The 72,089-nt window shown below is 34.0% G+C and overlaps 4 protein-coding genes and 1 long non-coding RNA gene across 5 annotated transcripts; 4 read left to right on the forward strand and 1 right to left on the reverse strand.

Annotated features, from left to right (window-relative positions):
- Positions 1–25,844: 25,844 nt before the first annotated feature.
- On the forward strand, positions 25,845–27,357 carry LOC143538209 (uncharacterized). The gene is made up of 4 exons (XM_077031812.1): positions 25,845–26,633; positions 26,718–26,967; positions 27,055–27,274; positions 27,342–27,357. Exons 1-4 carry the CDS (start codon positions 25,845–25,847, stop codon positions 27,355–27,357), a joined length of 1,275 nt encoding a protein of 424 aa, XP_076887927.1.
- Positions 27,358–44,269: 16,912 nt separating this feature from the next.
- LOC143538200 (uncharacterized) lies at positions 44,270–45,669 on the forward strand. Its single transcript, XR_013136211.1, has 4 exons — positions 44,270–44,378; positions 44,471–44,502; positions 45,142–45,240; positions 45,601–45,669. It is a non-coding gene; the product is annotated as an uncharacterized LOC143538200 (long non-coding RNA).
- A 116-nt stretch (positions 45,670–45,785) lies between these two features.
- Positions 45,786–46,715, forward strand: LOC143538210 (THO complex subunit 6-like; the record flags this gene model as incomplete). The annotated part of the gene is made up of 6 exons (XM_077031813.1): positions 45,786–45,841; positions 45,924–45,984; positions 46,079–46,132; positions 46,235–46,315; positions 46,413–46,452; positions 46,573–46,715. Coding segments are annotated over 6 exons (435 nt in total), but the record flags the coding sequence as incomplete, so codon positions are not given.
- A 16,738-nt stretch (positions 46,716–63,453) lies between these two features.
- On the forward strand, positions 63,454–64,372 carry LOC143538211 (protein BPS1, chloroplastic-like). Its single transcript, XM_077031815.1, has one exon. It carries the CDS (start codon positions 63,467–63,469, stop codon positions 64,370–64,372), a length of 906 nt encoding a protein of 301 aa, XP_076887930.1. The 5' UTR covers positions 63,454–63,466.
- An 842-nt stretch (positions 64,373–65,214) lies between these two features.
- LOC143538212 (protein BPS1, chloroplastic-like) lies at positions 65,215–66,126 on the reverse strand. The gene has a single exon (XM_077031816.1). The coding sequence runs from the start codon at positions 66,115–66,117 to the stop codon at positions 65,215–65,217; it is 903 nt and encodes a 300-aa protein (XP_076887931.1). The 5' UTR covers positions 66,118–66,126.
- Positions 66,127–72,089: the final 5,963 nt, after the last annotated feature.

Genomic DNA, 72,089 nt, shown 5'->3' on the forward strand with positions numbered 1-72,089 from the left:
CAAATGTGAGAGAACAACTTTTAGATAACATGTTTCTATTGAACAAGTGGTGCTGTATAATATTAGCAGAATAAGTATAACCTTAACATATGTATATGTGTGGTAATTTGTATATAGTTTGTCAATCTCACTATTGGTTGGTGGTTAGGGTGCTAAATAGTAGATTAAGGGTTCAATCATCCCTTTTTAATGTAACATTTAGTCGTTCAAAAAAAGTATTTTAGTTTATTATTGTCGGTAACATATACTACTGTTGAACCTTGATTGCCTTTTATATTCTCCCATACATACGATTTTTAGAGCTGGAGTCTCTCTAGAAGCCACCTCTCTATTCTATTGGATAGAGGTACGGTTTGCCTACATCCCACCCTTCCCAAACCCTACTTATAGCTTTGCTATTGATTGGATTTTACACTGGGTATGATTGATTGATAATTATTGTCGGTAACATACCTATACATATAAATATTCCAAATCAAAACAAAAGCTATTTAATTTAGAAGTTAATTGAAGCTTTATAAAGTGCAGTTTTAAAAAAATATATATATATAATTATCAGTGTACATTGGAGTATTCAAATACTACGATTTAGGTTTTTAAAATTTGGATTTGACTTTATCCGGTTAATATTGTCAAATTATTTTACTCGTATGAGTTGTTATTTTTAAATTAATTTAAATCTTCTTAATTAGATTATGGATTAGGTTATAATATGAAGTATAATTTTTGTATGAAGGATAGAAAGTAATCTTGTCCATTGATTTTTAAGATGGAGGGATGAGGTTAGTTTAGGTGGAAATCATGTGTGAAAATAAGGGGAAGGGCATAAAAGAAATAACACATTTGTTGACTTTCTCTCTCCACATGCTAGGCACATGCTAAATTCTCCCATCATTTTAAAACATCCATAACTTTTTTTTACGACGTTTTTATTGAAAAACACATTCACCATAATAACGAGTGTCTTTTTATCTTTTATATGAGTACCGTATTGTTATATAAAAATTAAAAAAAATTAGTGGGTTTTTTACGTATTGTGTTTTACAAAATTGTGTTATACAATTGTATTTATTATTGTGTTTTTTTTCTCATTGTGTTTTTTTCCGTTGTGTTTTTTACATTGTGCCATACAATTATGTTTTTTATTGTGTTTTTATCATTGTCTTTTTTTTTCTTAGTATTTTTTTCCATTGTGTTTTTCATAGTGTTTTCCATTGTGTTTTTTCGGACTTTTCCGGGGAGGTGGTGGCGGTGGGTGACGGTTGTTGTGGCGGTGGGCGGTGGACTGGTGGTGGTTGTAGGAGATGAGTGAAGATGTAAGTGGGTTTTTGAAATTAATTTAAGTGGGTTTTAAGATTAAAGTAAGTGAGTTTTAATATTAAATTGTTAAGACTAAAATACCCTCCTTCCTAGTCTTCTTAGGAAAATCAAACTTCTTATTTGAATCTAACCTATAAGATTATAACTAAATATATTATATATTTAGATTTTAGCAGGATTATAACTAATGATAAAAGATAGAATACAATAATCCTAATCGTATAAAAATGTATGCGACCAACATCTCCGTTGATTTTCAAAACACACGCGATGAAAAATTGTAAATTTAATCAATTCCGTCTTCGTCCCAATTAATCATTTGTCCACGACGGTTCAACCGCCATCACTAAGTTCCTACTTCACTAACGCCGTTGATTTCAGTTCCTATTTGAGCGTAACTTTTAAGCATAATTAGAACTAGTTTTATACCCGTCCGGTGGATGGGCTGCTTATTGTCGTAACTATCTTTCTATGTAATATTTTTAAAAGAAAGTATTTTTTTTATCAACTTCAAAATTTTTCTCCAATAATCAGATTTAACTTACGATGTGCTTAATTTTCTCTTTTTATCACCAAATGAGCCTATTTCTTCAATGCTTTAGTCTACAACTCTGTTCCAGCTATTAGATTTCACTTGATAATTGGGCGTTAATAAATCTAAAGTTGGTCCCTCACCTACACAATTTTTTTTTAAACTCCATAATAACCACTAAATACTGATGTCCACAACAAATATAAGCCTATCTATGTAACATTGATTTGTGTTTTTTTTTTCTTTGCAAAACGCCCACACTTCCCTCATATTTCTCGAGGCTCACCATGCTTGAGAATTTACATAGGCCACTCCAAGTAAGCAAATATCAATCCCATATTCTACCTTTCCCAGCTGACCATGCTTGCATCCATATCTCTGATTCCTACTCGCTTGGGCCCATTTTGAATTAAAATTTCTACCAGACCAAAGCAAATAAGGGTGATCAAGGTGTTTGCTAAGGTTATTTTCATGGAAACTGCATACTCCACATTTTGACACTCCAATGTGCCAACAATTTGTTACACTGATCTTGGTATTAAGCATGCTTCTAATGGCAGCCTCCATTGGGCCCACTCTGAAATGAAATAACATTGGTTATGTCATATTAACTATTAAAATAAAGGATTAATACATAAGCAAAGGCTAATGTGCTATTAAAAGATAAAATACCTTGGCTTGTCTGCCCATAGACGAAAAGCGGTGCAATTGATACTTTTAACACTTCATTTGCAATTGGAATAACTTGTTCGTACAAATCTTTTTTGCTGAATTGCGAGGACTAAAAAACCTGTCATAAATTTTGAAAAGTCAGAACCATAATTGCTTTGGATTTGTGAACTGTAAGCAATTGACTAATACGAGCTATTGAGCTACTTAAGTTTATTGTTTTGGATTTCAAATACTCTACTCATCCAAAACAAAAATAAATAAATAACAATGTTCATGAAGTGAATGAATAATATCTTTTGCTACAAAACAGAAATACAAAATAGTATTGGGACAAAGACCAAAACATATCAATGAAGTAAAAATACCAGAAGTTAAAAGATTTGAAGGAGCCCATGAAATGTGAAATAAAAAAAATAGTACGTATTTCAGTTAATCAAGTAATGTAAAACTAAATAATGCATTTCACTAATCTCTAGCGATCATTTAGAAAGGATTTGACTTTTAAAAATGATATAAAAAAGAAAAGAAAGCCATTACTTATGAGACATCTATGAACAGTCTATTATAAATAAAGTTAAGATCAATTACAGAACAGCCATAATTTTACTTTGTATCTATCATATACCATACGTGTGTTTCATTGTCTAAACTGTAGCTGCTGTTGTAAACTTTCACTCAGCTTTATTAGTTTCATGAAAGTCAAAATCTTTCAATGTAATTGCAGTTACACGTTTTAATTTGCAACAACAATATTTATAAACAAAGGTACTAATATGATGAATATCCCATACCAATGTCGCCAGTTGTGATTGTAGTAGTCCCAAATGGAGTAAGAGCTTGAAAAGGGATCATATTGACATGTATATTAATATATTATGCCTAAAAACCTGGCAGTTGACCGTTAACTTAGATATATGACAATTGGTTTTGTCACTTCTAGTGTTGTAAAATGCCATGCACGGAATCTACTTGATAATTAACTTACTAACCTATACAAAAACTAAGAAATGATGAGCATGCCATACCCGCATTGTTTGAGCTGCAACACCCTTCCCTGCCCTACTAGGTCCTAATCTTGGGGCCTGGACAAGCAATAATATATAAAATCAAATATGTTTATACTCAAAGACAATAAAAAGTCAAATTGTAGCTATACGATGTGCAATGCATATTGTAGGTCTTCTTAGTTTTTCTATAACAAAAATTTTAATTGGTCATAATCACTAAAGTAGGCACTCAAGAGAGTTTGCAACTCCCGTCCACCAGAGTACTGCATCAAATTTTGGTCCAAAGCAACCAACCTTTTTTGTAGGCAAAAAGTCATCAAAGTTGGTAACTTTTAACCATGTTGACTTTTTTTGGGATGAAACTCAGTTGTTGTGGGAAATTATCTTCACAAATTATTTTTTCTATAACAAAATAAGCTAGTAACCAAGTACCTAACCAAAGTTGGTAAGTCTTGATTTTAAAGTTTGGCCTTTCTTAAAACCAAACGTTTTGGTCTTGGATGGGTATGCAAAGTCAGCATCCTTAAACTTCAGCCCACTTTTAACAACAGATATCTTTGTTCCATGTTTGTCTGTCGAGTCTATGCTAGGGGCACGGTTAATAATTCATTCACAAGGGCTGCTGAAAATATTGCTTAAGCAAAATGTGTTACAATCATTAAAGAAACTCTAGGACCGCTACAATAGTTAGTAAAACTGATGCTTAAGTTGACTAATTTGTTTATCATATGACGTTGGTCTTGTCATGTAAAAGATATGAAGTATATACCTACTACAACTCTCCATATGCAATGCATACACCTGCACGAATGATATCTCCACCTTTGATTCCATTTTTCATGACTAAGATGCTCCCAAACCTGATCACAAACGCGAAAAGAGAAGATATGATTCCAATACAACCAAAAACCAAGAGTCATGAATACAGGAATAGGCTTTTTTTTTCTTTTTTTTTAAATACTTGTCAGGCGTATGATTTGTTAATTGCTATGTTTTAGCATTTAGTCGATGACAAATGTACCTTTGATAATTGCATCCTTTCATAGCTTTGTGATATACAGTCCGAAGATGAAGAGTATTATCAGCATCTAAAAGCATACAATTGAAGGTTAAATGCAAACTGAAAAATATGACACAAGGATGATGGCACAATAGGAATCCTTTAAGGAAGTTTGGGCATAGTTTGAGTGTAATTTATTTTAATAAATTTGAGCGTATTTTGATTGCAGGATAGGAATCCTTTAAGGAAGTTTGGGCATAGTTTGAGTATAATTTATTTTAATAAATTTGAGCGTATTTTGATTGCAGGATGGGAATCTTTTAATATTCTTCATCCATTTCTAATGAAGTACAAATGCTTTATAATAATTATTATTATTACTAGTTGTGGGCTTATGGTCACCCCCTAATCTAGCAAAGCAATAATTTAATTTCTTTTACGATTTAAGCGTAATTCCATCACGATTTGTGCTTTCTTAGTCTATATAAACTGATTTTGTATTACAAATTTACAATAATTGATTCACGATAGATCATAATTCAATCACATAATTTAAGCGTAAATTGAAATTTCTTTATGATCGAATTGGTTGGTTCGTAATTCATAGTTGAGCTCAACCGGCATTCAATTTTTTGTTTTGGTTTTGTTTCAGTATTTCAATTAATTAATTCATCAAGGACAACTGAATTAGATCGAGGAATTAGTCTATTGTAATCAATGAATTAGATCACGCAAACGATTTTAGGTTAATTACGAATTTGCCGCCGTGTATTATTGAAATCGACGCGTGATATGTTCGCACACCATTTTATATGATAAGCTTTTTTATGCGTTAACCCATCTCTGTAACTAATATAAATTTAATTAAGAAAAAACTTTGAAGCAAAAAACATAACTTATAAAGTTGGTTTTAAATCTAATAAATATGAGCATAATAATAGAATATTACAATGTAGGATTTGTCTGAAGTGTCATGCACACCAACTAACATTATTATTCTTAATTTATTATTATTATTATTATTATTGTTATTATTATTATTTTTTTTTCGTATACTTGAGATTGTAACAAAATAACCATCGAAGTGTGGGCCCTTTGTCGGTCGAACACAAGCAAAAGGTGAGAATTGTGTATTCACTAAATAAAAAATGTGGGTTCTATGCCGAACAAAAATGATGAGTGTGGATATCGTAACGGTCAGGAGTGTAAACCAGCCAAAATTAGTGCATCTCGTTTGATTTTAAAAGAGTTTAGCTTGGGCTCGAGTTTGGCTCGTTTTGAGTTTATAATAAAATTCGAGCTTGATTTGTTAATAATATTTCAAACCCAAGCAACCTAGACTTGACAGCTTGTTTATTATTTATTAAATGTTTGAACCGTTTATTTATATGCATGTATAGTTATAAGTTTATATATATATATACAATAAAATTAATGGTTTCTAATTAGTTTTGTATGAAATAATAAACAGTATATAAAATATAGTTTGAGACCCGTATATTACACGGATAATTGATGAAAATATTAAACTATAGCCATTAAGTGAAATTCAGTCAACAAAATAATCATATATTGTTAATACAATTACAATTTACATTAAAATTGTAAAAATTACACACTAAGGTTACACAAATAAGTAAAAGACTTCCTTGTACACTAATTTTTGTCGTATTAGTTGGTATACATTATTTATCAAAAATCAAAATCTTTAGTCCATGTCTGTTTGTAATTATTGATAAGGTAACATATAGGTTTGCTTGTAACTCTTGATGTAGTCACGTATAGATGTCCGTATGACAAGTAAGGTTCTTTCAAATACATGCCAACCCTAATAATGATAAATATATCCATGAAACTAACAAAAAAAATATTTATATACATAACATATCATACATTTTAAGCAATTAATATGATGTCATTTGAGATCATATGTTCATGTTTATCCAAAAACATGATTATCCCAAAAACCAAATTACCTGAACTTTGGTGACATAATCATCCTTAGAATCTTTAGAATCTGAAATTGGTTGATCATGATAAATTTGTTGTCATTATTATTCTGTGTATGACAAATTTTTAATTGATTTTATATTTTATAATTAAAAGTTGTATAATCAAGCAACATATAAAATCAAAAATTAAAATATAATAAAATGATTTGTTTCATTTCATGTTAATGTAATTCGTAGGAAAATGACAAAGACATACTAACCTTAAAGTCTTTGTTCAAATAACAGTTATTATTATGAGTTAGGAGAATATGAGAAGATTTAAAGTTGCATAAAGTGAATGTAATGATTCTTATTTATAATAGTTCAAAGTATTGGATAAGTAGTGTTTAAATTTTGAATACTAATCCCATGTTATTAATTAATATTATGGAAAATTGTTGAAATACTTAATTAATCGATATATATATTTTAACAACTTATAGAGAAGCAAAAAGAAGAAGAATAAGCAAAGATTTCAGATTTTATGAAAGTATGGTAAATGACTTTTAACCTAATTAACTAATTCTTTTTACAATTAATATGAAAATGGAATATCCTTAAAATGTAATGAGAAACATGATTAAGTTACAAATAATAATAAAAATAAAAATAATAAATATTTCTATTAAGTTACATTATAATTAAGGTATGAATCATAATGAATTTTTATAACATATTTTAATAATAAATGTTGTAATTGTAATTTAAAAAAAATTGTATTTAGCTTATTATTTTGAACCACAATAAGCACTTTAATGATATAACAACCAACAGAAAACACTAACATAACCCTAATTCGTTGTATTTATATAAAAATAAAATTAATAAGTTAATATAATATTGAAATTATGTAAAAACATAACCAAAACGATATTCTATGAATCTAGGTTTCAATATCCTAAATGATTTTTGGAAAGCGAAAATAGTGAGATGGGATTGAAACAAATTTTTTGGTTTAAAATTTTGAATTTGAATGCTTTTAATTAAGTAATTTGTCTTATAAGGCATATTAATTAAATATATTTAAATGTATAAAAAATATATAATTCAAGTCATAAAATATATGTTTTGAAGCCTTTTGGTATAAGCTATTGATGTTCTTATTTTGCTAAAACCATTTATATTACATAAAAAGTCAAATAAGTAAATGACATATAGTTCATATAGTAAATCGTTATTCATATGAATTGTAATTATAATATTCAACTTTAATGAATTAATTAAAGCTAAGCACCAAGATTTATGTAATAGGTAGTCTCCATGTTTGCAATATTTATACAAAATGTTTAGAAAAAATTAAGAAAACACACATTTTTCTGAGTTCAAATACATATAAGAAAAATTTTAATCCAAATCTGAAACCAACCTTATATAAAATAGTATGCGCTGTTGCTCAAATCTCAGTTTAAAAACAATTTGTAGTTTCTTACCATACAAACCCAAATTCTTCGACAATGTTGCGCCTTTATTTTATTTAATTTGCAATTACCTGTGACTTGAAAATTTTATTCTAACAGGCTTGCAACTTCAATGTTGAAATTTCTTTATTTTCTTATTTCACCATTAATGTTAATGAATGAATTGGTTAGGATTTACCTTTAATAAAAATAAACTTGAATTCATATATTGAAATGACTTAAAGATTACGGATTATATATTAAAATAGGTTAAAAGAATGAGAATGGCTATCAGCTTAACAAGTGATAAAATTAAGTAGTTTTTTATTAGAATAGATGGAATAGATATCCTATCGAGACTAGTAAAAGTCAATAATTGAATTTCAGACTTTGAATTTATTCATTAAATGAGTTATAAGGGATGGGTGCCTGTGTCGTCGTCGTGTACAAACCGAAGAACAGAAGAAGAAAAAAAGGGTCTGTTTTTGTCATTTTGCGAAGGTAACTGACCATGGTTGGTATTGGGAGCATGACCACATGCATAAAGGACTCACATGAGGCTAAAATGCTTTCAATCAAACTAACCTTATGTTCCAACCGGTTAAAATAAGGGAATGTCATGTTTCATTGAATTTATTATTAAAATAGTTAGGTTATGTGTTATGGTTTAACTAAAAAATGTATAATCGAAAACATGAGTTAATGAGAAAATATAATTGGCCTTGAGAGTTTTAGACTTGCTATTTTTGTTAATGTTCTCATGTTCATTTTTTTAGTTTTGAGTTATGTAATTTTTATTTTTAATGAAACTTTATTTTGATTTTATTAAAAAAATAAATAAAAATGGTGATTGAAGGAGTGGCGTCGCGCTTTAGAGGTGCACAAACCAGTTTAAAACTCAAATTAACCAGTTTGGGTTAAAACCGGTTCGGTTTGGTCAACAAAAGTCAAAACCGGTTTATGATCGGTTTCTGTTCGGGTTAAAACTGGTTTCTTACAATTCTATGATCGGTTTCGGTTCGGGTTTGACCGGCTTTTGCCCGGTTTTGGCCGGTCTCGGTTCGGTTTGCCAGTTTTGGTGGAGAAAATTACAAACCGGTTCCAAACCTACGGTTTCAATCGGTTCCAAACCGGTTTCTACATAATCAGTTTTAAATCGGTTCGATTTCGCTTCAGTTTTCAAGTCGGTTCAATTAACCGATTTGTTTAGCCACCTCTAGGTGACAGACATGACTAGTTGGGTGTTAACATAGTTTAAAAACTTGAAACACGCATCCCCACCAGTTCACTAACATTTATGAAATGAGTTTGATTCCAGCTATTAAAAACTTATTTATTACGCTAAAACTAGATTTTATATGTAACTCCTCCATAAGTAATGTATCCTCATATTGCTTCATTAACCAATTTGAATTAGTTAATCAATATATATTTGAATTAAATAATGTTTGTGTATATCTATAAATACTTACGCTATATATAATTTTATTGGGTTAGGTTCAAATTAAATAATGTTTGTGTATATCTATAAATACTTACGCTATATATAATTTTATAGGGTTAGGTTCAAATAAGAAGTTTAATTTTCTTAAGAAGGCTAGGAAGAAAGGTATTTTGTCTTAACACTTTTATATCAAAACCCACTTACTTTAATCTCAAACCCACTTACATTAATTTCAAAAACCCACTTACATCTTCACTCATCTCCTACATCCATCACCACTCCACCGCCCACCGCCACCACACCTGTCACCCCACCGCCACCACCTCGCTGGAAAAGTCCGAAAAAACACAATGAAAAACACTATAAAAAACACAATGGAAAAAAACACAATGAAAAAAAACAAAATGATAAAAGCACTATAAAAAACACAATTGTATGACACAATGTAAAAAAACAATAGAAAAAATACAATGAAAAATACTATTGTATAACACAATTTTGTAAAATACAATTCGGTAAAACACAATTTGTAAAAAACCCACTATTTTTTTTAATTTTTATATTACAATATGGTACTCATATTAAAGATAAAAAGACACTCGTTATTATGGTGAATTTGTTTTTCAATAAAAACGTAGTAAAAAAAAGTTATGGACGTTTTAAAATGATGGGAGAATTTGACATGTGACTTGCATGTGGAAAGAAAAAGTCAACAAATGTGTTATTCCTTTTATACCCTTTCCCTTGTGTTCACACTTGTTTTCCTCCAAAACTAATCTCAACCCTCCATGTTCAAAATTAATGGGCAAGATTACTTTTTATCCTTCCTACAAAAACTATACTTCCTATTATAACCTAACCCTAATTATATATTATAAAAAGGTAAATTGTTTGTAATAATTAATAAATTAGTATATATTATTTAATAATATATATTTAATTCACTACATTATTTAATGTAAACATTAATTATTGTTATAATTATTGAAATAATAATAACACCTAAATATAATAATGTTTAAGACAAGTCGGGTTGAATTAAACTCGTACGTCTTAAATAACTAAAAAACGAATGCAATCTTCGTATATTTTAAAATTAGACAAAATGGCAAAAGACGTTCTTTACGTTTGACTTGATTTTCATTAGATGTCTTTTAATGAAAGAAATAGCAAAAGACATATCTCATGTTTTAAATTTCTTTCATGTTACGTCATTTGGCACTAACCCAGTTAATTTGTTTTGTTAAATATGGTCATGCGTCTTGCACATGAGGGCAGTGTGGTCATTTTACCCTCTTTAAGGACTATTTCTGTAATTAGACTAAAGAGTTGGCCTTTTAAAAAAAATTCTTTATTTTCCAATAAAATAAAAAATATAGAAACCATTTATCTTTCTCTCTCTCTTCTGAATTCATCCACCACCCACCCCACACCTTTCCGCCAACATCACTGTCATCGTCCCTCCCCATCACCATCATCTTCATCATCACCGCCGCCGTTATACGCCGTCACCACCATCAACCTCCCTCCGTCAACCACCACCGTCAATCAAACCCTAACCCTAACTCCATCACCTTCACCAAGTCACAATCATTTACATCATTAACACCAATCAAATCCTCCAAACACCACCAAACACCAAAATTAGCAAACCCCAGACCATTAACCTTCCTCAAAACCACCTTCATCACCGTCGCCGCCGTCTTCCTCTCACGTCTCACCGTCAAACCATCCTTCGCTTCCCCACCGCCACCTCCGGCCGCCGTTGAAACCGTCAGTTCCGACACCGAATTATAAAAAGAAGAGAAAACTCGTCAACACAGATGAAGCTAGACCCACCTGCACCTGCTGCCGCATATGCAACTTTGATTTGGCGATTGCCGGACATAAAGAAAGGGGTTATGGGTGTAGCCATGAATGGATGATTGGTGACACAGAGGGGTATAGATTGGGGTTTGAATTGAGAGGGGGGGGGGGGGTTATTAATGAACGATGGTGTGGGTTGGGTGGTGGATGAATTCAAGAGAGAGAGAGAGAGAGAGATGGTTTCTATATTTGTTATTTTATTGAAAAATAAAAGATTTTTTTTAAAAAGCCAACTCTCTAGTCTAATTACAAAAATAGTCCTTAAAGGGGTAAAATGACCACAATACCCTCATGTGCAAGACACATAATCATATTTAACAAAAAAATTTAACTCGGTTAGTAACAAAGGACGTAACGTGAAACAAATTTGAAACATGAAATATGTCTTTTGCTATTTCTTTCATTAAAGGACGTCTAATGAAAATCAGGTCAAACGTAAAGGACGTCTTTTGCCATTTTGTCTTAAAATTATTGACATTTAATAAATTTTTTAAACCTAAACACCTAAATATAATATTGTTTTTGACAAGTCGGGTTAAATTAAACTCAAACGTCTAAAAGAACTAAAAAACGAATGTAATCTTCGCATTTAATGTTTTAACTTTTTAAATATTTTAAAATCATTGGCATTCAATAATTTTTTTAAAACCTAATAAATATAAAGGGCAAATAGAGAATATTTGTAAATTATGGTAAAGTTAAAATGCAAAAAGAGACAAAAATGAGAAGGATTTGTGGGCACACAAAAACCGCTAAAAATTTAAAAAATAATAAAAAAAATCATAACTCAATATATAAATAAAAACGAAAATAATGAAAAAAACCAAAATATTTCCCCGTCATTCCCGTTCAAAAAAAAACTACGAAAAGACACAATGCTGAGAAAAGATACACAGAAAATGAACAAAAAACACAGTAATAAACAAAAAAAGACACAATAGATCGCAAAATATAACACAATGCTGAACAAACTATGACACAATGTTGAGTATTATAACACAATATAAAAAAACAAAATGTCAAGAAAAAAAGACGAAATCAATGACGAAAATAAACGCAAAACACAATTATAAACAAAAAAACACAGTGATTTTTTCACTCAACATTATGTCTTTTTTGATATTTTTTTTGTGAGAACGAGGAAGACGGTGGAAATATTTTTGTGTCTTTATATTTTCGTTTATGTATTAAAATTTGAGTTAATGATTTTTTTATTAATTTTTTAAGAGATTTATTTATTGCTACAAATCATTTCACCATTTGTATGTTTGTCATATTTGTAGAATAACTTAACCTCTTGTAAATTAAACTATTTAAATAATTGAATCCATTGGAATTATAATTTATAAGTACGCTGATTCGTTGTACTACAACTGTTCTATGTACTATCGTTTTGCACTTTTGCCTGCTTTGAGGTTTCACTTAATTGTACTTCACCCCCCTCAACTTCTGCTCATGCACGCTAACAGTCCATTGATATCAAATTTATACTTCTTTTTATCCGAGGAATCAGAAACCAAAAACAAAAATAAAAATATTTTATAAACAGCAAATGACTAAAAGACAAAAAAAACTAAAATTAAAAATTCATAGTAGAAGTTTTTTTTTTATATAAAAAATTTGGATGAATTACAAATTTTGTCATTTAAACAAAGCCAATTTATGGATCGTGTCCCTTTTTTAGTTTTTTTACAGGCGGTGTCCTATAAACATTTTTTTCCTACACGTTATGTCCTTTACGCTAACTGGGTTAGAAAAACTCAGTTAAAAAACGTCACGTGAGTCGCATGTGAGGGCTGTTTGGTCTTTTCATCTATACCGCTTTTCTTTTACTTCAATTCCCCCAAATTAAAACATTCTCCTACGATTCTTCATCCGTGAATTTGTATAGTCAAGGGTGCGGTACAAACCCTAAATGGATGATCCCCGGTTCTTCATCCGTGAAGCCTTAGAACAATCGGATGTTGAGAAGTTTTATGGTAAGTTCAAATTTTAGGGTTTATAATCGGGTTTATGTAGCTAATAACTGTTTAATCTTTTATTTGTAGTTAATCATCCACATTTGTTCTCGATCAAGTTGCATCATGGTGGTACTTTCACCAAATTTCCGGGACGGGTTTATAACAGAGCCATTGTCAATTTCGTTGACATGCTCGATATTGACAAGTTTTCTGTTCACGAGCTTGATGGAATCTTGGAGCAATTACAGTATCCTACAAAAAAGGTTAGATTCTACCACTATCTAGTACCTGGTTCAGAATTGGATTGGGGGCTTAGAGCTTTGGGAAGTGATGATGATGTTAGGGGATTTGCTCAGTAAATTGGAGCTTGGAAATTAATGAATGTGTATGTTGAGCATGATTACACCTCTGTACACACATACTTCTGCTCACCCTCAAAGTTTATTATTGAAGAGATAACAGATGAGGAGTTGCTTGCAAGTGAGATAGTAATAGATAAAGGAAATGCAGCTAAGAAAATGTTGTTGTTGGAATGGCAAGATGTGACAATCGTCAATTTCAGGTTAACTCCGTTAACGCAACTCCGTCAATTCAAACTTTAGATTATTGAATCTAAACGCAAACCTCATTACATTTAAACTAGGGTTTGAATGACGCTTAACACTTACTACATGTGTAGTAGCCTTTCGGGATTTGCACCGAAACGCAAACGATTGATGAATAAACGAAAAACACTAAAACACTAATTATGTGATAATTATGTGTTAGGATTATGTGTTATGTGATAATATTATTGTCATGTTAATTTAATGTGCAAGTTATGATAGAATGTTCTAGAAAAAGTAATACTTAATGTTAACTTAATGTGCAAGTTATGATAGAATGTTCTAGAAAAAGTAATACTTAGGAGTTGAGGGGCCAAAGTGTAACATATTCCTTTATAAATACATGGTAAACCTAAACCCTAACCTCCTACCTATTCCCCTACAAAAATCGGCAGCCATCCCCTCCCTTTATTTCCTTGAGATCGATTAATATACACACACACACAATCAAGATCTTTCAAGTTTGATTGAAGATTAAGGTGCTAGGAAGGTATACACAACTATTCTATGTATCCTCTATGTTTAATTGTTAGTTTTATTGGGTTAATTGTAAACCTTTATGGCTGATTTCTTGGTATTATGATATTCATGTGATTCTTGATTTAATTGATGATGATTGATAACTAGATTGATATTGATACATGATTGATTGTTGTTCTTGATTTGAATTAAAACACAAACCCTAATCTTGTATGGTGTGATTGATATGCATGGATAGTAGTTATAGTGTCTAGAGGGTTATATGGATGCATGATAGTTCATAGATTGTTATTATGATGAGTTTTGATGTGAACAGATTCTGGACAGAACGTATATACGATGTTTAACTGACTGTAACGAAGTGTAAACGTGAAAATTGATTGAGATTGTGGGTACTGCAGTAAACTAGGTTGAGTCTAGTTTCTATGAAGTATAAATTCGTAATTTTTGGATAAGTGGAAGTATACTTTTATGATTTTACAAAAACGTGATGCAAAGCTGAGCTGTTAGACCTGCTGTTAGGTTATGTTGTAAATGTTATATCTCATGAACTACGAGACCAATTGGGTTGGTTCCACTTCTGGAGGTTGACTCACTGAGTTAGGAACGAAACCCAAGTGGTCTTGCATTTATTGGATTTTTCGTTTAACGGGAATTGCAAATAACATTCTGATGTGCATGAATCTGACTGATATAAGTTAGCTGTAATGTTTTGATCATTATGAACAATCTATATGGAATAAAAATAAGATAAAAGATGTTCTGGAAACCTAAGATATGTATGCTCCTGTGGTAATTTTTGGTAAATTAATTGAGACGTTATAATCGGTAAACTAGTGCAATCTTTCAAGTAGAAATTCTGTCATAACGAAACTAGCTGCTGAGTTGTATAGGAATGCATGAAATATGATAGTTTTTATATAGTTGTTGTATTTTGACCAAAATACCCTTGCGGGGAATAGTTGCTAGTTGATTGCCATGAATTGACCAAATTGCCCTTATGGGGAATAATGGTTAGTTAGTCTTTGTTTGTTGACCAAAATGCCCCTACGGGAATAATTGCTAATAAGTATGTTATTAATACGTGACACGAAAGTAATTGCTCACTCATGTATCGTATCACAATTTTACTTGTTTAAGTCACACACGATTCACAAACGAAACACGAAACATGTTACGTGCATAGGTATTATGTGCCGAGTCTAGAGACTCGTTAAACATTCCGATACTTAGAAAATCTCTTTGTTATTTTAGAACGCTAGAGAGTTTTCTACGACGCGCATCACTCGGTGATCTAGATCGGATATTCTTCGCAAACAGTGAGTTTCACTTTCCCCTTTTAAACTTTTTAAACGCTTTTCACTTGGGGGAGATAACATACTCCGAAAACGCATTTAAGATTTTGTTAATATAGATTATATATCACTTGTAAAGACTAAGTGGCAAACGCAATAACTAAAGTCCTTCATTCACATCGAACCGTTTAATATTGGATAATAGCGAGTCATTGTTGAGTAGTACTACTGGGTTTGACAAACCCCACCCAACGCTAAACTCGACTGGAGGTCGAGTGGGTGTAATCTTGGCTAAACACATACCATGGTCTGGATGACCTGGTGGCAAGGCAAATGATAAACAGTCAGCTTCGGTGTCGAACACTTAGTGATACTTGTTTTATAGGCTAGCTACCTATAGATATATAATTTGACATAACACTATCTGGTAATGCAAAACACTTAAACGCTGTAACGTGGTTACACACTTAAACGCTGTAACGTGGTTACACACTTAAACGCTGTAACATAGTTACACACTTAAACGCTGTAACGTGGTTACACACTTAAACGCTGTAACGTGGTTACACACTTAAACGCTGTAACGTGGTTACACACTCAAACGCTGTAACGTGGTTACACACTCAAACGCTGTAACGTGGTTACACACTCAAACGCTGTAACGTGGTTACACACTTAAACGCTGTAACGTGGTTACACACTTAAACGCTGTAACGTGGTTACACACTTAAACGCTGTAACGTAGTTACACACTCAAACGCTGTAACGTGGTTACACACTCAAACGCTGTAACGTGGTTACACACTCAAACGCTGTAACGTGGTTACACACTTAAACGCTGTAATGTAGTTACACACTCAAACGCTGTAACGTGGTAACACACTCAAACGTCGTAACGGGGTTACGCAACATTTAAACGTCGTAACGAGGTTACGCAAAACGCTAAACGATTTATCTTATTTTACTTGTGAACTCACCAACCTTGTGTTGACACTTTTAGTATGTTATTCTCAGGTAGCCGAGGCGGGCGCGCGGTTTAGGAGCATGCATTAATGAAAACACTTTTATTCTGCAAACTTAATTTTAACAGTTACATTTGGTTTTAAGTCGTCCTGCGTGACGCAACTTTTGAATTAAGGTTTTACGCTTCCGCACTTACTTTCATTTAAACGTTTTTCTTTGGTTTGGTTATAACTAATGATTCCGATCCTGCCAGTTCACACCCTCTGACGGTAAAACTCCGTTAGTGGATTTTGAGGGTGTGACAGATTGGTATCAGAGCCATTGGTTATAGCGAACTAGAAACTGCATGCATACTAGACTATAACCGCGACGACCCATTAGTTATAATGATACGCACTGCATAGGTTTGTGTAGTTTTGAAATCTTATTTCCTTATCTCCTTCACTCATACGCGCGCATATACCCGGCTTACCTGTAGGAATGTCGACGCCACCCTCATCATCATCCGATTCGATGACGCATGCTCACGGGAAGGAACCGCAGTTACCTACTGCCTCGCCACCCCGTGTAGTCCCGGAACTCGAAGCTCCTGCACCAAAGAGGTACCGCCTATCCGGAGGCTTGTATGACAACAACGTTAGCTGGGAATGGTACCCCAACATGATCAGACGTATGGTCTACCGTGAACAAGTTCCCCCATTGCCTCACCCGAACCACCCTGCTTACCCTAACACTCTACCACCTATAACCGAACCTGTAGAGCGAGTTCTCGCAGCTGTCGTTTCTTGTTTGGAGCGTGATGTGGGTTACATGCGCTACACTAGAGAAAATGGCCGGAAGAAACGCTGGACGAGGACGAGGTAACATCGGCATGACTGCAGCTGAACTCCAAACCCTGCTGAATGACCATGTTGCTGCCGCTTTAGCTGCACACGTTCAAAATCAAACAGGAGGTCCGAATGGAGCATGTACCTTCAAGAACTACTTAGACTGCAAGCCCAGTACGTTTAAGGGCACTGAGGGAGCTATAGGCTTCCTGCGTTGGGCTGAGAAGGCCGAGTCGGCCTTTGAGATGTGTAATTGTCCCCCTGCCAGTAGGGTCAAATTCGCTGCTGGGACACTTGAGGATTCCGCCCTCACTTGGTGGAATTCGAACGTCCAGATCCTTGGATTGGAACTGGCTAACGCGATGAACTGGGAGGAGTTCAAAAACATGATGCGAGAGGAGTACTGTCCGAGGGAAGAAATTTCGAAGTTAGAGTCGGAGTTTTGGTCGTTGAAAATGGTGGGTTCAGAGATTGAAAGCTACACTACTCGTTCGCACGAGTTGGCAGTGATGTGTCCGCGGATGGTGGATCCGCCGAGCAAGAGAATAGAGATGTACATTGATGGGTTAGCACCACAGATTCAGGGTATGGTGACGTCTTCCAGACCAACCACGATCCAACAAGCGATCCGTTTGGCTCACAAACTGACGGATCAGGCTGTGACCCAGGGTGCGTTACCACCGAGGGGTTCGACTGATAAAGCCCGTGACAACCCGAGTAATGACCACGTCAGCAACAGTAACAACAACAGCAACCCGAACAGCGGGAAGAGAAAGTTTGACAACACCAGATCCTCATCCTCGAACCTCCCACCGCAACAACACTACCGTAAGCCCGAATTCACTCGGAGCTTTAACAATCAAAGTCACAACAACAATAACAACGGTAGCGGGCAGGGTTCGAGCGGATATGCTGGGAGATATCCAAAGTGCAATAGGTGCAACTATCATCATGTTGGTCAGTGTGACCGTGTCAAGTGTCAAAGATGCGGAAAGATAGGTCACCAAGCGAAGGAATGTAGAGTTGACCTTGCGGCGAAGGGTGCTCCTAAGCCACCGATGACGACTAAGGGATGTTTTGAATGTGGACAGGAAGGTCATTTCCGGAAGGATTGCCCCAAGCTGAAACAGAATGACAATAATGGGGGTAATGGAAGTGGCAGTAATGGTGGAGGAAATGGCAAAGGAAGAGCGTTTGTGATTGGATCGGGTCAAGCCCGCAATGATCCGCATGTGGTGTCTGTTAAGTTCCCTGTAAACGATTGTTTTGCTTCTGTTTTGTTTGACACTGGAGCTGATAGGAGTTTTGTGTCGAAAGCCTTTAGTCAACTCTTAGACTTAACTCCAACTCCGTTAGATGCTAAGATTCATGTTGAATTAGCTGACGGTAAGGCTATAGTAACGACTCATGTACTTGCGGGATGTAAGTTAAAACTGTCAGGTCATATTGTTGATATCGACCTTATTCCTTTTACGCTTAGTAGTTTCGATGTCGTTGTCGGCATGGACTGGTTATCCGAGAACCGAGCGGAGATTATATGTCACGACAAGATAGTTCACATTTCTACCCCTTCCGGCGAGATCATTTCGGTCCGAGGCGAGAGAAGCGGCATGACCACCAGCGTCATTACCCTTTTGAAGGCACAGAAGTATCTACGAAAGGGTCATCCGGCAATTTTGGCACAGATTGTTGAGAACCCGCGGAGGAGAAACGAATTGAAGACATACCGGTTGTGCGAGACTTCCCGGAAGTTTTCCCGGAGGATTTGCCCGGACTCCCTCCTATTCGTCAAGTCGAATTCCAAATCGAGTTGACACCCGGTGCAGCACCCATAGCACGAGCCCCGTATCGGCTCGCACCGGCGGAACTTCAGGAGTTGTCCACTCAGTTGCAAGATTTGTTGGATAAGGGTTTTATCCGACCTAGCTCATCGCCATGGGGAGCCCCTGTCTTGTTTATCCGAAAGAAAGACGGGACTTTCCGAATGTGCATCGACTACCGGGAGTTGAACAAGGTGACGGTCAAGAACCGTTATCCTTTACCCCGAATTGATGATTTGTTTGACCAGCTTCAAGGATCGAGTTACTACTCGAAGATTGATCTACGATCCGGTTACCACCAGCTGAGAGTGCGCGAAGAAGATATCTCAAAGACGGCTTTCAGAACACGGTATGGTCACTACGAGTTTTCGGTTATGCCTTTTGGCCTAACCAACGCGCCAGCCGTATTTATGGATCTCATGAATCGAGTATGCAAGGCGTACCTCGAAAAGTTCGTGATTGTTTTCATCGATGATATTCTCGTCTACTCCAAGAACGAGACTGACCACGAAGATCACTTAAGGGTAATTTTGGAACTATTGAAGAAGGAACAACTGTATGCTAAACTCTCGAAATGTGAATTTTGGCTTCGCGAGGTTCACTTTTTAGGACATGTGATCAACGAGAATGGTATCCATGTCGATCCCGGTAAGGTAGAGGCCATCAAAAACTGGGAAGCACCTAAGACTCCGACTGAGGTGCGGCAATTCCTAGGACTGGCCGGCTACTACCGGCGTTTCATCGAGGGATTTTCAAAGATTGCTCAACCCCTCACTGCTTTGACTCACAAAAGGCACTAAGTACAACTGGGGTGACGCGCAAGAATCCGCTTTTCAACTGTTGAAAACCAAGCTTTGTAGCGCCCCTATTTTAGCTCTCCCCGAGGGAACGGAAAACTTTGAGGTACACTGTGACGCATCTATACAAGGTCTCGGTTGTGTGCTGATGCAACTCGAGAAGGTTATAGCCTACGCCTCTAGACAACTACGGGTTCACGAGAAGAACTACACGACCCACGATTTGGAACTCGGAGCTGTAGTGTTTGCTCTTAAGATATGGAGGCATTACTTGTACGGTACCAAGTTTACCATTTACACCGACCACAAGAGTCTCCAACATATCTACGATCAGAAGGAGCTGAACATGCGACAGCGTCGTTGGGTCGAGCTGCTTAAAGATTACGATTGTGCCATCAAGTACCACCCTGGCAAGGCCAATGTGGTGGCCGACGCCCTCAGCAGAAAAGAAACAGATAAACCCAGACGGGTGAGAGCATTGCAACTTACGATTCATGCCAGCTTACCCGATCAGATTCGCGATGCGCAACTGGAAGCGTTGAAAGATGATAATCTTCCATCGGAACTCATGCGGGGCATGAGCAAGCAACTTGAAACCAGATCGGACGGGGTCCGATATTTTGAGAACCGGATTTGGGTTCCACGATACGGAGAATTGAGAACTCTAGTGATGGACGAAGCTCACAAGTCCCGATATTCTATCCACCCTGGCTCAGATAAAATGTATCATGATTTAAAGGAACTTTACTGGTGGCCGAACATGAAAGCCGACATTGCCACCTACGTGAGCAAATGCTTGACTTGTGCCAGAGTCAAGATAGAATACCAGAAACCATCTGGTCTACTGCAACAACCGGAACTCCCAATGTGGAAATGGGAACACATCTCAATGGACTTTATTACGGGTTTGCCTAAAACACCGACGGGATGCGATACCATCTGGGTGATCGTTGACCGGTTGACTAAATCGGCGCACTTCCTAGCGATTAAGGAAACAGACAAAATGGAAAGACTGACTCGTGTCTACATGAAGGAAGTAGTGTCGAGACACGGAGTGCCTGTCTCGATCATTTCCGATCGAGATTCTCGTTTTACCTCACACTTTTGGAAGTCGCTGCAATGCGCACTGGGCACACGTCTCGATATGAGTACCGCATACCATCCTCAGACGGATGGGCAAAGTGAACGGACTATTCAGACCCTGGAGGATATGTTGCGTGCATGCGTCTTAGATTTCGGAAAAAGTTGGGAACCCCACTTACCCTTGGTAGAGTTTTCGTATAATAACAGCTACCACGCAAGTATTAAGGTAGCGCCGTTTGAAGCGCTGTACGGACGGAAGTGTCGATCACCACTCTGCTGGGCAGAGGTGGGTGATAGCCAAATCACTGGTCCGGAACTGGTACTCGAAACCTCGGAAAAGATTGTTCAAATCCGAAATCGCATGGCAGCAGCACGAGATCGCCAAAAGAGTTACGCCGACAAGCGCCGAAAACCTCTCGAATTTCAAGTAAACGATCGAGTGTTACTCAAAGTCTCACCCTGGAAAGGTGTGGTTCGCTTTGGTAAGCGAAACAAACTCAACCCACGATATGTTGGTCCTTATCGGATAACGGAACGCGTTGGTCCAGTGGCGTACCGACTGGACTTACCAGCAGAACTCAGTAGTGTACACAATGTTTTTCGCATGCCTATCCGATGAAACTCAAGTAGTCCCTTTGGAGGAACTACAAGTTGATGAACAGTTACGCTTCGTTGAAGAACCAGTTGAGGTTTTGGATTGGGAAACCAAAACGCTCAAGCACAGCAAAATTCCAATTGTTAAAGTTCATTGGAACTCGAGACGTGGACCGGAGTTCACGTGGGAACGCGAGAATCAAATGATGAAAAAGTATCCTCACCTTTTTGAAGGGCTGACCAAACATAGAAAACCGCGAAACCCGGCAAACCGTCAGAAATCACCGGAGGTATGAATTAAATTTCGGGACGAAATTTCTTTCTACTAGGGGATGATATGACAAACTGAAAATTTTTCTTACTTTTTCAGACACTCATCACGACCTGACTCAAATTTTCGGGACGAAAATTCTTTAACATGAGAATGATGTGACAATCGTCAATTTCAGGTTAACTCCGTTAACGCAACTCCGTCAATTCAAACTTTAGATTATTGAATCTAAACGCAAACCTCATTACATTTAAACTAGGGTTTGAATGACGCTTAACACTTACTACATGTGTAGTAGCCTTTCGGGATTTGCACCGAAACGCAAACGATTGATGAATAAACGAAAAACACTAAAACACTAATTATGTGATAATTATGTGTTAGGATTATGTGTTATGTGATAATATTATTGTCATGTTAATTTAATGTGCAAGTTATGATAGAATGTTCTAGAAAAAGTAATACTTAATGTTAACTTAATGTGCAAGTTATGATAGAATGTTCTAGAAAAAGTAATACTTAGGAGTTGAGGGGCCAAAGTGTAACATATTCCTTTATAAATACATGGTAAACCTAAACCCTAACCTCCTACCTATTCCCCTACAAAAATCGGCAGCCATCCCCTCCCTTTATTTCCTTGAGATCGATTAATATACACACACACACAATCAAGATCTTTCAAGTTTGATTGAAGATTAAGGTGCTAGGAAGGTATACACAACTATTCTATGTATCCTCTATGTTTAATTGTTAGTTTTATTGGGTTAATTGTAAACCTTTATGGCTGATTTCTTGGTATTATGATATTCATGTGATTCTTGATTTAATTGATGATGATTGATAACTAGATTGATATTGATACATGATTGATTGTTGTTCTTGATTTGAATTAAAACACAAACCCTAATCTTGTATGGTGTGATTGATATGCATGGATAGTAGTTATAGTGTCTAGAGGGTTATATGGATGCATGATAGTTCATAGATTGTTATTATGATGAGTTTTGATGTGAACAGATTCTGGACAGAACGTATATACGATGTTTAACTGACTGTAACGAAGTGTAAACGTGAAAATTGATTGAGATTGTGGGTACTGCAGTAAACTAGGTTGAGTCTAGTTTCTATGAAGTATAAATTCGTAATTTTTGGATAAGTGGAAGTATACTTTTATGATTTTACAAAAACGTGATGCAAAGCTGAGCTGTTAGACCTGCTGTTAGGTTATGTTGTAAATGTTATATCTCATGAACTACGAGACCAATTGGGTTGGTTCCACTTCTGGAGGTTGACTCACTGAGTTAGGAACGAAACCCAAGTGGTCTTGCATTTATTGGATTTTTCGTTTAACGGGAATTGCAAATAACATTCTGATGTGCATGAATCTGACTGATATAAGTTAGCTGTAATGTTTTGATCATTATGAACAATCTATATGGAATAAAAATAAGATAAAAGATGTTCTGGAAACCTAAGATATGTATGCTCCTGTGGTAATTTTTGGTAAATTAATTGAGACGTTATAATCGGTAAACTAGTGCAATCTTTCAAGTAGAAATTCTGTCATAACGAAACTAGCTGCTGAGTTGTATAGGAATGCATGAAATATGATAGTTTTTATATAGTTGTTGTATTTTGACCAAAATACCCTTGCGGGGAATAGTTGCTAGTTGATTGCCATGAATTGACCAAATTGCCCTTATGGGGAATAATGGTTAGTTAGTCTTTGTTTGTTGACCAAAATGCCCCTACGGGAATAATTGCTAATAAGTATGTTATTAATACGTGACACGAAAGTAATTGCTCACTCATGTATCGTATCACAATTTTACTTGTTTAAGTCACACACGATTCACAAACGAAACACGAAACATGTTACGTGCATAGGTATTATGTGCCGAGTCTAGAGACTCGTTAAACATTCCGATACTTAGAAAATCTCTTTGTTATTTTAGAACGCTAGAGAGTTTTCTACGACGCGCATCACTCGGTGATCTAGATCGGATATTCTTCGCAAACAGTGAGTTTCACTTTCCCCTTTTAAACTTTTTAAACGCTTTTCACTTGGGGGAGATAACATACTCCGAAAACGCATTTAAGATTTTGTTAATATAGATTATATATCACTTGTAAAGACTAAGTGGCAAACGCAATAACTAAAGTCCTTCATTCACATCGAACCGTTTAATATTGGATAATAGCGAGTCATTGTTGAGTAGTACTACTGGGTTTGACAAACCCCACCCAACGCTAAACTCGACTGGAGGTCGAGTGGGTGTAATCTTGGCTAAACACATACCATGGTCTGGATGACCTGGTGGCAAGGCAAATGATAAACAGTCAGCTTCGGTGTCGAACACTTAGTGATACTTGTTTTATAGGCTAGCTACCTATAGATATATAATTTGACATAACACTATCTGGTAATGCAAAACACTTAAACGCTGTAACGTGGTTACACACTTAAACGCTGTAACGTGGTTACACACTTAAACGCTGTAACGTGGTTACACACTTAAACGCTGTAACGTGGTTACACACTTAAACGCTGTAACGTGGTTACACACTCAAACGCTGTAACGTGGTTACACACTCAAACGCTGTAACGTGGTTACACACTCAAACGCTGTAACGTGGTTACACACTCAAACGCTGTAACGTGGTTACACACTTAAACGCTGTAACGTGGTTACACACTCAAACGCTGTAACGTGGTTACACACTCAAACGCTGTAACGTGGTTACACACTCAAACGCTGTAACGTGGTTACACACTTAAACGCTGTAATGTAGTTACACACTCAAACGCTGTAACGTGGTAACACACTCAAACGTCGTAACGGGGTTACGCAACATTTAAACGTCGTAACGAGGTTACGCAAAACGCTAAACGATTTATCTTATTTTACTTGTGAACTCACCAACCTTGTGTTGACACTTTTAGTATGTTATTCTCAGGTAGCCGAGGCGGGCGCGCGGTTTAGGAGCATGCATTAATGAAAACACTTTTATTCTGCAAACTTAATTTTAACAGTTACATTTGGTTTTAAGTCGTCCTGCGTGACGCAACTTTTGAATTAAGGTTTTACGCTTCCGCACTTACTTTCATTTAAACGTTTTTCTTTGGTTTGGTTATAACTAATGATTCCGATCCTGCCAGTTCACACCCTCTGACGGTAAAACTCCGTTAGTGGATTTTGAGGGTGTGACACAAGATAGCATAAATGAGACTGGTAAAGGCAGTGTGGAACAAGAGAAAAATGTTGGAGATGAGACTTTTCAACAAGAGAAAAATGTTGGAGTGAATGAATATGTTGAAGGTGGAGATGGAGATAGTGAAGAATCTTCAGGTTCAGATGATGAAAGTGGAGATGATATTGGAGATGAAGGTGGTGAAGATATTGAAGAATCTTCAAGTTCAGATGATGAAAGTGGAACCGATGATAGTTGGGATTCTAATTTTGAGATGAGAGATGAATGTTCTGATGAGGATGAAAATGTAGAGGGTTGTCCAGTTAAGAAATCTAAGAATGTTAAGAAAGCTAAGGAGGGTGATGAAAATTCAGAAAGTGATTCAGATAGTGATTTCAACTATGAAGATGGTGACACAAATGACGTAGATATAGATATGAGGGATTTTAGATTACATACTGATTTTGAAGTTGAACAGCAGGATGCAATTGGTAGTTCAGAGGGTTTGGACATTGAAATGGATGATGTTATGTTGGATAATGATAGGTTGTATATAGAAAAACAAGGAGATGAGAGGGACATGGATTCTCTTTTCCATGTGGGGCAAGTTTTTGGTACAAAAGCAGAGGTGAAGGCTATGATCAAGGCACATGCAGTTGAAACAAGAAGATAAATTAAGATAAGAAAAGATGATTTGATAAGGGTGAGGGCAGTGTGTGAAAGGGATATGGAAGATGGGTCCCACAAGAAGGGGGTTGGATCTAGCAGTGCTAATAAAGATCAGGGACCAGACCAGAAAAATATTGGGGGTAGGGGAAAAAGGAAAGACCCACTTGCTAGTAAATGCCCTTGGGTACTGTTGCTTTCATACCAAAAGAGAACAAGTTCATGGAAAATTACAAGGTTGGTAACTGAACATAAATGCCTTCAATCTAGGCAAATTTATGCTTGCACAGCCGGGTTCCTCTCAAACCAATTAATTACTGATCTTCAATATGACCCCAAGCTGAAAGTTAAATCTATCAAAGAAAGGTTTCAAAGGAGGTTTGAAGTTGGTGTTTCTGACATGAAAGCTTACATGGCAAAGATGTTGGCCAAGGAACATATCAATGGAAATTTCAAAAGCCAATATGGGTTATTGAGGGATTATATTGAAGAGTTGAAGAGGACTAATCCAGATACAACAGTAAAGCTTGAATTAGAAGGATGCACAGATCCAACATCTGAGACAAGACAATTCAAGAGGATATATGTTTGCTTGGGGTCTTTGAAAAAGGGTTTCAAAGCAATAGGAAGGGATCTCTTAGGACTGGATGGGGCTTTCCTTAAAAGTGCTTGGCTTGGTCAACTTTTAACAGCAGTTGGTCTAGATCCAAACAATGGATACTACCCTGTTGCATATGCTGTTGTTGAAGCTGAAACAATGAACTCTTGGGAATGGTTCTTGGAATGCCTTGGTGATGACTTGGATTTGAACAACATATCTAAGTTTACCTTTATGAGTGACAGGCAAAAGGTTAGTACTTTTGTTTATGTATTTTGGTAATTTATTTAACCATTAGTAGATTAGTGCTTTAGTAATGATTTGTTGTATGTACAGGGTCTTATACAAGCAGCAGATAAGTTGTTTCCTTCTGCAGAGCATAGGTTTTGTGTTAGGCACATCACAGATAACATGAGAAATATATTCAAAGGCAAGATTTACAGGGATGCTCTTTGGAAGCTGTCCACATGTACAACACCTACACATTATGAGAGAGATATGAACAACCTAAAAAAGTTAAACAAAAGGGCACATCTTTGGGTATCTAAGATCCCACTAGAAACATGGTCAAGGTCACACTTTACTGGTAACTTCCAATTTTTGTCCTTTATTATCTAATAACTTTCAACTTATGTCCTTTATCTAACACTATTCAAATGTTTTGTTATAATAGGTAGAGCAATTTCATATGTGTTGACTAATAACATGTGTGAATGCCTTAATTCAAAGCTGGTAGATGGAAGGGACAAGCCTATTATAACTTTGCTGGAATACATCAGAAAATATTTGATGAGGAAGATTGTTAATGTGTTGAAGGTAATTGATAGGTCATCAGGGTTACTAACACCATATGCTACAAAAATGATGGAGTCAGAGAAGAAGGAAGCAAACAGGTGAGTTGTATGTCAATTTTTACATGTGTTGTAACATGTGTGAATGCTTTACATATTTGGATGATAGGTACACTGTGCATTAGAATGGTGAGGAGCATTATCAGGTCACAGGACCAAATGGTGATCAGTGTGTAGTGAACATGACCACAAATACATGTGCATGTAGGAGATGGGAGGTAACTGGGATTCCTTGCAGACATGTGGTGGCAAGTATTTGGGTGAAGCCTGCTCATGACCCAACTGTTGGCAGGCGAGAAACATTTGTCAACCCAATTTACACAATGGATAGGTGGAAGGCGGTGTATAGCTACAAGGTGTATCCTATCAATGGTATGAGTATGTGGCCCATATCACAAGTCCCAATACAGATCACAGCTCCTAAATACAAAAGGTCAATTGGAAGACCAAAGAAATCAAGGAAAAAGTCAACCGTGGAGAAGGAAGATGGTGGTTCAAGGAAAAAGTCAAAGGTTAATGCAAAGGGCAAGGGAAAGGTTGTGAAGGGTGAAGGTCAGCAAGCAAAGGCAATGAGGAAGTCAAGGCCAAAAGGATCCAATGCTTGTGGGACATGTGGTCAAAAGGGTCACAACAAAAGATCATGCATGGCTTCAGTTGCTGATTAATGTTATCTGACCACTGTTTGACTTTTTATGTAGCTTTTAGGTTGTTGGCTTTATGAACAGGTTTCTTTTGTTTATTGTTTTGTGGTTGTTTAATGGTTCTTGAATGTTTAATTGGCAAGTATCTTTTAATATAGTTGTTCATCATTTAAGTTGGTTGTTGTTTGCATTTTAAATTGTTGTTGGTGATTGTGACTTATATTGGACATATTTGCCCTTGGAACAAATTTGAATTATTTTGGGCATATTGCCCTTGGAACAGATTTGACTTAAGTTGGTTGTTGTTTGCATATTGATGGATGTGCAGATGTTTAAATGAGCAGATGGATGTGCAGAATTGGATAAATGGATGTGCATATTGTGACTGTTTGTGCAGATTGTGCATAATGTCTCACACACTCTTCACTCTAGCACAATTGACCACACTTGCACATTTGAACACATTATTCAACACACTTGGATCATACTTTTCAACACATTGAACACCCTATTTAGCATTAACACATTACAGCATACTACTGATTATACATTGCTTAAAAGGATCCCAAATTACATCCAAAATAAAGTCAAAATACAAAAAGTCAACAACTTCAAAATACAAAAAGTCAACAACTTCAAATACAGTCAAGTAACTACATTTTCATTGCAATTACAATTGCAACGAAAATGACCCAACTAATGACCAATCTCTTCTTCATCTTCCTTCCTTCTGCTTTATAACTCTCTAAACTTTGTTCAACATTGTTTTTCGACTTCAACAGGCCTGGGATAATCTCCATTGCCCGTTCACACATTGGTGGGTCACGCCATCCAAGAAAGGGGCAATCCGATGTCTGGAAAAGAGGAGAAAGATGAAGGATAAACGATTATACTAGAACTGAAAATCGAATTACAGAGTTACCATGTCCGGACAAGAGAAAAAGCGACGACCAGGATTTCTATCTGTCCATGAAGTTCGAACAACAGCTAGCTTGGCACAAACATAGTAAGTCATCCTCAATTGAGTCATAGTATTTGAAATTCGCACCGAGCCCTAATTTGGGTTAGTGAATTGAAGCCCTAATCGGGGGTGGGGGGGTTTAAAAGAGGAGGGGAATTGACATACATTTGCAGGTATAGATGAAAAGACCAAACATCCCTCACATGCGACTCACGTGACGTTTTTTAACTGAGTTTTTCTAACCCGGTTAGCGTAAAGGACATAATGTGTAGGAAAAAAATGTTTAAAGGACATTGCCTGTAAGAAAACTAAAAAAGGGACACGATTCATAAATTGGTTTTGTTTAAAGGACAAAATTTGTAATTCATCCAAAAAATTTAGAAGCAAAATGATTATAAAAGATAAGTATAATTGATCGTTGCCAATGATCCCTAACTCAAGTGTTTGAAGTGAGATATTAAAATACTTGAATTTAAAAATGAGGAGGTCTTAGTAGACGTGCACAAAAAAACCGGTTCCGGACCGGAACCGGTGGAACCGACCCGGAACCGGTTCCGGTTCGTACCCGGTATACCCCATACCCGGTTAGGGTATTATAATACCCGGATAAACCTACCCGGACCCATGTATTTGACAAAAAATTGGTTCCTACCCGGAACCGGTTCCTACCCGAAATAACCGGTTCAGCCGGGTTTTTTCCTAAAAAAAGCCGTTGGAACATATTATCGATGGAACCGGTTTTTGAGCTAGACAACTATATAAAGGGTTGGATGATCACTTGTTTTACCACTTCAACTCAAAAATATCAAGAAAACTTGTCGGTTTACACTTTACACTCCAATTTTTTTCACTTCCATTCCACCACCACTCGATAACTAGTTGTTATGGCAAGCCAAAACAAGGGCAAAAGAAAGGCGGCGGCTACCGACTCCGTTTTTATTGACCCAGTTCGTGCCGAAGATGGACGTCGGAGTTGCAAAGATCCTCCCTCATAACCGCAATGAAGAAGTATGGCGGAATTGGGATTTGGTTGAGTTGCTTAACGGAGACATTAAGGCTCGTTGCAAATTGTGTGGCACTTATTTAAAGCATGATTCGAACTCTACTTTAAAGAAGCACATCGAGAAGAAATTTTGCAAGGCGTTGAAAGAAGTTCCCGCCACGGTCCAAGCCGAATTGGGTAAAGATGGAGCAATATTTCGTTACAACGTGAAAGCGGTTCACGATAGGATGGCGAAGTTCGTGATTCAACAAGGTTTTCCGTTTAACCACTTCGACAACCCTCAATTGACGGCCTTGATTAGAGAGACTCTTCAATCGCGCTACACCTATGTAAGTCGTACCACTCTTCGATGTCATTGTCTAAAGTTGTGGGAATGTGCCAAAAAAGATTTGATTGATTTTTTTGACACTTTACAAACGGGTGTCAACTTAACTAGCGATGTTTAGTCGGCACCCCATAGGTTACCGAAATCGTACCTTTGTGTGACCGCGCAATGGATCGATCCGGTATCTTGCAAATGATGAAACGCACCATCGCGTTTGAAAACTTTTCGTTTCCACATACCGCTGAAAAATTGTTTGAAATTTTGGATGAGGTAATAACCACTTTTAACTTGAGGAAAAAAAATTTTTCAATGTCGTTTGATAACGCATCTAACAATACAAAAGCAGTAGACAAGTTATATATAAAATATACACCACTTTGCTATGGAATGTTTTTTCATACTCGATGTGTTGCCCATATTATCAATTTGGTTGTTCAAGATGGTCTTGACAACGAAACCATGGAGGGCGGTTTGAGATTATTTAGGTTGATGTTACAAGATATTTTCAAAAGTCGAAAAAGAAGACATCTTGAATACAAAAACTATTGCAAGTCAGTGGATAGAAAATATTTGGGGCCGAACTGGGACGTTCCAACCCGTTGGAACTCGACTTGTAATATGCTCGCTTGTGCTTTTTCCCAAAAACAAACTATACAAGTGTTTCATAGAACGCTTGTGGATCGTTGCGAAGCCGATATGTTTCCAAACGGTGCTTGGGATAATATCGATTACTTCTTGGAGTATCTTGATGTTTTTAAAACCGCAACTAAATTGTCGGGGGTTTATTGTCCTACTAGTTGTTGGGTTTTGCAAGAATTATACAACATCTCCTTGAATTTCAAAGACTTTGAAAACAAAAATGACCTTTTCGAGCACATTGTTGACCCAATGAAGAAGAAGTTCCTAAAATATTTTGAAGGAATACCACCCGTGTTTACTTGTGCCGCCGCTTTAAACCCCTACATAAATGTTGCCGGGGTTGAGGCGTAGATCGAGGAAATATATGACCACATGGGTGCGCACGAGATCGATCCGATGGCGTCGACGGAAGCAAAGGATTCTTTCAACAAATCTCTTCAAGAAATCTATGACCATTACTTCAAAATATATGGTCCAAGCTCAAAGTCGACTTTTGTGAGGCAAGCAACATCAAGTAAGCCATGCAAGGACAAGCTTATAAACATGATGAATGCGGTTCGTGAGTCGGCGGCTAAGCGGCAAAGGGGTAACACACTAACTAGTGAACTTGGCCGACATAGTGGAGCAAACTATGTAGAAGGTGCAACGGTCGAGGACGTTCGCAACCTTGACATTCCGCCATGTCTCGTGACTTGCTAAGCGTCCAAGCTTCAACGGTTGCTTCGGAATCGGTTTTTTCACTTAGAAGAAGGATATTATCGATGCGAATAACCAAACTCACTCCCGAGTCCTTAGAGATGTGCATTTGCCCAAAGGATCATTTGGACGCGGTGGATCGTATACAAGACAAGGCAAACTTTGAAGACGAAATACCACTTGAACGTCCAATTCAAGAGATGGAAGAAGAATCTTCAGGTGAAGAAGACGAAGTCATAGAACTCGACTAATTTTAATTTGTATTTTTTGTATTTGTTCTAATCATTTATGTATTATGTAACACGAATCAATTAATTAATGTAACAAGTTTTTTAAAGTGTTATTTGTTTGTGTTAAATAAAAAACTTGTCTTAAACACTTAAACTAACTTTTAAACATATAATAATTATAGAACATTACACAACGAACATTATTGCAAAATGATTAATTACAAACATTATTAAGCATAAAACTAAAAATAGCAAACATTGTTCGTTGTTTTCGTCCCGCCATCTACGACCATCAAGCTTTGTTACCGGCGACAGGGGCTTGATTTGTAGAGCCGGACGACTCCCCGACTTCTCCTTTTTTGGCATTCAAATGCTTTTTTCCTTGCAATACTTATTGGTATGCTTTCAAAGGGTGGAATTCGATGGCGCCTTCAAAAACTTTCCGCAGTATTTGCATCGCGCCATCTCCTGTGTGTCGGTCATGACACACAGGTCATAGTGAACCCAAACCTCGGGGCATCTCGGGGTGTCGATAACCATAACAACTTCGTCGTTGGTTGCCATTGGTAATGGTAAGTGGTTTAACAAGAAATTGAAGTGTTTAACAAGTTAGGGGAGTTTGTTAACAAGTTCTAAACCTAGTATGTCTATATATAGTAAGTGGGGGTGGGCATAAACATGCAAAACCAGTTCCAACGGTCTAAAAACGGTAAAATAGCCGTTGGAACCCCGGTTTCCAACGGTCAAAAATAATTTAAACTAGGAAAACCCGTTGGAACCGGTTTTCGGGTATAAACCGGACCCGGTTCCTACCCTACCCGGTTCCACTGGTTCCTGATATTTGCCTACCCGGTCGGTTCCGGTTCCTACCCCGTTCCTGACAGGAACCGGTTCCATTTTGTACCAGGTTCTTAAAACACCGGTTCCTACCCGGTTCCGGGTTTTAAAAAAACCCGATTTGTGCACCACTAGGTCTTGGGTTCAAATTACAGAAGACAAAAAAATAAGGGTTTCTATGTTAAGCCAGGGGGTATTCTCCCTACTATGGGTTGACTCCAGCACTCTCGATAAATATATAACTCTTTTGAAAATGTGAAATTAATATTTGTTTCATTATTATAATAATTATTATTAGTATTATTATTATTATATAATATATTATATTAAAGTATTTCTAGCCCACTCTTCATAAATATATGAGTGGGTTTTGTAAATTATATAATATGATTATGAGTATATGAGATAAAAAATATAGGAAAGTTCAATTTGGATTTGCAGTTTTCATACCATATATTTTTTTTAATATTTTCTGAAAGTTGTTGTGAGCGGATAAGTGAGAAAATATAATGATAAGGGTGCTGTTAAACGTACCCCTCATATTCATTTTTAATAAATGTACCTTCCCTCAAGTTTTACATTAATACGATTTAAACTTTTTTGTTTTTTCTTTTCCATTTTGTTATCTTTTACTATCTTTATTATTTTAAAAAGATTTTTTTATTCTTTAAAGAGTTTTTCATTTCATTTTTTTTCACATTATACATTTTTTTTTGATTTTTTTACGACAGATAAAAATTTGTTTATGTAAAAACATTTTTATCTTAATAAAACAGTTTTATAAGTGTTTTAATACTTTAGAGTATGTTTTTTTAATAATTTTTAGAGATAGCTTACATTTAAAAAAAAGTTGCATTGTTCTTGATCAATAAAAGAGATTAAACAATATCGACTTGATCAACAAGTTGGTTATTTTCTAATGTGATAATAATCTTATACGCCCGAACCTAATAAAACACATTCAAAGGATTTTTTTTTTGTCGGATGGGAGACATAGAATAAGATAAAGATATACAAATCGTTTATCATTTTTATAAAAAGATTATATCATTATTTCTTTAAATATATTTTATAGTGATAATAAATATTATTATTATGATAAAGAATAATAAACACAAAAAGAGAGAAAATAAAAAAAAAGTTTACAAAAAATAATCAATGTTACTATTATAAAAAGCTTTTCAAAAAATATTAGAGGGTAGTAATATGCCAAATAAAATTGCTAAATGAATTGAAAGTCTAGGGGAGGGGATATGACAAGTATACGAGGGGGTACGTTTAGTCTAACCTTAATGATAAATGTATAAAAAAATTATTTATTTGAAAAATAGAGAGAAAATATTGTGATTTTTAGTATAATGATATGGATATGGCTAGAAAATGGGCCGAGAATGCTCGTAGATCCATGAATTACACGAGTTGGATATTGAAAACGACATGATTCATGAATATGTATATGTCTCTTGCCACACCCCAACCTAAGGCGGAAATGCTGGGGCGTGAGCTGATTGTTCACAGCTCGAATATACCATCGTAAATAAAATGTGAGACTATCTCCAAATACAGTGCACAAGTATTTAAAACACAAATAAACAATTTAATACAAGTAATCCAATCACGATTTAAATAATAATTGTCTTCATTAAAATCCTAAGGTCTTTCTAAGTGTCCATACTTCAGCTTCAATTCAATGGCAACCTTCATATGCGTAGAAAACAGAGTTTGTCAACAACACATGTTGAGTGAGTTTATCACCGGTTTTTGTGTAATGATATAATATTAATAATAATATAAGAAATAAGCAAAACATAATAAGTGCACTAATGAAATCAAACCATGAACAATTAAGGTGTCAGTTTACGATTGCCAAGCGAATCAGGCGTTGTAAATCAAACATGAGCAAGTAATAATAAGACCCTTGCCAAGCGAATCAGGCGCGGGTAAATAGTAATAAGAACACTGTACAAGGGAATATGTTGGACCTCTTCGAATACGAATGCGCACATAAACAAGCAAGCACATAACAAGATATTTGATCAACACACACAATTATACGTTCGCTAATTTTTGAGATATATATATATATATAGGATTTGGTTCATTTCAGAAGTGCTACTTAGAGCGAGAAGTGCGAGAAGAGATTATAACCAATCACATGATTTCTTCTTTAATTTCTTAGTATTTAAATAAAAGGGTATGTTAGTAATATATAAAATGTTTTGTTTTGTAACTCATACTCATTAATGGTTTAATTAATGTTAAGTTACTAACAAATGATAAGTTATTATTATTATTATTATTATTTATTTCATCTAAAATTTGAACAATTAAAATCCATTTGATCTAAAATCATTTTATTCTAACACATGGCTAATTAATTTTTTTTTATTTGATATCTAATGTGAAGTTTTTTTTTTGTTTGATTATAATCAATTTATGTAGTGTAGGCTTATCTTATGTAATGTAGATAAAGTTACGTAATCTAATGTATGTATACTTTCAAATTTTGTATAGTAATAACTAATGTAGTGTAGACATATCATATATAGTCTTGGAAAAACTAATGTAATGTAGGCTTACTTTCAAATGTTGTGTAGTCATAACTAATGTTGTGTAAATATATCAAATGTAGTGTAGACAAAACTAATATAGGGTAGACACACTTTCAAGTGTTATATAGTCATAACTAATGTGGTGTAGAAATATCATATGTAGTGTAGGCAAAACTGATGTAGCGTTGGCTCACTTTCAAATGTAGTGTAGGCAAACTTTCAGGTGTCGTGTAGTCATAACTAATGTAGTGTAGATATATATAGTGTTGTGTAGGCAAAACTAATGTAGTGTAGTGTAGCCACACTTTCAAATGTTATGTAGTCATAACTAATGTATTTTAGACATATTTAATGTAGTATAGGGACACTTTCAAATTCTGTGTGGTTATAACTAATGTCGTGTAGAAATATTTAATGTAGTGTAAGTAAAACTAATGTCGTGTAGTCACTTGAGATAAGTTGGAGTATGTTTTTATGTATCATGTATATGTATAAGCTAGTATTAATCATCTTATGAGCATTAATTATGCTAGAAAAAATAACTGACAAATTCATTAATGCCTGGTTTAATTAGGCTAACACCATAAAAAACATGCATGCCTTTTTTAATTAAAAATATGTCATAAATATGTGTCTTTATTTACGATAATACCATTTATATTGTTGACCATTGATTAAACACAATCAATGGTCTAGATTCATTTCTCGCACTTCTCGCTATAATATCACTTCTCGCATGATCCATCCCCTATATATATATATATATATATATATATATATATATATATATATATATGAAATACGAATATTTCCCCAAAACGTTTAGAAAACTAAGTAAAATAGGGGAATGATAAAACTCCCCTTAGGTTAAAGGCAATTGATTAATAAATATGATAAACGAACTAAGATCTAAACGAGTCGTCCACTAACGTGTCGAACGAGATAAATAATCATAACATGAAACTTTGAGATATGATAATATAAGTAAAAATGAACTCAATGCTGCTGGAATCGATCCAAACGGATGTTTAGAACTTCGGTTATGTTACATTAAATATTTAAGCGAGCTGGTACTGACTGGAATCCGAACAGCAAGTCGGAAGTCAGGTTTTGGTCAGTAGCCTTAAAATTTTGTTACGAGAATAAAAGTATTCTGAACCGAACGTTGAATTCTTACAGAAGTATGAGAAAACGTAAAGTCAAACTTATTGACTGTTTTGCCCTTTAACGAGTTTTAAGCGAATTCACCAGTCAACACCCTTCAACCACCGAAATTAATTGAAGTTTATTGACTAGGTAATATATATGAACGATTTTACAGTTACAACTTACCCGGAAAGTGAAAGGATAAATCAAGAAGATGAGTCAAAGGTCGGTGCAGAAGCAAAGTCAAACATCAAGGCTTGTATCTTCAAGTAAAACGTCAAAAACCGAAGGAGATGATGATGGTCAGAGGAGGTGACAGCTGGGGATGACAAATTAGGGTTTTGGGAAAGTTTATGACTGATAAAATATGAGTTGTTTATATAGGAAACACTAAAACGAACTAAATAAAGCTATTTCACTCGTTTAAGGAAACCGAATATGTTTTTGATGACCAAATCAATGAAAAGATCAGTAAAATTCGTTCTTGGACAACAAGTAATGAACATGGATATGTATCTAACTTTATTAGTTTTCTTGGGGCTTAAAATACTCGATTAGGTCCTAAAATAAGCGATTTCGGGCCAAAAATGAATTAGGAAACAATCTAAGACGAAACGAATCTGTGCAGAGGGTTGGTGGCCCTGCACGACGGGGAGAGGGTGGTTTGGTCGTGCGGCGCTCCGAGGTCAGGGTGGAGAGTTTCAATTTTTAACACTTTAGTCCCTTTAACTTTCACAAATGTTCAATTTTCGTTTATTTTTAAAGTTTAAAACAAAGAAACAACAATTTAGGAAATGAAAAGGATATAAAATGAAAATAAAAATCTTAGATACTCATAAATGTTTAATTTGATTGATAATAAAGATCCGAAAATGTTCCCGGATCGGGTTTTATATATACGAATTCGGGTTCGAAAAATTTGAAATGTTACATCTCTTATGAAAATGATATAATCCATAATTCACGGGTCACGTTTTGACTAACATGTTTAGTTTATAAAAAAATACTTTAGGAACAACTTAACTTTCTTTTCCTTAAATAAGATGTTTTATAAGAAGAGTTTATTTTTTTAACGACAAGCGAATAAAGGTGTTCTCATACGTCTGTTATCGTAGACAGTGCTGCCATCTCCTGTTCCAGGGAAAACTTGCTGCCCAAAGGCCCAACGCGGTAAAACCGGTTGGGATTGGATTCAAACTTGAGACTTTGCAGTCTTCAACCCAGTCTTCACTTCTTCTCTAATGCTAGTTAGCTTATTGGCACATAATAAAGAATTATACAAATAATGATTGATTAATATGACATTGAGGGGAAAATAGTTAAAAAAACAAACACTAAAATGAGCGAGGATGCATGAGAGAGTGACACGTGTCAATTTTGTTTTTCGTTTTTTCTCTTTTATTATGTAGTATAGTGTTGACATATTAATATAGGGCCCATCATAGTGTCTTAGTCTTACAAAGGATAGAATCTTTTGTGAAGGTCATGCGATCAAACCCTAAAATCACCCGATTTACTTTAGGACATGTAATTTACCTCCCTCATGTTAGTCATGAGACGGGTTTATTGGGGACACCCAATGTTGGTGTATACCATTCTCTTTTGTTTTATAACTTTCTTTCTTCGAAAATTAATAGAATGAAATAAATAATATATATATATATATATACATATAATATTTAAAAGTAACTTATATTTAGTATATTAATTTTATTTCTCCTAACAAAAAAGTTGTTACATAGTTTCATGTGTAATCATGTTTCGATTTTCAGATTTCCATAAAAATATGTTAAGTTGAATCATCAAAATTCGGGCTATTATATACACTTTAGAATCAAGAAATACACATAATAGCAACAACAAAAACAATGTTTTGATTTAATTCATGCAAATAGCTTAAACAACTACAAATGATCAAATTGTCAAAGTTCTCTTTATTTTGGTTTTCTTTTGTCATTGTTCAAACATATACAGTATAGTCATTGTTCAAACATATACAGTATATTCGTATGAAAATGTACGTCACATGAATGTTGTATACAAATACGACATATAAATATTTACTTTCAACTGATGTCAGTGATCCTACAATGATACACGTGCCCATGAGTGCCACACATTGTATGTTTACACAATAAATATATAGGAAATATTTTTCAAGAAATACATAATACTCAAATGACTAATTAGTATAGTAAAATGGTTGGTCAAAACATTTATCATTAGTATAAACCTTTACTAGCAATGGAACAATAGAAAGGGGTCTTTGTTGCATAGTTTCCAAACATGGTGGTGAAAACATTACAAGGTAGGACAATGTACTAAGAAGTTTGGCAAATGTACTGCAAACAAATGTCTTGGTCTATTAATAACACTTTTCACGTATGATTTTAAACCACTTGCTAGTCATCAAACAATCCATATATATGGAGGTCGACGGTAAGCCACATTTACCTTTAAAAGTTAAGGTGAAATCGACATGTAGACGGAGATGTGAGGGTAGACAGGGACGAGCCGGAGCTCGAAAAAGACCGGTTAATACTTGAGTTAGTATTGTCTTTTTCATGCACTGTCTCTTTCCTGGCTATCCTCTTTCCTCTTTATACGTTTTGATTTTTTTTTTATTTTCATATAAATTGCATTTTTATTTTTATATTTATTTTGTAACATTTATATTTAAAAAAAATTGACACCGATGGGATTTTCAACGGGTATGGTTGTTTTCATTTGATATGATATGTGGCCATATTTCTTTATGAAAAGTGAACTTACGATTCTAATTTCACTATATATTATTTCAAACCGGTGTATTTGTGTTGACACGTTTGTTACCATGTTCACCAAAAGTGTATATTACCACTTTCCGTACTAAAATTTTGTTTTTAAAATGTTTCGAAAATATGCTGTACAACTTACAACCATTATTAACTTTTAGATTAATCACTTCACAACAACTTGTTTTGGGTCAGTTTAGTTAAAATGGACATTCTTCTTTATAATACTTTTCTTGCAATCAATGTATTATAACTATTAACTAATGCCACAAGATACTTTTAGTAGTCAAATAATAATTCAATTCAACCATTACTAACGTTTTAAACATCACTTTGTGTATTAACCGGTCAAATGTGACTAATTTCACCAAATTTCACAAGACTACCAAGTTATAATATAAGTACATTAAATCATTCACATAACTATTGTAAATGAGTCAATATCTTTTCTACACTAAAGATGTTAAAATATAATGCATAGAAGTAAATATCTTCTTAAAGATGAAAAACGAGTTGTGAAAACCGATGTTAACGTTCTTAAGTGCTCTTACTTGAACCCAATCCTATATATTTGTTAGACTTAGCCACTTAGGTTATTATTGTTATTATTAGTGATTATCTTTTAAATGTTTAGAAAACTTTGATACTTGACTCAACTACTTGTTTCTACTCTCTCGCATATCAAAACACAAATAAACTAGACACCAAAAGATAAAGAACAAATAACCATATTGTAAATCCTAGTTGTGCCGAGAGAATGAACGACAAAAGTAATGAGAAAGAGGAGAGTGTGACCTTAAATTCGTCAACGAACATCATATATTCATATATATACTTCCAACTCTAGCTCTAGCCCTTGCTCATCTTCATCTAACAATATAGTCTTCCAAGTATCCATAGCTGAGCATTATACTAGTATATAATATCTTAACAAAAAATAAAACAACCCATTTAGTAACCAACAAAACTACATCTAGCTTTCGAAACATGTGCCATAACGTGATCATTTTTATAGCGCTTTTTATGGGCAAAATACAATAGTTTCAATTAATCTCGTCCCTTTTTATACTAATGGCCAATGTGGGCTGTGAAACATCCCCATCCACCCCTAAAAATTTGACATTCGAATTGACACGCAAGTAGATAGTGGCACGTATAGAAGACCAACAAAGACAATGACGGATCAACTTGAAATTTATATCCGGTTTAATACCCAGTTTTAAAAAATGTGTCCCATACTCATCGGGTACTTGATTAATTGTAGGTTTCATGTTTTCAATATGATATCTTGAATAACTTTATGAATTGTGTGACCACTTTCAGATTAAAGTATTTTGCTTATACACGAAGTAAAAAACCAGATAAAGTATAAAGTTTCCATCAAAGACCAAAAGTTCTATTATGTGAAATTCCAAGTATGTGTTTTGATATATGAAATTAAACCAAGTGATTTCCTTACAAGGTGTTGAACCGACACATAAGTTGGTGTGAGACGTTAGAAATAGTTATGGCAATTAGGGGTGTAATCGGTATAGTTATACCGGCACATGAACTCTATTCGTTATCAAACTCAATAACTACCGAAGAATTACGAGACGCGGCATTAGCATACATCTTGTACCACCAGTACCGTCTGCTAGGCCTAGAGGTGTTCGGGTTTCAAACACTGAAAACCCAACTCAAATCTCCAACTTTCATTAGCATTGAACAGGTTTTATTGGTCATTAAGCTTATGTGTTGTAAACATGAAGAGACGATTGCTCATCGGTGGACGGAATTTGAAGTCTGTGCAGCTCCATTAGGTATACAATATAATATTGATTTCTGAGATCCACAATAATTAGCAAAACCCACACAATAGATTTTGGTTTCCTCTTTCTGATTATCCATAGTTTTCTTGGATTTTATTTACAAGATGATTGATAGGTCAATTACCAAAATCAAACTTAAAAGAATATATGAGAAGATGAAGGGTTCGGTTTACTAGGTAACCGATTTCGGTTTTTTCTCACCCCTTCGTGCCAACATTTTGAATCTCAAAACTTCATATTGTGATTGTTTTCAATGATGATATTGTTGTTGTGTGTGTGTGTTAGATGATTTCTTATCAGATTAAGAAACATAGGGCTTTTTTTTTTAATAAATTATCCAATCTTATTAACATGATAAACAAGATTTGAGTTTCGAGCCCGATTGCATCTTCGGTGCACCTAGGATAATACAAATTGTTGTTCATAGCTTCATGTGTTTGAATTTGAATTTGGTACTATTTTGGATGATGCATTCAGGTACAAGGATTACGCATAGATCATGCCACAATTCCTTATTCTGGATCTACTGGTATTCTATACTTTTATTATTCACTCTTCATGTTTTTCTTTAATTCCTTATTTGACCATTGCATCTTCGGTGCACCTAGGATAATACAAATTTGAATTTAGTGCTTGTTTCTTACATTTACGGCATGTGTGAACTGTGGTTAGATCGTAGATGAAATGCGTTTTTGAAAAGAATCGAGATGAATCGTTTAACCTTAGGTGAGCAGAATGGAAAAAAAAGATAGAATCACTAGTGATTGTTGACCGGCATTATCACATCCCTCAAATCATGCCTTCTCTTGGTCTCATTCCCTATTTTTATTTTCTATTTATATCTCCTCTTCGTATGGTTCGTTCATCAATCAAATACACCATACTATTCAAATTACATGGTATCAGAGATAGATTTCTTCTACACCCAAGTTGCTACTAAACGCTAGCTGCCGTCACAGGACACGGCCTAGTTGTAGTCAAGCCTTCGAGTTCCTCTACTTTTCTTTTGGATTTTCTTGAATTGACTCTCTCTCTTGCTTAAATACACTTCTATGTGTTTTAATATCTTCGTCTCTTCCTCTTCCTCCTCCTCTGCTAAAGTTTTTTGCCGTCTTCTTATAATTTTAGTCTATCTCTTATGTTTTTCTTTGTTAGTTGAAATAAATTGAGCTATCATCACCATTCACTTCATCGTTTTCTTTCTCATCTTTGCTTTTTTTCAGTATCTTTTTGGTCAACGTTGACCTTTTCATTTTTATCATTCACCTCATCTTCTGTATCCTCACACGCAGTCCCATTAGCCATCGCCTCACCAACATCGGTGGTCGCCTTTTTTTTGTCCATAAATGATTAACGATTGAATTTGGCGGAGAGGGCGACCGTCCCCGGCCCAATCGCCCTGGTCGGCTCGAATTCTTTTTTGAATTATATATATTCTTGAAAAAAGTATGCATTCTTAATGTTTAAACCCAATTACTCAATTCATTTAATCCCATTTCTATAAAAAGATTTTTGCACAACCTAAATCATAACCAATTAGCCCATTTATACATTGTTTAAGCCTAACAATTTTTTTGTTTTTTACTAAAGGCCCAAATTTTTTCTCGCCTTCGGCCCTAAATTTTTTAATGATTATCGGGAACGGTCCTGAATACCATCAGGCTGGCATCAGCATTGACCGTTGACTATCCTTGTTGATCGGCATATCACATCCTTTAGACCATGCCTTCTCTTGCTGTCATTTCCTATATGTATATTCTTATTTATATCTCCTATTTGTGAGGTTCATTCATCAATCAAATGCACACCATACATTCAAATTACAATAACAAGTGGTAATGAACAAAAAATAAAATAAAATAAAGGGTGCAAACGTACCTTCCCCCCCCCCCCCCCCCCCCCTCTCACTCATTTTTACTAAACATACCCCCTCCCTCAAGTTTTATATTAATGGATTTACACCTTTGTTATTTCTTTTTTGTCATTTTGATATCTTTTATTAGAACTATTTTTAAAACGCATTTTTTAAAAATACCTTTTGTTTTGTTTTTTTTTTAAAGAAAGGCATTTTTTTTCTGATTTAAAGTAACATTTTCTTATTATTTAAAAATAAGTTTTTTTTTTCTGTAATTGTTTTATTTTTTGAGAGAGGGTTTTTATAATTAGTTATTAGAGAGAGTTTGCATTTTTTAAATAAATTTTATATTATTTTATTATTTGTTAATAATAAAAAAATAGTGTATTTAATAAACTGCACAAATTTTGTGAATTGAGAATAAATACTTAATTTTATGTGATACTTAATATTTTAACATATAAATAATGTTAGAGAGGAGTAATATGTCAAATAAAATTGTTAAAAGGAAATGAAAGTTTGGGGGGGGGGTACGTTTAGCCTAACCCTAAAATAAATTTGACGAAAACGAAATATAAATCAATGATCGTAACCTAAAGGCTAAAACTGCTGGTAAATTTCCCACCTAATGATGCGTATCTGTCTAGTATCATGCGAACCATTAAAAAGAAAGAATAAACTTTTAGAATCAAATTTTAAGGATGGTTAATGGTCAACGCATACAAATAACCTTCATAAAGAAGACCTAAACTGAGAGTTTAGTGTGCAAACGGGCTGGGGTAAGTTAAAAGGAAAGGTAATATATTAAACAAACAAACATACATACCCAGTAAAATCCCATCAATAGCAGAGCTATTAGCAATGTCCGGGGAAAAGAAAACATACACACATGGAGCATGTGGGCCCCCACCTACATGCTTATCCTGTTTCTAGCTAATTTGAAAACAGAAGTTATCATTTAGTTTGTCTTAGTTTAAATACCTTTTATATTATATAAATTAAATTAATATGTAATAACTTTTGTTAACTTTAACGTATACAAAATAGTCATATACTTTATAAATTTGTATATATTTTCGTAATAGTTCATTTAGGACCTTTTCAGTTTTTTCATTTCTACTTTTGTTAAAATGGCATTATGTATCTTATCTAGGGAACTAGCAATGGCCTTGTGACTCCATTTTCTCTATGCTTTATATGCAACTTTTCAAGTGATAAACAATTCAAGAAATTTATCAGATTTCTGTTTCTTATTTTTGGAAAAGAACTAAGGGGGTGTTTGGTAGAGGGAATTGAGGGGTGAGAAATGGAATTGGAAAGAATTCTCTTGTTTGTTTATGAAAGAAAGAGGTGAGAAATGGAAATAAACCATTTCCATTTCTCTGATTTTGTTTCTCTGAAAAAAGCGGAGAATTGGATTTCTCTGCTTTCATTTCTCCCATTTTCCTCCTTCATTTCTCCCATCTTTCATTCAGTCTCAACTCCTCCACGGCCATTTTTAAGATGCCTACAGAGACAGCATACTAGATGACCTGGAATCCAGTTCACTCACCATCTTCCGTACGATCTTCTCTCCTCCGTCTACTACTGATGACCGAAACCCTAATTACATCGTCGCCGCCTCTAGCGACGGTTCAATCGCATCGTATTCGCTATCCTCTCTAATATCCTCCGTCGTATGTTGTAGTTACATCAATCTGCTATTACTCTCTAATTTTTTTATACTTGCCAACCAATTTTATATGCATTTCTTTGCTTTTGCTTACAGTCACCAGCTGTTGGGAGTTCTAGGGCTCAAAAGTAAGTAGTTTATATTTTATGATTGTTTATTTATGAATTAAGTAGTGAATGCGGATAAATATCGGATATCGGTCAAGGATTGATATTTGAGATATCGATCATCGCGATGGGATTTCGCTAATTCTAATATCATGTAAAATTCAATATATTCTCTTACTATTAACAGATTAACCTTTTGCAACTGCCAAAACACTAACCATTGTGGCAAGTAGGAACTAATTAAGACTTAAAATACTAACATTGAGCACTAAAAATGGATAATGAAGAATTTAAACACTGATATAGGGAATATCGGTGATATATCAATCAATATCGCCGATATAATCGGTACTGATATTCTGGCCAATATTTTACCAAGGGACCGATAACTGATATAGGTGATATATCACCTATATCGACTGCATAGTTTATGAATTGAAAGTGATTATACAAAGCCTTTTGAGGATGCATTTAGATTGTGTTTGTTGAATATGTGATTATTATTATTATTGTTACAGCTTCATGTTCTATGATCATGATTGAGTATCTGATTTTGATTAGTCCTTACACATGATCACTTTCAAATTTTAAAATTGTGATTCCAAACACCCCCTTAATGAGGGTGTGTATTTGCGGCTTGCTTATGGTAGTTTTCTTTAGTTTATTTGTAGCTGAACCAGATTGTTTAATTAATGGACACGATGGGCCTACTTATGATGTCAAGTTCTATGGCGATGCTGAAGATTCCTTGCTGTTGAGGTAAACATCTAATGATGCTTGCTAGTTATATACTTATTATGTGTCGGCAATTCCTTTTTGTTTGCTTGTTTGTTTAGACTTGTTTAGTTTTCATAGTATCCATTCAACAATCGAGTCTAGTTTGTAAGAAAAAGTATAACTATTTTACTTTGAGAACAATACAAACTATTATTTCCTAAAGTGGACCATATTCCCGGATTGATGATATGTTCCCTTGGTCGGAAAAGATAAATTGATGAACGCTGTAGAATTACTTAGAACTAGTTGTTATTAAGATAATGTCTTTCTCATGCTCGTTCTGTAAACAATTTATGTTGGATTAACATCGTCTTAAATCTGTTAACTTATGTTTTTATTTAGTTGTGGTGATGATGGTCGGATTCGAGGATGGAAGTGGATGGATATGTTTGAAGCAAAGCAGAATGGTTTGTCACGCGAAATTCTATTCATTATCATTTTATTAAGTTTTGAGTTACAGTCCAATAAATGTGATATATTCGTTCTTTGACAAAATCTTGATACACTTTTTATTCACTCTACACATTATTCTTGCAGGTGGCCTTTTAAAGCCGCAACTTGACTTAGCAAATCCTCAACATAAGTTAGTCACATAAACTTAAAACGATGATAAATTATGAGTGTGTTAGTTTAGTTCTAAGTAATGTTTTTTTTCTTCTCCTCAGAGGTCCTTGGGGTGCACTTTCTCCTATCCCTGAAACTAATGCTATTGCTGTTGATACTCAGGTCTGTAAGCTTTTCCTTAAAAAAAACATTTGTTGGCATTTATAACTAGATAAACATGTATGTAAGATTTGAGTTGATTTTTCATGTACCATAGGGAGGTTCCATATATGCAGCTGCTGGTGATTCATGTGCCTATTGTTGGGATGTGGTATGTATTTCCTGAATGTGATTAAATAATCAAATACAGAGATTAGTTTTCTTTTTCCCTTTTTGGATAAATGGAGTTCTATGTTGTGCAATACGTTTTCAGGAGAAATCTAAAATCAAACTGACTTTCAAAGGGCATTCTGGTTATCTACATTCTGTTGTTGCCCGAAATTCTTGTAATCAGGTATATGCTGATACGTTTTTTTTCTCTTCTCACTTAATTTTGTTTTCAGTTAATGTATTCTGTTAGTTAATCTTGTTTTCCACTGCTCTGTTTGTAGATTATAACTGGCTCAGAGGATGGAACAGCCAGAATTTGGGGTACGTATCCCAAAACACTTTGGTTAAATAATTAGATTGCTATTTTTTATAGTTTCTGCAATCGAATTATAGGTATTAGTTATCGACCGGCCAACTCTTAATTTGGTTAGTTTATTGCAGATTGCAGAAGTGGAAAGTGTACTAATGTTATTGAGCCAGGAAAAGATAAGAAATCTAAAGAGTTCTTTTCATATGTCAGTTGCATTGCTCTTGATGCTAATGAAAAGTGGCTGGTAAGGCAACAATCTTTATATATATTCTAGTTTTTTGTGACCACATGCCTTCACATGTGTTTCTGTTTTAGTTTTTAAGTAATACTGAACATATATTTGTAGGCATGTGGGTTTGGGCGAAATTTATCAGTGTGGAATCTTTCGGCTTCTGAAAGAATTTCAGGGATCACGACACGTGCTTGCATCCAAGATATATGCTTTGATGATAATCAAGTAACTACTTTTATTTATTTTAGTTTGTGGGCCATATACTCTATGTGAAATTTATCTTCCCTTTGTTTATTTTACTTATGTTGTTTCGATCATTTCCAGATTTTAGCTGTGGGTGCAGAACCAGTTTTGAGTCGTTATGACATAAACGGTGTTATGCTGTCTCAGATACAATGCGTACCTCGGTCAACATTTTCTGTTTCCTTGCATTTATCGGGTGTATGTTCCTCGTTTCCAGTTCCTTTTTTGTATTCAACTCCGAAAAGATTTTTAACTATTTTTAACCATTGAGATGGTCGAGTTGTATACCGATGGTTCAATGGGATAGTTGTGTATGGTTGAAGTATGTTTTGTATGTGAATTGGTTTTAACTATGGTTGATGTTTTTTGCTTAAAAACTATGTTTTGTATGTGAATTGGTTTGATCAATGCATATTTTGGTTGGAATTTATGCATCTTTTTATATGTTTTTTATTTTTTAATAAATATTTGTTATGAAAAAAATACTTGTGCTAATGATAAAGTTGATATAATTCTCTGTTTATTTTCTATGTACCAAACAAGAGAAATGATTCTCAGCTATATTTCTCTACTGAAATCTCTGTACTACCAAACAGAACAGTCAATTCTCATTCTCTAGACCAATTCCCTTTCTCTGCAATTCCATTTCTCTATTCCATTTCTCTACAATTCCATTCTCTGTACCAAACACCCCCTAAACTTCTAAAGTAGGATATATATCCCCATGGTGGTTGTATTCATATTTTCTTTTAAGCACTACAAAGCTAAATAACAGAAACCAAAGCAAAAATTGCCAACTGAGATAAAGCATGTATTAATAAAATTACCATAATTGGTACTCACCCAAATTAATCTTCATATTTTGATCCGGTATACTGTTTATTAGCTGTATTTGTCTATACTAAAATGTCCAAAATACCCTTTATAAAAGAAGAGGAAAACTTGTGACTAATTACTCATTAATCTTTTTCAAAAAAATTACTTATTAATCTTCTGTAATAAGTGCACCATGAAAATTTTGTTTTCTAGCTCATCATGTGTCAAAATTAATCATTGCGATTTAAAAAAAACGTAAAATTTATTCCTAATTTGTTAAGTTAAAAATTTATAAAAAATTTTCCTTAAAAAGGAAGCTGTAAATCAGTAAATAAATATCTAAATATGACAAAATACAAAAAAGGGGGGGGGGGGGGATTTCCATTATTATAAATAGCAACCTCAACATATAGTTTATACACACCTGAGACAAAGACATATCCTTAACATTCTTCTTTTGTCTTTGTTCATAATCATGGTTAGAACTAAGGTGGATCTGAAGTATGTTCAGGACGTGCAAAAGCGTCGAGTGTGTTTCTCCAAAAGGCGAGCCGGGTTGATGAAAAAGCCCGTGAATTGTCTGTGCTGTGCGATGCAGAAATTGGCGTTGTCGTTTATTCATCTACTGGTAGACTGTATGAGTATGCCAGTTCCAGGTACATTCGTATTCTTTTTTGTGTTTTTGTTTATGAATTTTTTATTCTTCTTTTTCATTGAGTCTGAAGTTGATCTGTCGGTCAATTATCCATTTTTTCTTCTCTTGATGTTATTTTTTTGAAAGGCTTTAGATCTATCAGTTGAACTGTTAGTATCTAGATTCATTAAGTTACTCCAATTTTATGTTCTTGGTATATCACAAAGTTTGGAGTTATAAATTCTTAAAGTTAACACGTGCTATCTATTTCCAACTCCTTTTTATGAATTTTTGGTTAGTCGGCTTTGTTTCTTTGATTTTTTTAAAAACTCGTGGTGGCGCGCTAAATTGCTTTTTTTAAAACCTTTTTTTTGGCTTGATAAAATCTTATAAATTTAAATGCGATCATAATAACCATTATAGTCTTCTTTATTTGGATTTCAGTATGCCTCAAATAATCAGGAGGTACATAACTACTACTGGGGCATGGCCTGAAACGGCGCGCGTTGTGGTTGGCTTCTTTTTTTGGCTTGTTAACGTTAAAGTTGTAAAATCTTTGGGTTCAGTTTCTTATTTTATTAATTATTTTTTTTAGGTGCAACAAGCGGAGGAGAACCGTAACCTGCAGGAGCACGTCATGAGGCTCGAAGCTGAGAACATGTAATGCATTAGTTCTCTTATAATTCATAGGGATTTTTACATATTTCCCCTTCCTAAACTTTGAAATTACATATTTCCCCAAAATACAAGTTTTTAATGCAAAATGTACAATGCTCTTACGCATTTTCCGAATTTAATTTTTTTGATATCAAATTTAGTCATTTTCAAATTTATGACATTTATACCCTTTACTTCAAACTTGCATTATGATATGAGAGTTTGAAGTGTAAGGAGAAAAAGAAGGGTACAATGGTCAAATTGTAACTTGTATTTAGTGAATGGCATTTTCCGATTTTAATTCGTAATATCAAATATAATCATTTTCAAATTTATGACATTTATACCCTTTACTTAAAACTTGCATTATGATATGAGAGTTTGGACTGTAAGAAGAGAAGGGTGTACAATGGTGAAACTGTAACTTGTTTTTAGTGAATGGTGTATTTGATATTAGTTTTTCTGATTTTCTAATGGGGGCAAATATGCAAGTTATTAATTTAAACTGCAATTTTGAATAAAAAAAATTAAAAGTATAAAATAAAAACAATTAAAGAAATCAATGGTTTTTTATGCATCTATTTTTCTTTATTTGTTTTAAGGACACTCAGGAAGGATCTTCAGGAGGTGGTTAGTGATAATCAGCGTTTGCTTTATGGGAATTCTAGCGTCGAAACTACACTCGCTTTGACCCTTTGAGGTAATCCTGATTTCTGTTTTTTAATTTCTAGTTCCTAAATATGTAGAAACTATTGTATAACGTCGTATATATCCTTGGTTTTAAAAAGCGCGGAGTGGAAGGTATTTATATAACTTTTTTTTTGTTTGATTTTCAGGGCGTGAGTAATGACATGGTTCAATGTGAAGTGGAGCAATTAATGTTTGATTTATGTTTTGAACCATGGTTTGATTTGTGTTTGGTTGATTTGTGTTTGTTTCTGAACTTGGAATAAATTTGAGACATGTGATCGATCTTTGTTGTTTAATTTGATTTGGTATGTTTGTTATGAATTCTTTTTTAGTTGTCTTTAGAGGTGCACAAACCGGTTTAGAGGTGCACAAACCGGTTTAAAACTCAAAACCGGTTTGGGTTAAACCGGTTCGGTTTGGTCAACAAAAGTCAAATCCGGTTTATGATCGGTTTCGATTCGGGTTTAAACCGGTTTCTTATCATGGTATGATCGGTATTGGTTCGGATTTAAACCGTTTTCTTACCATGTTACGATCGGTTTCAGTTCGGGTTTTGACCAGTTTTGGCCGGTTTCGGTTCGGTTAACCGGTTTTGGTGGAGAAAATTAGAAACCGGTTCTGAGCCTATGGTTTCAATCGGTTTCAAACCGATTTTTACATAATCGGTTTCAAACCGTTTCAATTTTCGAGTCGAGCGTCGGTTCGGTTAACCGGTTTATTTGCTCACCCCTAGTTGTCTTTCAACTCTTTACTCATGTTATATTTATTAAACATGTATGCATTAATAGTTTTATCTTGATATTTGAATAACATTTATTAATCAACTTTACAAAAAAATATAATTTAATTAATTTTATAGCAGTTATTGAATTTACTCTCCAATTAAATTAATTTCTAAAATAAGTTTAATAAATATTAATTATAATTAAATGTTTTTGTTTATATTAAATAAATAAATATAGTGTTTTCTTGTAATCAATTCAATACATAAATGCTTATAACTTTTTGTCATTATAATATTAATTGTGTTTAAGGTTGGTAATATATATATATTTTTCTTATTAATTCACTATATAAATAACCGTATATTCATTTTAGAGCAAAGATCGAGTAAACAACAAGGTGGGCGAGGAATGCTCGGGTGGGTTGGGCTAGCACACTGCCTCCCCCCTCCGTGAGTTACTATTTCGAGTTTCGTCTCCGTCTTCGCGAACTCGCTCGTGGTGAGAGAATTGGCTCGCATGATTAGTGTTAGGTGAATTAATTGATTTTTTCTTTCCTTCTTTATTTCTTTTTTTCTTATAGCTACAGTTTAACTTAAAGAAAAAAAACATAAACAAAAACTTTAAGATTGTTTTTTCTTTTTGTTTTTTAAGTTTAATTAGTGTATTGTTTTATCAAGTTGTAAGAAACATTGATAAAAGGGTTTAAGATTTTTTTATTATTTTTTAAAACTTTAATTAGTGTACTTGGTCAATTCATCATAAAACAACTTTAATCAAAAGTATTTTTTTATTATTATTTATGATTAGGAATATTGAATTATATTAATCTCATCTTTTTTAAATTGACCAATAATAATTTCACCTTAGAAAATTGCTGCCACTTGGCCAGCATTTTACATTATTTTTTTTCATTGGATCCCCGTTAATTAAAGTTTAATCCTGTTAAGGGTTTTATGAATTTCAAACTGATATTTTAAGCTATTGATCGGAATGAGGATACGCGTCGATTGATGTAAAATTTATCTCCAAGCGGTGCTTCAAACGACTTGTTTGTTATTTGAAAAAACACCCGAATTGAAACACTAGAGTAGGGATATGGTTCAGTAAGTGAAGTGGAGGCATTTGAGTTTGGATTTATGTTAGAGTATATTGTTGACTTATTTTCTTGTTTGATTGTGATTTTAAACAAGGTCTTGTACTAGGAATAGATTTTAGACATGTCATTTGATTTTGTTGTTTGATTATGTGTTTTTGAACAAGTTCTTGTAGTAAGAATGAATTTCAAACAATATGATCTGAGTTTGTTATTTGATTATGTGTTTTCGAACAAGTTTTTGTACTAGGAATACATTTTAGACATTGTTATCTAAGTTTGTTGTTTGATTATGTGTTTTTGAACAACTTCTTGTCCTAAGTATAAATTTCAAACATTATTATCTCAGTTTGTTTGATTTGTTTTGGTATGATTGTTATGAATTATTTTCTAGTTGTCTTTTAACTTCTTACTTATGTTACATATATTAAACATGTATACATTAAGGTTTTATCTAGATAGTTAAATAACATTTATTTAATCAACTTTACAAAATATATAACATTTAATTATGTTTATTGCAGTTATTGAATTTACTAGTTTAATTAAACTAATTCCTAAAATAAGTTCAATAAATACTAAGGAATTAAAAGTTTTTGTTTATTTTAAATAAATAAATATTGGCTTTTTGTTAATTAATTAAATACATAAATGCCTATTAACTTTTGTCATTATAATATTGATTTTTTGTCATTGTATCTTAATTTTGTCATTATAATATTAATTTTGTTTAACCATTGGACCTACAAATATAGTTTTTCTTATTAAATTTATATCTATATACTCTATAATAAAAAGATACAAATTTTGTCACTTGCCATTCACATATTAAACCTCAACCATTTTTAATAAAATTATAAAACATTTATCATCCTAACAATTAATTTTTTTAAAATTTTTTAGGTGCAACAAGCGGAGGAGAACCGAAACCTCCAGGAGCATGTCATGAGACTCGAAGCTGAGAACATGTAATGCATTAGTTCTCTTATAATTCATAGTATCTTATATACGCATTTTCCGAATTTAATTTTTTAATATCAAATTTAGTCATTTTCAAATTTATGACATTTATACCCTTTACTTCAAACTTGCATTATGATATGAGAGTTTGAAATGTAAGGAGAAAAAGAAGGGGACAATGGTCAAATTGTAACTTGTATTTAGTGAATGGTATATTTGATATTAATTTTTTTGATTTTTTGATTGGATAAATAGGCAAGTTATTAATTTAAACTACAATTTTGAATAATTAATAATTATTTAAAAGTAAAATATGATATCATACATATCCATTTTCTAATTTTAATTCGTTATATCAAATATAATCATTTTCAAATTTATGACATTTATACCCTTTACTTAAAACTTGCATTATGATACGAGAGTTTGGACTGCAAGGAGAAGAGAAGGGTGTACAATTAACAAAAATCAAGTGGTTTTGACGTTAGAATTCCCATAAAGCAAACACTAATTATCACTTACCACCTCCTCAAGATCCTTCCTCAATGCCCTTAAAACAAATAAAGAATAATAGATGCATTAAATACCATTGATTTCTTTAATTGTTTTTATTTGATACTTTAAAAATTCTTTTTATTCAAAATTGTAGTTTAAATTAATAACTTGCATATTTGCCCCCATTAAAAAGGCAGAAAAACTGTAACCTGTTTCAAATAAAAACAAGTTACAATTTCACCATTGTACATCCTTCTCTTCTCCTTACAGTCCAAACTCTCATATCATAATATAAGTTTTAAGTTAAGGGTATAAATGTCATAAACTTGAAAATGGTTATATTTGATATTACGAATTAAAATCGGAAAATGGATATATATAATATCATATTTTACTTTTAAATTATTATTAATTATTCAAAATTGTAGTTTAAATTAATAACTTGCGTGTTTACCCAATCAAAAAATCAAAAAAATTAATATCAAATATACCATTCACTAAATACAAGTTACAATTTGACCATTGTACCCTTCTTTTTTTCCTTACACTTCAAACTCTCTTATCATAATGCAAGTTTGAAGTAAAGGATATAAATGCCATAAATTTGAAAATGACTAAATTTGATATTAAAAAATTAAATTCGAAAAATGCATATATAAGATATTATGAATTATTGGAGAACTAATGCATTACATGTTCTCAGCTTCGAGTCTCATGACGTGCTCCTGGAGGTTTCGGTTTCCTCCGCTTGTTGCACCTAAAAAAATTTAAAAAAATTATTTTTTATGATGATAAATGTTTTATAATTTTATTAAAAATGGTTGAGGTTTAATATGTGAATGGCAAGTGACAAAATTTGTATCATTTTATTATAGAGTAAATAGATATAGATTTAATAAGAAAAATATATTTGTAGGTCTAATGGTAAACAAAATTAATGTTATAATGACAAAGTTAAGATACAATGACAAAAGATCAATATTATAATGACAAAGGTTAATAGGCATTTATGTATTGAATTAATTAAAAAAAACAATTTTTATTTATCTAGTGTAAACAAAAACTTTTAATTCCTTAGTATTTATTGAACTTATTTTATGAATTAGTTTAATTAAACTAGACAATTCAATAACTGCTATAAACATAATTAAATGTTATATATTTTGTAAAGTTGATTAATAAATGGTATTTAACTATCTAGATAAAACCTTAATGTATACATGTTTAATATATGTAACATGAGTAAGGAGTTAAAAGACAACTAGAAAATAATTCATAACAATCATACCAAAACAAATCAAACAAAATGAGATAATAATGTCTGAAATTTATACTTAGGACAATAACTTGTTCAAAAACACATAATCAAACAACAAACTTAGATAACAATGTCTAAAATGTATTCCTAGTACAAGAACTTGTTCAAAAACACATAATCAACAACAAACTCAGATCACATTGTCTGAAATTTATTCTTAGTACAAGAACTTGTTCAAAAACACATAATCAAACAACAAAATCAGATCACATTGTCTAAAATCTATTCCTAGTACAAGAACTTGTTTAAAATCACAATCAAACAAGAAACTGAGTTAACAATATACTCTAATATAAATCCAAACTTCAAATGCCTCCACTTCACTTATTGAACCATATCCCTACTCTAGTGTTTCAATTCGGATGTTTTTTCAATTAACAAAAATCAAGTCGTTTGGAGCACCGTTTGGAGATAAATTTTACATCAATCGACGCGCATCCTCATTCCGATCAATAGCCTAAAACATCAGCTTGAAATTCAGTAAAAACTTAACAGGATTAAACTTTAATTAACGGGGGTCCAATGAAAAGAAAAAAATAATGTAAAATGCTGGCCCGGTGGCAAAAATTTTCTAAAATAAGATTATTATTGGTCAATCTAAAAAAGATGATATTAATATAATTCAATATTTCTAATTATAAATAATAAAAAAAATACTTTTGATTAAAGTTGTTTTACGATGAATTGACCAAGTACACTAATTAAAGTTTTAAAAAATAATAAAAAAAATCTTAAACCCTTTATCTATGTTTCTTACATCTTGATAAAACAATACACTAATTAAACTTAAAAATAAAAAGAAAAAACAATTTTAAAGTTTTTGTTTTTGTTTTTTTCTTGCTGGTTTAGTTTAATTTAAATTGTAGCTATAAAAAAAAGAAATAAAGGGAGAAAGAAAAAGAAAACTGCAACCATTAGGTTAAAAGCCTAATGCTCTACCAACTGAGCTATACACCCCAAAAAGCTTCTTTTCCGCTGCACTCGCTTTATATCTCTGACACACAAGGAAGGACGCAGTGGGAAGGAAGGAGCCCTAGCCTCTGTCCGGCCGATCATTCTGCTGACATCTGACCCAAGTGACTTTTAAAGTGGCAAATAGGTAAAAAAACATTTATGCGACACAAGCTGTTAACAAAGATTTGGATACCTTTTCAATACAATATTCTTTTATAATCATTCGGGTTAGATAAACGTACCAAATGACAAAAATACCCTTATTTTTTTTAATGAAAAGACATGATAATCCCATTTATATATATAACTAGTAGGTTCACCCGCCGCGATGCGGCGGCGGGACGTAGATGACGATTAAGATTAAGAAACGTAGTTACACATGTCATACCTAATTTATATTTTACACCATGCACGTATAATCATTCATTACATCATATAAAATGGTCTTTTAAGGTGTACGGAGTACGTGCATAAACTAATTACAAAAGGTTGTTGCTCGTGTCCTTGAGACATGTTAGTCTTGCCAAAAGTGTAATGTTGCTATCTGCTGCTATAACTTGCAAACCTGAAACAGTAAAAAATTGTCATTCTGGCAGATGTGTTCATAGTTAGTTATTGACCAAAACTTTTTAACAAATGGACACATCCAAATTTGTTAAAAGGTACAAAGAATCTAATGTACAGCTAAGAGCTGAAAGGTGGTTAGAAGTAATGTGTATGTTATAAGCAAGTTGTGTGCCCGTGTGCATTAATTTGAAAAGACACGTGGAAATTGAATTGTTTGCAACTATCTGGTGAGTTCAGATTCTTTGTTTAAGTTTGTGACTTCATCCTCGTTTTTTTTTATAAAAACCATGGCTGCTTGTTCAAAGGTAGTGCAAGCATACATGTGTTTCATTGTCTCCATTCTTTCACTTGATCATCTCAGGTGATAGAATGTTACTTTCGCTTGTTTAGGCCAATCGATTTTTTTTGTTTTATTTATGCTTATCACCTTAAGATGGCATAGTAGTCCAAGTGAAACAATATATTCTAGTCTTTAGATTGAATGGTGGTTGTGTAATTGGTGTTGGTTGCATTATTTTTTGATGGAGACCAGCAAACTTGAAGCACAGTCAACAAAGTAGGACAACAACCAAGTGAACCAACCAACAAAGCACAACGCTGACAATGATCAAAGGCTGTTACAAAATTACACACATAATTAACATTATACAATAAAACAACAAAAAATAACTTAACCTGTACATTTAGAAAGAACATGTAAAATATCAAATAAAGAAACAAACTTGACAAAACACAATTAAGACCAACACTACCACAGAAAGTTAACACTAATTGTGTTTAATAACCTGACCCGAAATGGCCCGGCAACATATATTTGGTCATCCTTTTGATCCATTTTTTACCAATAAAAAGACCCATTAACAGAATTTAGAACCATTGAAATAAAAAAAATGTCAATCATGATTTAATGGTCTCATCATGTTGACAAATTTCATTTCATATCTGCATGGACCGGATGTTGCAGCTTCAGGAGAGCTACGCGATTTTGGTCAAAGAAAGTTTTAACAGGCTCAGAAGCGTTAGCTCGTTGTCGCTGCAAATAAATTGCCACGCCAAAACGATGAACACAAAAATGCTTTTTGGATCATCGCCTAAGTATATTTGACTTTCAAACATTTAAAAAGTCAAAGTCGTCGAATTAGGGTGAAAACCAGTTGCAATTTTCATAATAAAAGGCTCAGCCAAGCATCATAGCCCTCAATGCTCAGCTATGCATCATCGCATGAACATCAACAAAGTTTTAGAAAGCTCTCATTGAGTCATTGTAGTTGCAAATAAATTGTCATGCCAATAAAATGAACACAACATTATTTGAATATATTGCAGATTTCACAATAAAAGGCTTAGGCAAGCGCCAAAACAATGATAAAATTGTCAAAACACCAAATAAGCAAAAGGCTTACACGTAGCAAAAGCCCCTGATAATAAAGAAGATAACCAAAATGAAATAGGCAATGCACATACATCAAAAGCGCAAGCTACTACCCATACCGCGCAAACTTAGACGATCATTAAGTTATAGCGTACCAACGATGCCACTGTTTCTAGAATGAATCTGGTATTGTCACTTCAGAGAAGTCGTTTTTTATATTGACTGTAACCGAAAACAATAGAACCCCGATGTAACACCTTATAGTGTCCAAAACCACAAATTAGGTGCCAAGAACCTTCAATTAACAAATAAATTAGCACATGTGAAGTTCACAAAGTAATAGTCAGTGATTCAAAATGCCAAATTGGATAGGGTTTGATGTTAACCCCAACAATATCAAAATAGGTAATAAAATGTTACACTGCAGAGAAGCACGTACACAGAAAGCTTCCACCACACACCACCGACAATAACAGGTATCGACCACCACACCACCACGACATCGCCGCCACCTAGGGTTCCAGCATAGAACACGGCAGCTACGGTCGACGGTGACGATGGAGTGGCTAAAAGGAGAAGAGGTATATGCATAACATAACCCTACAAAACCATCGGCGTAAAACATCATCGCCACCGCCACATACGGCAACGGCCGGCGACAGGGCAATAATGGTTGCCAGGGTCTGTGGTTACCTTGTGTCTAATCTGTCAAACAAATGAGAGAGATCTGGTGAAGATAGAGAGAGTAACAATATAGATAGAAGAAGACTGGTGAAGAGAGAGAAGCCAAATGATTTCAAAGAAGAGATAGAAGATAGAAATGTTAAACAACTGTCAAAACATCATCATTTTAAGCAAACACGTAGCCACAATGATAGACAGACACCTGTTAATAATAAAGCATATAAGGCTGAGGGGTGCGGAGCGCTAGTCAGGGCGCGTGAGGGCGTTCGCTAGCGCCCCGGGGCGCGAGAGCCACACCACCGGGGCGCGAGAGGGGCGCGAGAGGGGCGCGAGAGCGGAAAACGAGGCAGGCGCGGGCTGGGTAGCGGCTGGGAATGGCGTGATGATGCATGGGATTCCGGAATAGAGCCGTTGGGCTCAATATTATATTAAAAAAAAAAAATTGTTTTTATGTTAATAGATTTTTAATTAACAAAAAATTGAAATCAAATCGTAAAAACTATCTTCTAATTAGTTTTCATGTTAATAGATTTTTAATTAATGTTTTGTTTTTAATAATACGTTTTTTTAATACATTTATAAAAAAAAAAAAAAAAACCGCTCGCGCCCCCTCTCGCGCCCCTCCACACCATGCCCCGGGGCGCTATCACCACTACCAATACCCATCTTATCAAGTTTCTCTCTCTGCCACACGTCACAATATTATTGGATGGCGCCCCCACTCACGCCCCCTCTCGCGCCCCCCACACCCCTCAGCCTAACCAAATGACATAAGCCAACTACAAACATCATCATTTCATGTGACTTTCAACAAATTTGATTTGAGTTATATGTGTTTGGCCCGTTTGAGACAAAACTCAACCCACTATGGATTAAGGTATAAATCAATCCAATACCAATGTACAATCATATTCTACTAAACAAAAACTTAATGTCAATCAAGAAGCTAAAATTTAACATGTAATCAACAAAATGAAACGCAATTCAGCGCATTCAAATGGAAACACTCGAACATATTGTAATTCGAATTAGAAAGGTGTGTAATGGAATTCAATTGAATGGGCCGCTAGGGTTGTGATTGTGGTTAATCGAGAGAGAGAGAGAGAAGATTGGCCGGAATCTTAAACAGACATCTCCGAGATGATACAAAATATTATTTAATTAAAAACGAGAGAGAAAATGTGTCACACCCCGACTCAGGGCCTGGGTGCGACGTCCCGGGTTAGTACCTGTTTTGTAAACATATCAGAGTAGCGGGTTCATTTTAGCGGAAGTCTTATATATTAAAATATTAATTTACATTGCAAAATACTTGGGAATTAAATACCCAAGTTTCAGTTTATAAAACAGTGTTATAATATTATTACAAGGATTCATATTTTCAAAAGTAGAGCCATCTTGAGCGATCTTCTATTATGACTCCAAATCCTTGTATATCCAATACTAGCATCTCATTACCTGCATGGGTTGGAAAAAGCACGTCATCTATATGCTGGTGAAACGTTGACTCGATAAAACAGTTTATAACAGTCGTTAAATACAATCATAGTTTTCTGTTCACAATCTCAGCAGGAACGCCTGTCATTCCCGGGATTTGTACCACTGCCCTACGCACACAATTCAAAGGTTCCCCATGTACATAGCCCCTGTTCGGAGACATCTTTCCCCAAAGCTATGTGACCCTATTGGAGAACTGGTTATGACTGACTTGGTTTTGTATGCCAATTATCAGTTATGTTTGGATCCAACACATGTAAATTTGGTCTGAGTTGCTTTTTATTATCTATATTGTATTATAACGGTTTTAGAGAAATAATCTCATGTAAATATTTGCCAGACTCTTTGTAATAAACAACCTGTCTATTACAAGAGTAAAATCAGTTCGGACCATAAAAGGTTAACGTGTTCACCTTGTGTTATCAGATCGGTGATATCAGAACTTATTTCCTTAGTATGCTATTAACCTATATTTGCAATAGCTATGTATCAGCACCTTGATGGTGTTTCTTGATTAATCAGCAGACTTTTAAGTCTGATCAGTTCAGCAGACTCTCGGTCTGATCACAGACTTCAAGTCTGATTCAATTCAGTAGACTCAAGGTCTGATCAGCAGACCTTAGGTCTGACCTAAACTTAGTAAAGTTTATAGCCGTTTAAATAAAAATATACTTTGTATTTACATATGACGTTTTGGATAGCATGCTTTGGCCTAATAGAGTCTATCACGTTGGCAAACTTCTCCAGGTAAGTAAAAGGGTCCCACGGTTGATTGAGATTTGTACGAATTACTTACCTTAGGCAAGAAGAGTCTACTAATGATATCCCCCTTCCAGTTACTACGTGCCCGTCAAAATATAGTTTTGATAACATTACTTCACGTGGAAGTAACATCTTTACTTTGTAAAACATTACTTTGGAAAACGTTTACAGTTTAATGACTATATCCTTAACCAGGTTCTAATAATTATATAATAAGGTAATTTAACAATAATCCTTACCTTAGTCGGCTAATCGGAAGTAAGAACTAAGAAAATCGGCAGCGTATCAGCTCGTGCTTTGTTTAACAGAACAACAGATCGTTACAGCGTCTCGGCACCTCGTTTCTTCGCGGAATCAAGCCCTCGGAACCTCGGGACACCTTGGCACGCTTTCCTAGGTTAACTATGAGAAAGTGAATGTGAAATGGGATGGTTTGGGCTTGAACCTGTGGCTGCCTATTTATAGCATTGACTTGTGCATCTTCGCGTTGTGCGAAGATGCTTCGCGTCGCGCGAACCGCCTTTAGGCGCAACAATTTTGCATGTCAATCTCGGGCTGACACGTGTCGACACGTGGTAGGCCACGTGGCTCCGGCTACTTAATCGAGTTTCGCGTCGCGCGAAGTTGCCTTATCCATATTCTTCGCGTCGCGCAAAGTTGCCAAACTTTGAATCGTGTACCAGCAGCTTCGCGCAGCGCGAAGTTGTTCAGTGTCATCTTCGCGTCGCGCGGAGATGCATGAAATCCAAAATTTTCATTTTCAGTCTTTTAACTTTCAGATTTGGCATTTTTAGTCCAAAATTAGACGGGGCATTTTCACGGTGTTACAAAATGTGATGATTTTTAGTGTAATTATAGAGATGGAGATAGAGAGCATTTGGAGAATGTTCTAATTAAAATAAATATCACTACCTTTTTTCAATAAAATAATACTTTTTAATACTTTTATCATTAACTGTTTTCTTTTCTTTTATTCATAACCACTTACAGAATATATTAAAAAATTATACGGTATAGGTATAAATAGTGTATTTTCAAATTTATCTTTTTTTACATAACATTTTCCCCTCATTTACTCACAACCACTTCTATTCATTTCCTATAATTTACAAAACCTTATTACAAAATATACGAAACAGACTTTGAATGCTCTAAAGGACTAAATTCGATGGCATGAAACCCAAAACATAATTATTACATATGAAGCTTCATATTCAAATAACTTGTAGCCAACTAAAGGAATAAAAACAAAAGAATTAATTAGTTAATTACAAATAAATGAGCATTTATACTTAGGGTGCTGTTAAAACGTACTTCCTCTTATTTTTACTGAACATACTCTCTTTCTTAAATTTACATTAATACGATTCAAACATTTTTTGTTCTTATTTGTCATTTTTTATCTTTCATTACTGTTATTTTTAAAACAATTTTTTTTCTAGATTTTGTTTGATTAAATTTTTAAAATAATTTTTATTTTTTATTAAATACCAAAAGATTTTTTATATAAAATTTACAGTTTATTATTATTATATTAAATTTTTTCTATTATTGTTTAATTTTTTAGAGAGTATTTTTTAAAAATAGTTTTAGAGATACTTTGTATTTTTTAAAATCAAATTGCATATTGTTTGTTAATAAATAAAAAAGGAAATAGTATATTTACATAATAAACTACACAAATTTTATGAATTAAGAATAAAATAATATTATGTGATAATCAACATTTTAACATAGAAATATTTTTATATTTAAAAAGGAAGGCTTAATTCGACAGAAGGTCACAGATATGATAATTTGTATTATTAACACAGAAGAAATAATTTTTATATTAAAAAAAGTGAAAATACTAAATATCAGAACATTTAAATAAATTTTAATTTAATAAAAAAAATCACACCAGCTATCCATACCTATGTGTGTTTTTTTCCAATGGAGGGGGGGGGGGGGGGGGGGGGGGGGGTATACCAAAGGAAGGACAAGAGTACGTTTTGCTTGAACTTTCTATTTCTATTTGATTATATATAGCTAAGTTAACTCATTTTTTATAAATAAATAAAATTTTGAGGTTCCAACTTCCAAGTATTTGTAAGTGCGCGTATGAGTAATAAACAAGCAACACCACCCAATGGTCGCCAAAAACGTGTCATATTAAAAGGGTTCTGTTAAATATACCAAAAGTATACCAAAGTCATTAATGATGTTTGATTTCAAGAAGCTTTTTTGCTCAATTTCCAAATTTCACAAAATTCAATGACATAACTTTGGTGAACCAATCATGAACACATCTCCCAAAAATTCAACTTTTAATTATTAAGTGTATTATTTATTTTTTTATTAACTAATATATTATTAACTTTTTATTATTAAGTTTTTTATTAACTTTTTATTATTAGGTGCATAATTTATTCTTATTATTATTAACTTATGTACACATGTTTTTATTAACTTTTTATTATTAACTTATATATACATGTTTTTATTAACTTTTTTATTATTAGGTGTATCATTTATTCTTTTTTATTAACTTATATATACACATTTTTTATTAACTTTTTATTATTAAGTGTATTATCTATTCTTTTTATTAACTTTTTATTAATTTTTAGGTGTTCGGGTCCCATGAAGAATTGATGAATTGGGTACAAAACTTGGCACGCTCTCTTGGTGTTGTCGTCGTCACTAAAAGATCGAACAAATATCCTAATGGGTTCGTGTATAAAGTTGTAATCATGTGTGATCGTGGCGGAAAATATAAATTTAAGGATTCAAGTAAAGTTTCTGGCACAAAAAAAAACTGACTGCCCATTCGAATTAGAAGGGAAATATTCAATAGAAGACTAGTAATAATTCATAATTGTATAATAAAATATTTAATATACTATTATTAATACTAGTATTGCAAAAAACTAATTACAATAGTCTTTAAAAAACCTAATTAAAAAATAGATATTAGTAGTTTAAATAATTATTATGTAATGATTAGTAGTTATATTTAAATAAAATAGAATAAAAATGATGATTGATATGATTAGTAGTTGATTGAATGATTAGTAGTTGATTAATAGGGTTGACTTGGTATACCAAATAAAAACTTTTGGTATATTTAAAGCCCCCCTATTAAAATTCAAGCTTCCAACAAGATAACAACATTTGACCTTATCGAAAAGTCAAACATGTTCCTGATCTCTTCATCAAGCTTCCTGGTTTCTACTCCTAAACAACTAAACAAGTGTTGTCAAACACAATACCACTAACCCATATTTCTATATAAACCTTAAACCATCATGTAAGTCACCATATACACAAACCACCAACTTTTACCTATGATTCTCAAATTAAACAAACTTGGGTTCTCCCATCCTCATCAACGCCGCCAACGCCATATGTCTGAAGTGAATTCGGCTTATTTACATGCTTTCTGTTCACTAGTTTCCGAAAACCTAAACCACGCATTAGAAAGTTTGAAACTCGGATCAGAAGTCTTGTCGTTAGCATGGATCCACCAATGTTTCAAAATGGTACCCATGATTAACAAAGCTTTTGCAAAGTTAATGGTGGAGATTGATTATCCGGTGACAAGTTGGGCAGATGGTTCCATTGATGAGTATCTTGATTACACCATTAAATTATTAGACCTTCTCAATTCTATCAATTCTTGTATTTCACATGTGAACCAAGCTCGGGTTTTGCTTACGCATGCTTTAAGTCTCATGGAAAGATCTCCGGCTCTTGGTATCAAACGGATGAGAGAGATCAAGAAACATGATCATTCCATCATGGAGTTTAAAGGTACCGGATTCGATTTAGACAAAAGTCAGAATGAGAAGGAATGTATATTTCATGAAGCTATGATGGTTTTGAAAAGTACTGGATTTTGGGTGTGTGGGGTGGTGTTATCCGGATTAACGAGTGAAGTTGAGCCGATCATGGCGATTACGGGAAACATGGTGTTCGTGGATTCGTCGTTGAGGGCTCTGGATTCAGTCTTCAGGAAGAAATTAATGATGGAAGGGGGGTTTGTGAAGGAAGTTGAAGGAGTGAATGAGAGTGTTGGTTTGATTATTTCAAGTGGAATTGGTGATTCAGATGGTGGAATGGAATTGAAGAGAAGATTGGAAGTGGTTAGAAATGGATTGATAGGTTTAAAAGAGGAAGAAGAAGGTGTTTTTGGAAGTGTAATGGCCGCTAGAAATGAAGTACTTATGACACTTAGGAGGAAAAATAATTAGCCATGACATGATTTGTTTGTATGTATATGTGCTATACATCGATATTAAATCCTCTATTTCGATTGAAACTTCTTGTAATAATACATTGCTCAAACTGTTCATTTATGTGTGTAAAATGTAGCAGATAAATATCACTGTTAATAATATATATACAATTAGGCATTAAAACCCGTCACGTTGCGGCACCACATCTACTTGAATTCGGGGCGTAATAATACTTGAATTAGGCATTAAAACCCGATATATTTAAAAATGATGTTTATTGGCTTGGTAAAATCGGATGTTGAGGTGGCTAGTGACGTTTATTCGAAACGTTGTCACTTTACCAGAACTAAACCCAAAACTAAATTTGACACTTTAATATTTTTTTTAAAGCGACACTCTTATAACTTATAAGAATTATTTATTGAAAACTTTATATTAAAACATATGAAGAAAAAAAACTAATAAAATATTCAAAATGTATTTTTACGGCATCAACCATGGATTCTAACAATGTGTAATGGGGTATTATAGGTGCATTATATTAGTAGATAAGCCCCTACTCATTCACGTGGGAAGGAGCGTTATAAGACACGAGCGTTACAATAAAGACTGTGTATTTTGAAATGGTAACGTTTGAAGAGCCATTATTCATTACATGTGTTTTAGATTTAAATATGTGATGATGATGATTTGACGAAAAATAAGGTTTAAAGGGGATTAACAATTACCCATGGCCTAATATATAATATCATCCTATCGTTCAAACTAATTAAGTATACCAACGTAAACAACCTTTGTTAATACTATATGCACAAAATAACAAGAATACTATACTACTATCATTAATCGAAACATGACTAACTATTATTCCTTATAAGTATCTCAACCACTTCATTCCTAGAAGCCATTACACTTCCAAAAATACATTCTTCTTCCTCTTTTAAACCCTTCAATCCATTCCCAACCACCTCCAATCTTCTCTTCAATTCCATTCCACCATACGAATCACCAATTCCACTTGAAATAATCAAATCAACACTCTCATTCACTCCTTCAACTTCCTTCACAAACCCCCCTTCCATCATTAATTTCTTCCTGAAGACTGAATCCAGAGCCCTCAACGACGAGTCCACGAACACCATGTTTCCCGTAATCGCTTTGATCGGCTCAACTTCACTCGTTAATCCGGATAACACCACCCCACACACCCAAAATCCAGTACTTTTCATAACCATCATAGCTTCATGAAATATACATTCCTTCTCATTCCGATTTCTGTCTACATCAATTCCGGTACCTTTAAACTCCATGATGGAATGATTATGTTTCTTGATCTCTCTCATTCGTTCGATAGCAAGAGCTAGAGAGCGTTCCATGAGACTTAAAGCATGAGTAAGCGAAACCCGAGCTTGGCTCACATGTGAAATACAACAACTGATAGAATTAAGAAGGTCTAATAATTTAATGGTGTAATCAAGATACTCATCAATGGAACCATCTGCCCAACTTGTCACCGGATAATCAATCTCCACCATTAACTTTGCAAAAGCTTTGTTAATCATGGGCACCATTTTGAAACATCGGTGGATCCATGTTAAGGACAAGAGTTCCGATCCGAGTTTCAAACTTTCTAATGCGAGGTTTAGGTTTTCGGAAACTAGTGACCGGAAAGCTTTTAAATAAGCCGAATTTACTTCAGATATATGGCGTTGGCAGCGGTGATGATGGGAGAATCCAAGTTTGTTTAATTTGAGAATCATAGGTAAAAGTTGGTGGTTTGTGTATATGGTGAGTTACATGGTGGTTTAAGGTTTATATAGAAATATGGGTTAGTGGTATTGTGTTTGACAGCACTTGTTTAGTTGTTTATGAGTAGAAACCAGGAAGCTTGATGAGTAGATTTGGAACATGTTTTGACTTTCCGATAAGGTCAAGTGTTGTTATCTTGTTGGAAGCTTGTTTTTAATATCACACGTTTTGGCGACCACTTGGTTGATTTGCTTTGCTTGTTTGCTACTCACACCGCCACTTGCAAAATGCAAATACATGGAATCACATAGATTTGGCTCCATTTGCTTGATTGTTTGTGAGGCATGGTAAGTAAAGGGTGAAGAAAGTGCGAAACTCGTGATGTTCCTAGTTATTAAAAATGTCCCATCTCAAATATTGCGAACGCATTTAGGGCAAAATTATAGTTGATGATAAAAGAACTCCACGATATATTAAAAGTCCTCGAGTGCGACTAGCCTATGATGGGTGACTATGAGAGAAGTTTTTACTCGGGCAATAAAAAAACAAATGTTTGAGCTTCTTGCGAAAAAACAGATAATTCAGACTCAAATATATCAATGCATTTTGGCTATGTGAATAGTATTAGCGGGTATTATATGGAATATGTTTTGCATAGATTAAAAAATATTCATAATGGAGAACGAATTGAACAATCACAACGAAAAATACAAAACCTAAAACAGCACATAATATTCTATGTAAAATGGAAAAAAATATTCACATGTTTACATTAAACCGTAAAATTCACAATTTGAACCTAAGCAAATATAGATGTAGTTATAACGTGTTAATTTAAATACATTTTTATATGGTGAACTATTAATAATTGTTAATATAAAAGTTTTAACTTTGTTATACGCCCAATCAGGGGCGGATCTAGGGCTTTATGACGGTGGGCCAGTGCCCACCGTCCGGCTGCCGGAGTGTCATGTTTTTCAGGTACGACTTAGTATATAAATAGCAAACATTTGGTTAATGCCCATTGTCAACAAAGTCAATCGGTTAGTGCCCTTTTTTACGTTTGTATCATAACACAAATATCCTTTTAGCAAAATGTGGTATAAGCGGCTTCCGCCGAAAAATTCTTATGTCTCCAGAAAATGCTATATTCTAGCTATTTTCAAATAAACCCGAATCGGCGTATGGCTGAGCTGTAAAGCCGGTCTATCTATATGTATGTGGCTATCTTTAGTGAGTCATACGAAGGGTATGTTATTAGTTTAGATCTAACCAATTTAATGAATTACTCATAAAGGTTCACATCAAACTAGTTCAAACTAGTGCTAGTTGATGCAAGTTACTTCGGAAACAAACAGACTAAAGTCAAATTCATTTGGGGTATTCTCTCAATCCCAAAAAAACAACGGGTAATTAAAAGAGAGAGATTAGAGTGATTTTTCGACTACCTTCTGTAGACAATTCGGATTTTTTTAAAAAAAAATAATTGCAGGTTGCCAGGTGAGGGAAATGATGACGATGAATGGTGTTGACTTTTGAGTTGGTGTGTAAAAGCTTTCAAAAACATGCAGTCTCCTGCCACACCAATAATTTGCCCCACCAATAATTTAACTCATAACTAACCTAGAAACTATAAATCTAATAATTATTTTTAATTGAATTATTTACTAATAAAAAGTTATTTCAGTTCAAGTTCAATTTAAATTATTTAACCACTTTATTATTTTATTTGTTTGTCACTTTACTTATATTTCAATCTATATTATTTATATAACTATTTTTATTTGTTTTCTAAAAATGCATATAAGTACACCACGTGCAATAATCATGTATATAACTATTTTTTTTACAAAATGCAACTTTTATATATATATATATATATGGAAAAGTTAACGTAGAAATGAAATAACGTGCTAATTGTTAGAATCAGGTAGAGTAATTATGTAATAATTATGCAATTACTCTATGATGTAACTATTTTTTTTTACAAAATAATTACTCTGTATATATAATTACACTACTTGATTCTCACAATTAGCACGTTAGTTTCATTTTTATTTGATCCAAACCATATATATATATATATATATATATATATATATATATATATATATAGGAGATGGATCAAATACAAATAAAAAAGTTATACTAAACATACAAACTGAACAAAACCACCACACCACATCTCCATCTTCTTCCTCATCCACCACAAAATCACCGGACTCCAATCACTCCACCGCCAACCTCCTGCCGCCTTTCCTTCAACCAAGGTTCTGTTGCCTCGCAATTCCCCACGGGCAGCACCGACCTTCTCAATTCCCCACGACAGCACCTTCTCAATTCCCCACCACGCAACCGCCTCCGCCTAATTCAATTGATCCTCTGGCCACCACGCCTCCGCTTCAAACTCCCAACCGTCAAGCGCTTATCAATTTCGTCACCGTCCGCATTCGTCAGATTCCGGCCACTGGACCTCGTCGATCGTCGTTTCTTATTGTCGTCGTTCATTCCTAGATTACAATTTTGTGAATCAAATTGATACTTTTGCGAATATTGATTGCTTAATTGAAACCTGCAAATCGAAGTAATACATCAATTGAAGCTAATTGATATATCCAGTTGAAGAAAATTGTCGTGGATATTTGAGGAAGATAAAGAAGCATATTCAATAATTACAAAACCTACAATATAATTACTCTATTTGAAACACGTAGTGTAATTTGAAGAGGAAGAAGCATATACTGCAATTACTCTACTTACAGAATAATTGCTCTAATTGAAACTAGTATAATTTGAGGAGGAAGAAGCATATACTACAATTACTCTACTTACACAATAATTACTCTAGCTGAAATAAGTAGTATAATTTGGTGTAATAGTATAGAGTAATTATCTGTGTTAGTAGTGTAATTACGTTTATGAGTAGTGTACGTAATTATTAGTACACTATTTTATTTTTTGTCGCATAATTACTCTACTTGAGAACTGTAATTACACTATGTTATTTGTATGTATAGTATGTTAATTTAATTTGTACAATAACCTTCCCATATATATATATATATATATATATATATATATATATATATATATATATATATATATGTTATGTGATTTAACTTTTAAAGGTGGCCCATTTACGCTCTCATGTTCCCCGAAAGTTCATTCCGCTCTGGGCCTCCAGAATGGTTTGCCGGCCTATGAGCTGTGGTCCGACCCGTTTCTTTACCCTATCAGTTTTGTGCCCCCCGTAACAAAAATTCCTGAATCCGCATCTGCGCCCAATACTTTCCTTGTTTTCATTTTTCTACTAACAAAAGAATCTCTCTCTCCGCCATCTTTGATGAGTCATGTATTTACCAACTATCGTACTCTTGTAGTATTAATAAAAAAATAATTTAAGAAACTATATTGATGTATTATGTGAAAAACTCACACTTCACAAAGTATAGAGGTTACATATAGTGTGATTATAGTAAAAGTTATTGTCTTAAAACCGAAAATTTTCTTTTTGAAGTGAAGGAAGTTTCCCATGAAGGGTACCGGCACGGGTGTTAGAAACCGGATATCCGAATTTCAGGCAATGGAATTTTGTATCTAACACTTATATCCGTAATCTAAGATAGAAGAAGTTAGATATCTGAATCTCGAGATACAAATTTTGTATCATCCAAATGTCTAAATGGAAGCCAATTGTTTCACAACCCAAAGAGAATTACTATCTCAGTTACACAACACAATTATATCATTAAACAGTTGTGTCATAGCAAACTAGTGGTAGCTATGACATTTGTCAATTTCGGGTTATTTTATACTTGTATTCTTAATGTAAACCCGACCCGTTTTGTATCCCGAACCTTTCGATATTATCAAATTGATGAATTGTATGTTAAATATTTGTTTTATAGTTGTTGGATAAAAAAAACACCCTTTTCGGTTCTTAAAATTCCCCGAAAACGCTCAAAACGAACTCCAGGGACTAAAACTACCAAAATGGAGACTTGAAGGACCTATTTGTAGTTTGTGCTTTCTTGGGTCTATAACCAACCCATTTTCATGAAACACCCTTTATGAAAGACCCATTCAACTTACCCTATATATACACACCATCTTCTTCATTTGTGTTTGCTCATTTCTTCATTTCTCTCTCAAATTCTTGAATTCTAAGGTTGTTCTTCATAAGCTAATCTTTCATTTTAACTAACTTCTCAATACTTAAAGCTTGATGTTACAACATATATATAATATACACTCCTTGTTTACCTTCGGTCTTTCATTTCTCCGATCTCGGCCGGTTGAAATGTCGGGCTAGTAAGGCAAGGTTACATGGAGGACTTTGTAGTCCTTGTTTATATATTTAACAAATCTAACCATATAACTTGTTATACTTGCTTAACTTCTACATATTTTAGTTTATTGTTCATATTTGTCAAGTTCCATGGTATTGGGTATGTGGTGACTAGCCTCGGTTTCATCCCGAGTTGAGAACCGAACCAAAAACCGAACTTTTGTTTAAAAGCATTATTGCTAACTTTTTGAATGTAAAACTTGAGTATTATTATTTATAAGTTATTTTACAAGTTCCATGGTAATTGGGTATGTGGTAACCATCCTCGGCCTTATTCCGAGTCAAGGACCGAACCAAAAACCGAACTTTTGTTTAAAAGCTTTATTGTTAACTTTTTGAATGTAAAACTTGAGTATTATTATTTATAAGTTATTTTACAAGTTCCATGGTAATTGGGTATGTGGTAACCATCCTCAGTCTTATTCCGAGTCAAGGACCGAACCAAAAACCGAACTAAACCGAGTTCACTCGCATAAGACACACAAGTGTGTTTTTAGCCACCAAAACTCATATTTTTCTTCAAGATTATATTTTGAATCAATTTTAGTTAGTTTCTAAACATACTTGGCATGTCGGTAACCAACTTGATCTTATAACAAGTTCGAACCGATAAGGTCATATACTCGCTTAACGAACGTTAAGGTTCTTCACAATAGAACTACATACTTGGTTAAGTCTATTTTGATTTTATTGAGTTATCTCATAACATTTATTATTTTGGGAAGTTAACTGTGAGCTTGGTCAATTATCAAGTCTCGAACCGACAAACCCGAACACTCGTTTATACCTCGTTTTGGGTATTCTTATAACCAAGGGTTTTGCAATATTGCCTTTTAACCCACATTATTACTTAACATAGGTTGAGTAAAAAAAGAAAAAAACTAATGAATAGAATACCGAGACCCGGTTTCGAGTAAACTTATTTTACAAAACTCGTTTCTTTAATTTCTCAAATATTTACATTTTAAATCCTAAACTTTATTTATTTACTTTATTTGTCATGTATTTTATTTTAAACCCTTCCAAGACTACCTACTAACACAAGACCCGTTTAATATAGGTCTTGCTCGTTAAACCGATCTCTTCGATTATTCATGACACTATCTTTCAAGTTACTTGTTAAAGTGAGTACTTTTTCATCCCCCGTTTTCCATCTTTCATTTTGGGGGTGGCATTGCATACTTATTCAAATTCAAATGATTTATACTTGAGTCTTAAACCACAACACGTATTGTATATGTTTACTTAAATAAATGCTCGATTTGTGTAACATCCTAAAAATTTTAATGATGAATAAAGAAAGTTATGTTTAGTGATTTCGCGTAATTAATTAGTATCGGGTAGGGAGCGGGTCTTGGACGTGGATTAATTGAGATGGGTTAAATAAGAATGGGATTTCAGGGATATAAATACCCCCAAAATCCCAAAAATATCTTCATTTACATCTATTTCTTCACACACTCAAAACACACACATTCTAACCGATCAAGATTCGAAGCCGAGACCCGAGATTTTGTTGATAGATCTGAGTTGGTAAGGTAAGAACAAATCCAACAAAGCTAATATTACTAAAAATGGTTAGGATTGGATGGGTTAACCGGACCCGAAACCCAAACTGCCCAAATCGGACCCCTA

Source organism: Bidens hawaiensis, unplaced genomic scaffold, assembly GCF_021521415.1.
Source record: "Bidens hawaiensis isolate Kalapana, Puna unplaced genomic scaffold, B.hawaiensis_p1.1 tig00011510_1, whole genome shotgun sequence".
NCBI classification, from domain to species: Eukaryota; Viridiplantae; Streptophyta; class Magnoliopsida; order Asterales; family Asteraceae; genus Bidens; species Bidens hawaiensis.

What these genes read in the sequence shown, in the direction of transcription:
- LOC143538211 (XM_077031815.1), top strand. Translation starts at nt 63,467, where the DNA reads ATGATTCTCAAATTAAACAAACTTGGGTTCTCCCATCCTCATCAACGC.
- LOC143538212 (XM_077031816.1), bottom strand. Translation starts at nt 66,117, where the DNA reads ATGATTCTCAAATTAAACAAACTTGGATTCTCCCATCATCACCGCTGC.
- LOC143538209 (XM_077031812.1), top strand. Translation starts at nt 25,845, where the DNA reads ATGGAAGATGGGTCCCACAAGAAGGGGGTTGGATCTAGCAGTGCTAAT. An exon ending in TTATGAGTGACAGGCAAAAG is followed by an intron (nt 26,634 to 26,717) that starts GTTAGTACTTTT and finishes TTGTATGTACAG; the next exon opens with GGTCTTATACAAGCAGCAGA. An exon ending in GTCAAGGTCACACTTTACTG is followed by an intron (nt 26,968 to 27,054) that starts GTAACTTCCAAT and finishes TTGTTATAATAG; the next exon opens with GTAGAGCAATTTCATATGTG.